Source organism: Zonotrichia leucophrys, chromosome 1 (genome assembly GCF_028769735.1).
Source record: "Zonotrichia leucophrys gambelii isolate GWCS_2022_RI chromosome 1, RI_Zleu_2.0, whole genome shotgun sequence".
NCBI lineage: Eukaryota > Metazoa > Chordata > Aves > Passeriformes > Passerellidae > Zonotrichia > Zonotrichia leucophrys.
The window spans coordinates 94,496,104-94,568,192 of record NC_088169.1 but is presented as its reverse complement, the minus strand read 5'-3'; the positions used below and the strand labels follow the sequence as shown (position 1 = coordinate 94,568,192).

The 72,089-nt window shown below is 39.9% G+C and overlaps 1 protein-coding gene across 3 annotated transcripts; it reads left to right on the top strand.

Moving 5' to 3' along the window:
- The first annotated feature begins 29,999 nt into the window (after window positions 1–29,999).
- WARS2 (tryptophanyl tRNA synthetase 2, mitochondrial) lies at window positions 30,000–69,555 on the top strand. Of its 3 annotated transcripts, none has more exons than XM_064702816.1 (6): window positions 30,000–30,036; window positions 50,235–50,492; window positions 61,808–61,888; window positions 63,622–63,707; window positions 66,337–66,455; window positions 68,461–69,555. In XM_064702816.1, exons 2-6 carry the CDS (start codon window positions 50,244–50,246, stop codon window positions 68,907–68,909), a joined length of 984 nt encoding a protein of 327 aa, XP_064558886.1. In that variant the 5' UTR covers window positions 30,000–30,036; window positions 50,235–50,243; the 3' UTR covers window positions 68,910–69,555. The 3 variants fall into 3 exon arrangements, with proteins under 3 accessions (XP_064558886.1, XP_064558869.1, XP_064558877.1); XM_064702799.1 differs by lacking the exon at window positions 30,000–30,036 and adding an exon at window positions 30,183–30,294; XM_064702807.1 differs by lacking the exon at window positions 30,000–30,036 and adding an exon at window positions 30,923–31,007.
- The last annotated feature ends 2,534 nt before the right edge of the window (window positions 69,556–72,089 follow it).

Genomic DNA, 72,089 nt, shown 5'->3' with positions numbered 1-72,089 from the left:
AGATAAGGACTGCAAGTGTGGATTAAGTACTGTGGGGACCTTAGACAATTTCCCACAATACAGCTAAATCACTTGGCCTTCAGGTATTTTGGAGAAGTTGAAGATACAATTCTCTACTTTGCAGAAGAAATCTCTTTTGGAGACCTGCTGTCAGCTGAGTATTTCTGTTAATATAATATAATATTGCCCCAAACTGAAAGCACAGCATCTGTTTTCCATTAACAGATCATGCCCTTGACTCCGTTTCACACAAAATGAGACTAATAGACTAAGAAAAAACTGGATGAACACACACTTGCCATGTTCCCTGGAAATGCATTGAATGTTGTGAATGTTGCAGTTAAAGCTCCTCTGTGAGCTCCTGCAAGCTCTAGAGCTCACATTAGCTCCAGACCATGATCAATTTAGATAGAAAATGGTTTTTCATATGGGATAGTTCAAACAGAATTCAGGCACATAGAAAAGGAGACTTACAGAGCATTTTGTACTGAGGAAAATTTAATCTAAATAATGGGCCATATTTCTAACTATTTCTACAGTATTTTCAGTGTAAAGCTGTCAGTGCCCTGACTGCACTAACCGACTTTAGTTTCTCTGACCAGCCTTACACCTGGAACTCTCCCATACTCCCTGACCATGGGCCCAGAGGGTTGCTATGACTTCAGTCCTGAGCTAACTACAGCCCTTGCTTGACCTTTGTTCTCCAGAGAAACCACAGTCTTTCCTGTGCCTGATCTTGAACCCCATGTTTTGGGTGTCATTCATGGACCTGTCTTGTCACTGCAGACCTTCCCCACAATCCTGGGCTCTGTCCCATGGATTGACTTCCTGTCTTGACCGTGCACTTGCTTCATCTTCATCCTGAAGATCTGGACTCTTGGTTTCAGCTGACCATGTCTACTCTGCTTACATCATTTAGGTATGAAGGAAGTAAACCTAGCCTGGTAAACCTGTTGCCCTGCCAGGCATGTTAGTGTTGCTGGCTTCCAGGTTCCCAACCCTAAGGGAGCACTGGCCCTTTGGGATGGTTTGACTCCAACCAGGATCAAGCCCCACACAGCTGCTTGCTCACTCCCCCACCAGCAGGACTGGGGAGAGAATCACAAGGGTAAAAGTGAGAAAACCCATGGGTTGAGATAAAGACAGTTAAATAGAAAAAGCAAAAGCTGCACACACAAACAGAACAGAACAAGAAACTGATTCACTGTTTCCCATGGCAGGCAGGTGTTTAGCCATTTCCTGGAGAGCAGGGCCCACCATATGTAATGGTGACTTGGGAAGACAAATGTCACCACTTCATACATCCCCCATTTCTCCCTCCTCCCCCTACTGTACATACTGACCATGATGTGATATTGTCTGGAATGTCCCTTTGGTCAGTTTGGGTCACCTGTTCTGGCTGTGTTTCCTCACAATTTGCCATGCACCCCCAGCTTCCTTGCCAGCATGGCAGTATGGAAAGCAGAAGGGGTGTTGGCACTGTGCAAGCCCTGCTCAGCAATAACAAAAATGTTTTTATATTATCAATCCTTTGTTCAGCACAAAACCAAAACACAGCCCCGTACCAGTCACTGTGAAGGAAATTAACTCTACCCCAGCCAAAACCATCATGCCCTCACTGTCCCCCCACTTAGCTACTAAGAGAACTCTTCAAGAATGTGTTTTCCAATTTTTAGGTAAATTAATCCAACTGTGACTACACAGACACAGACTGTTGAAAGAGGCTTCATTGTTAAGGCATACATTTACTACACATTCCACTTCAACCTTCATCTCTCAGTGAGGGTCTTGCAGTCTAAGCAATGGGAAATGCCAGCATAGCTCTTTGTCAGGACATTCTTTCTTTGTGATGATAAACACAGTAACACTTAAATATTACGCACATCAGACCTTGGAGCAGGCCCACAGGAGGGCCACAAGACAGTCAAAAAATTGGAACACCTCTACTAAGGAGAAAGGCTGGGAGAGTTGGGGTTGTTCAGCCTCTAGAAGAGAAGGCTGTGGGTGACTTTGCAGCACCTTGCAGAACCTAAAAGGAGTTTATAAAAAAGATGGGGCTGAATTTTTTAGTAGGGCCTGTGGATTAGGACAAGGGGTAATGGTTTTAAGCTGAAAGAGAGTCAATTTATACTAGCTATAATAAAGAAAATATTTACAATGAAGGTGGGAAAATACTACAACAGGTGGGTGCCCCATCCCTGGAAACATTCAATACCAAGTCAGACAGGACTCTGAGCAACCTGATCTAGTGGGAGGTGCCCTGCTCTTTCCAGGGAGTTGGGACTACATGACTTTAGAGGCCCCTTCCAACCCAAACTATTGTATGATTCTAACACCAGTATCAGACAGATTCACAGAGCAGTGGAGCAGGCACAAGAGGGTATGTATATGAATATATCCGTTTACATATGAATGTTCATTGGCCCAGCAAAAATCACGCAGTCCTGCTGTGGAAATGTTGACATCCAAGGCCAAATACAGTTCTGGCACACTGTGAAGAGCACTGCTGCCATATAGCTGCAAACAACAACAATGAGATACACAGCAATAAATCACAGTTTATGTGGCAAGGCAATACCAAAAGCTTTTTACAGCTCAGTCACATCTATGCTGCTACTAGCTGGAGCACTGAGACATCCAAGGATCTGGGATTTCAGGAAATACAAAACTACATTGACAAATTATTCTGCCCACTAACACTTAGGCCACATGAAAATAATGCTACATAACAAACAACTTCCAATTAAGCACTGTAATACAAAATGGAAAATCCTATGCTTCCCTAAAAAATTAGTTACAGCACAAATTAGGCTATGCTTTAGTCTGCTCACATCTGTGGAAATACAGAGTAATCCCAGTGACTTCAACAGAGAGAGCTCCAAAGGTTAATCACACCAGCACAGGTGATGTCAGAAACTCATTAATTGTTCTTTCCAACATTTTGACTGTTAAGTCTCTGTTCAGAACACAAAATTATCAAACTGCAGCAGAAAAGTCTGTTGGGCGCTTTTGCAGCTGAGAGTAAATTAAAATGCTTCCCGAGGAAGCAAGGCTTATGAAGACATGTGGGCTGTCAAAGGGGAAAATGGAAGACTGGGATGTTAATTTTCCTAGAATTTCCTTTCTATTCTCTATCTCCTCACAATGCTGCTTGAACAGGTTAGCCAGTTTCAACTATATCTGACACAAGTGACAATATTCCACAGATATTGATACTAGATAGTCAACATGACAGTGTCTACCTGTACAGGAAAGGCTTTGCAAGCTCTTCCCTGCTGATGGGGAGATGGCAAGGCAAGATTAGCTCTTCCTTGACCTCAGAGAATCCATTCAGGAAGCTGCTTTTGAAGGTAATTAGAGAAAGAGGTTCAGGTCTTTGATGTCATTATTAGGCATCAAAATTTTAGTGGATGCCACACAAATACAAATACAAATACAAATACAAATACAAGTTTTCATCCATGTTTTTTCCCTTAGTTTTATAATTAATGGAGTTATTTGCCTTCTATTTTGCTTAGTGGTTGTCAGAATATATTCTTCTGTAATCACTGACCCATGATAGATTTTAGCAAGGGATTAGCAAATTCAAATAACAGGTCTGTGAACTAGAGCTGCACAAATAATAGTCTTCATGTAGGGAATGCATTTCCAGAATTAGTGCCGGACTGTAAACTCTTAGATCTCCTGAAATGCAGCACGCTGGTCTCCAGGGATCCCACGGAGAAGACTTCTTCAGGGAGGGACAGTTTCCTGGTTTTCCTGATATCTGAAGGGATTGTAGTAATATTTTTGTGCTAACAAAAAATAATTTTAAAAAAAGTGGGAATACAATTAGCAGATTGTTGAAGAATGGTTTCAGCAGCCCATACATCTCAGGCTTCACCTCCTGAGATGCAGCTTCAGGTGTTCCTCTTGCCTTAATCTAGGCACAGATATCCTTTGCCTAAGTCGTCTGCAGGTTCTATCTGCTCTGGAGGCTCTTCTAGGAAAGTTCCTGAATCTAATGTATTGGTTTCAATGGGTTTTCAATGTTGTTGAAGAGCCCAAAGAACACATGGAATCAACTCATCAGACAGAACATACTAAGTACATCCATACTGCAGGCAAGCGCATACTTGAATTTATTTCAAAGTGCAATAAGCGCATAAGATTTTCCTTGGCTTTAACTGAGCGAGCCCACAGCCAGGTATTTCTGAGGTCACTTCCATAAAGAGGGTGGACAAATGCTGGAATTAAGCTTCGAGTCTCAAAGATGTCCTTAAAATGTGGAGTTCCTAGAAGCTCACTCACAAAGTTAAGAGACACGGGAACTTGCATCAACAATAAGCAGCTTGTGAAGGTGAAAATACTCTATGGCTTGGATTAGGAGTGTGATACAGGACCCTCTCATGAATCTGGGAACTCTGAACCATATATTGAGATTGAACACTTTTTTCTGCCAACCAGTGGTAGGTTTTATTTATTTATGGCTTTTTATGTGTTAGAGACCTTGGACTCCACTTGGGAATACTGTGTCTGGAGCATCAGCTGTGGTTACCTCACTCTTGGAAGGACTCTTGTCTAGTGGCAAGAAAGCTGAGTGCTGTTAGCTGACGATATGAAGGTGAGGGACTGAGCACTGATTCTGGAAACTTCACCTTTCAAATCCAGCCAGATGGAGACACTTACCTGACAGATGACTGTGGGTATTTATACTAATCCCAAAAATTGATTTGAATTCTGAATCACTTGGTTTTGTGACTTATGCTAATAAAATGTTCACATTAAGCCAGAAACTAATTGATTTATCCCTTCTTTAGACAAAATACTAACAATGCTAAGATCTTATGGAATGAGTTTGCTGGTTTGATGGCAGGCAGAAAGGTCATACAATGGAAGCTGAGAAAAGCCTGAAGAAATCTCATATCTGAATAAATTTGCCATTACAAGATTCATTAATAGAAGCTAGACTTCTAGCTCCTATTAATGGGGGGGGGGGGAGGAGAGGGGGAATATAAAACAAAGCTCATTGTTTTGAGAATAGTTAAATCTGCACAACTTCATTTCCAGGTCAAATCAATAAAGTAAATGACAAAAAGATATGAAGGCACTCGAACTTGACATGTGCTTGACTAGAGCAGCTAAATTTTATACCCTTTAGTCTTACAGAAAATTCCTAAGTGTTCCTCTTTAGCATAAAAGAACAACAGGAAGATTTCACATTACTTGTCCAGGAGCATTCAGAATCCATTTCACTTCTTTTTTCAAAGTTTGACCCTTCTGCCCCACTGCCAGTGTGTGCGGATAATATGGCAAGTGCTTCCTTGAATGAAATGTGATCAGAAAGATTGGTCTTGGATGGGCTAAGCCAGATGATTCCTGGGTTAAAGCTCTCTAGAAATTGATCAGAACAATCCACAGCCTTGTTTTTGACTATGAAATCATGCAAAAAAAAACACTTTAGAGATGATGATTGCTCCAGTGAAATCAGAATTTGATTAAACAAGGTCCAGATTTTTAAATACCTGCAGCTGAAAAAAATTGAATTATTAGATTCTATGCTTTGGGGGCTGCTCAGGAAGAGAAAGGAAGAACTGTGTATGACTACTTACATGATAATTTGAAGTCAGATACTGCGCTGGAGAAGATAAGCTTTCCAAGGCAGAAATTCCTCCACAGATTTCCTTTGTCCTGACAGGCTCTGGACGACTGTTCTTTGTCCAGATGTTGATGTTTTCCAGGTACTGAAAACAGGCAGATGATGCTATTTGCATATGAGGTAAAAAGAAGTGGAGCTAAGACTTGCTCCATCCTGTTTCTAACTCCATCCATACTGTTTCAGACTTGTTCAGTCACATCAAGCATGGTGTTGGCAGAGAGAGAGCAAAAACTAGGGGGATGCAGGAAGAGTCACAGACCTTTTCAGCTTAAGGGCACCAAGGCAGAGGACTCTTCACCTCTCAAGGGTCGCTTTATAAACCTCTTTCACCTTGCTTTTGTCAATAGTACAGCATCTGCTTTATAGGCACTTCATGAACATGTGGTCACCTTCATTGTCATCCCACATAAAGTTCATTACTACGAAAGCAAGGGCCATGTCTGGGGCCTCTTGGCTCCAAACCCATGCCTTACTTGTGTGGACTTCATTTCAGGTCAGGAGTGTTCTGGAGCCTGGGTCTGATTTTGTTTCTTGTCTTTGGAGACACAGAGAACACTGAGACTGCTTAACACATAATAAAATAAATAATAATCCTAAATGAATGGGAAGCCCTGAACTATGAAATTAATAAAAGCATTTCCAAACGTGTTTGACAATGTTTTACAGGTTTCAAGCAGCAGCTTGATCACCCATGATCAAGATCTGCTCTTTATGTCTTGGCATCTCTCACCCTAACACTTTGAAGTGCATCTGTGCTGAAAAAACTTGCTGTGTTTGTTTGCTGCTGGTGCGTGTGGTCACAACAGCAGCATCCCCTTCCCAAGGACAAGAGCCCTTTGTCTTGCACACATTCTGCCACAGCAAGCACAGGGGTGAGACTGCACCTCACCTTTTATCCCAATTTCACACGTTGGCTTCACAGCGTTAATAAATTGGTTTCATTTGCCACACATTTGGCAGGAGAATTTTCTAATAACATTTTTATCCCCTTTGAGAACATGAATCACTTGCATGCTGAGTATAAAATTACTTCCCTCCCTCTCCTTATTAAAGGCACCGCACGTTAGCAGGGGTCAGGCACTCAGCCTTGCCGGTGGCAAAGTCACAACCAAGGGCAGGGCTGGGAGGCACGGCTGCAAATCTCACTGCTTTTCTTTCTTATGTATTGTGGATAACCTATTTAGCACCCAGAATATATGGTTTTCTCCAGCTGTCAATCCTACCTGGTTGGGATACAGATTGAGAAAACGTGTGAGATGCACCGGGCTGCCCATACGGCTGCTGCAAGCAAGAACTACATAAAACGTGTGCAGCAGATGTCTGCTGCTCCTGCCCTTGTGGAGGCCACCAGAAGCTCCCCACACCTCGGAAAATGGTCCCTTCATAGCCATAGACACCTTGGGAGCCACAGGGGTTTCACCTAAAAGCATAGGAGGGATCAGCAACAAACCAAAAATGGCAGAATTCACACATTATATATCCATCTGTCTTTGACTTCTGGTTTGAAAAGGGAAAAGCACTCAATTTCTCTGGTTTCAAAATAATGTTTTTATAAGGAGGTTTCTGTTTGACAACTGACTTCAGACAGTAAGCAGGTCATGCTCCTACAGCTAATTAAGTATTTGATTTGAGAAGCACTGCATTCTGAGTCATTTTATTCCAAGTGCACAGCCCAGTCAAAATGTGCCCCTTGAAAATACAGACCTGTCCTCAAATTACCTTTTCTCTCGAGTTCTTTGCAAAAACTCCCTGTAACAAATTCAGATGGAGGAAAGACAAGTGAGAGAGATTCCAAGAACCAGCATGGACAGGGAGCTATGAACTAAACCACATTGCCAGGCGGGATCACCAGCACATCACAAGCATGCACACAACCTGCCTGAATCCCAGGCATGGATTTCTGTAGTCTCTGTCACAGAGACCTGAGAGGTGTGCAGGGAAATCCTGCTCACATCTCTCTGGTTTTCTTCTTGAGATCTTGCAGGTTACATGCTGCACTACCCAATGCAGTCAGATTTTACCTGCTCAGCAGCACTTTCAAGATCACAAGGAGTTTTGCTGGCAGTGTAATAGCCTAGCAAGGAATTTAGACATCTTCAGGTTTGGCAGTAGCTTTGCTGGTGTTTTGGCATGTCCCTGAGCAATCTTGATGTTGGTTCTTGGTGCTAGTGGGTTGGATTTTTTTCTTTTTAATGAGGCCTTTGTATTTTATTTCTGACCTGTTCACAGGGATATGCACACAGGAGTGATACAAGGTACAGCTTGAAGCTGTTACTTCAGTGATGATCTCGTGTTCCCCAAGCTACATGAGAACAACACTGTGACACAAAATGTCAGAATATTTTGTCCAAATATGCTACCTGGTACATGGAATTTGTCCACAGTTCCTTTAATGATTTTGGATCAGTTATGGGGGACTGAGATTTCGTACCCAGCACAGCATGCAAACTGATCCCTATAAACATATCCCAATTCAAATATAGAAATGAAAGATCAAACGTGGTGAAGACCATGGGTAGGCAGTTTCTTGGTGAGCACAGGTTTCCTGGGCTTTTCCCATTTGACCCTTTGAGGCAGGTTGTCCTTTTTCTAGCTTCTGAGTCACTGGTAAGAAGAGCAGAGTGCCAAGATCACAACAAAAACACAATCATGTGAGGCATCTACCCTCTTCTTCTGCCGGCATGAAAATAGCAGCCAGCAGGAGAGCCTGTGCCGCAGCTGTCTGGGCTAGGTTTGATTGGTCAGATAAATCACATTGTATTGTTTCCATTCCTTTGGCTCAGGGAATGTGTAAGCACTTCAAAACTGAATGCTTATGCATGAGAACTTTAAACTAGTTTACTTAAATGCACACATATGTATCTTTGACATTGACTTTTTACAGATTTTCTTGTCAATAAAAGTAAATTGCTTGACTGTTCACAGAAAGTTAACATAAACAGAGTCAGAGTGAATTCCTATTTTAAAACTGTGTTTTAGCAAGCAACTGCCTTCTTTTGACAAAGTGGCAACTTTGCCAAAAGCAATGATAAAGTCTTCACTGCTGTGACTCCATGCCACCACGGCTCTGAAGTCAAATCTCTGACCGAGAGCCCTGAACTTTAAGGAATAGCAGAGCACACACCAAATACCTGTTTCAGAGAGGGGAACTCGCTGATTTATGGCAAATTGCGGGTAATGGAATTGTCTCAGCTCATCAGAGGACACAGACACTGTTCAGTTACTTCCCAACTGTGCAAACGCTTTTGTTTCAGGGCTGACAACTCTATACCTTTTCACAACTCCTCAGGTTCTTTTCTTCAGGGTGATGGAGAAAGCCTTTCAGTGTACAGTAAAAAATCATACCTCAAAATCTTTCCCAATTCTCGCACATCCTCGGGCAGCAATCCCAGCTGCTCCACAGAAGGGGTCCCAGCACCTCCTGCCTACCCACCCCCTCCACACCATGAAAACATTAAAGGAACAGGGAAAGAGAATCAAAATCCTGAATGTTTAGCAGAGTGTCTAGGACAAAAGGAGTGAAAGGTAGGGGAGCACAGCTGGTGGTGGATTTTTTTTCAGGACAAATATTTTGAAGGGGTATATGAGTTCCAACTGATTAACTCAGGACAGAGCACTGAGGGTGGCTCTAGATTCTCTCTCTCTTTGCTATGAGTCCCAGTTACATGAAGTCCACATGGGAACTCCTCCTCCCCTGACTGAGCCTGAAGGCACCATCAGCTCCCTGTCTGCCCAGTCCTCCCACTCCAGCTCAGTGTCACTCTTTGTACTGCTAGCATCAAACACTGCTTGATCCATCCCACATGGATTAGTGGTGACAGGCAGCTTTGCTGCCTGCATCAGTACTGCCAGGGCACTGGCTGCTAAAGGGACACAGGTAGGTGGGAACTAATTCATTTTGAGACATTTAAGACCAATTATTTTTACCTGGACTCTCTTGGAGACCTGACTGCAGGTCAGGATGCAGTTGGATTTGTGGAGCTATAGTAAGGTTACCTCAGTCTTGATCTATCCTTGATCAACATGGTTGCTTCAGTCTCTGCTTCCCTTCATGTGTGAGGCAGCTGCCCTTGTTTTCTGAGGATGTGGGGTGGAACTGACACAATTAAAGGTCACCCTCCATCTGGGAAGAGAAAGTTCTGGTCTACAGTGAAGCACAGGGGCTGGTTTCCATTTTGTCAGAGTTATGTAATCTCTAAATAAAAAGATATTTCTGCTGCTCACTACAAGATCTTGTTGCTTAATGCTCCCAAGAAATGGCTGCCAGATTCCTGTGCAAACATAGCATGTACACAGTGTTTTAAAACCTACATAGATTGGAAGTTCTTTAAATTGTAAATTCAAAGCATTTTATAGATGAAAATCAGTTCTTCCAACAGAAACACAGGAGTGCCTGATTTTCAGAGGTGCTGGATTCCAGCTGAGACCAAAGGCAACTGCTTTTGGTTTTGTGCTGCGCTTCTGAAAATTGAATTTGCAGTATTAACAGTACATGTTAATAACAGACATCCAGGTGCAGTGGAAAGACATGAAAATGAAGTAGAGGGACACAGGATAAACACAGAACAAAAACTTGACAAAAGTGGAAGCAGACAAGTCTTTAAAGAAAAGCACTATTTCCCACTTCATATTTCATAACTCCCAGTTCATAATACAACTGATCCATGCTACAAAAACAAAACCCAAAAGCTAAGGTCTTCCAGTTTAAGTATGTATGTTCCAGAGCCAGTAACAAAAATTTCCTTTCTACCCAGGATTAGGTAAGTGCACCTTTGCTTATTTTAGACAATATAATACTTAATAAAGCATTTTCCATCATATATGTCAAAATGCCCTAATGTTCAACAAAATTTCATTACCTTCCACCGAATTAAACTTTAGTTTCATTTTGTGCATTCACAACATCTAGCACCTGTGGACATTCAGCATCTGTTAAGGTATCTAAATTTATAAACCTACAGAATTTTTTGTGAGTATATGTTTCTGTGGAGAATCAGATATGTGCATTGAATTATATAGAAATTACACATAGATTAGGTATACATAGTATCTCACATCATTCTGTTTGTCTGCAGGAAAACACAAGATGCTTTGGGAAAGAAACAAAACCAAAAGGAGATCTGTGAAAGAACCCAGAGATCTGTTATTTTTAAAAAATGCTTTAATCTGCCTCTAGCCAAACTGCCAAAATTAATTTTTCCTAGGCCTAAGCCATGGATCAATGACAGTAAGACTGCAGATCTGCACTATGTGGGTAGATTTTCTATATTGTGAGCACCATTCTTTGCTGGGGTTCATTGGTAGAAAACAAAACAGCAAAGTCTGTTTCCCCTTCTGACAAAGACAGCTAAGCTAAGTGGAGTTGACTGAGGTTTGCAAGGAAAAGCTAAGAGCTAACTACAAGTAACAATGGATGCGAGATTTTGCTGCATCCATTGTGCCTGTCACTTGCTTTGGAGGGAAAACAAAAATGGCAAAAAAATCTGTTTCTAGAACACAGCTGACACAAACAGATGGAACCACAGGCTCTGAAGAAAAGGGGCTCCAAGGTGCTGGCAAAACCAGAATCAAATTTAACAGGTGGCCAAATGGGCCATGGTAGCGCTTCAAGCAAGGATAAAAGAAATGGAATAGAACACAAGGGAGTATACTTGAAAGGGACTAAATAGGATCTGAATTAGAGATCCAACATAACTGATTCATAGTCATTTGCAGAGGATCAAAAAATTTTCACCTCCTAGTCCAGGACAGGTTTGCATCTGTGCCTGCCTTTATTAAAGAGATTACTTTCACTCTTTGATGTCAGCATCTTTCCTGTGCATGGATGTCATGCCCAAGATTTCCTCACACAGAATTTTGAGCCAGATACAGTATACCTCTGTAGCATGGAACCTATTCCAATCACATGTGAACACCCTCTGCACTGTGTATCCTTTTTTTTTGCAGGTACAGGACACTCCTGGGAGGTGCCATCAAGCTACAAAGTACCAGCAAAGTACCAAGTACCAAGTGCCGTGCCTCTCTTGAAACAAAGCAGAATCTAAAAATTGCAAAACTGCCACAAACTTGGGATTCAAATACCCTGCTTCTTCCCATGAGAAAAACCTGTCACACTACTTTCCTGACCATGCCAATGGACACAGGAACATCTACTGTAGATATTTCACTATATAAATTACAGCACAGCCCATGTACTTTGCTCTTATTTCTCACACCCTTTAGAAGCAGTCCCCCGACTTCCAGGATTCTGTGGTCACAGACTGAAAGTCACTGCCATAAAGACAGTGCACCTCATGGGGAAAGTTAAGAAAAGCAGTGGAGTAAAGAGAGAAAAAAATGAAAAGTTGCAATGTGATAGTCATGTAATAGATTGGTAATCACTTAGTTTGCTTTTAAATCAAGCTTTGTTTCTGTGTATGTGCTCTTATTCAAACAGGAATTAGCTTGGGGTATACCAGTTATTTAAGTTAGCCCCTAGGTGAAACACTATGGTCAAGCTACTCCCTCTTCAGGCACGGAAGGCCATTAGAGTGCTGACAACTCTGGCAAGTATTTGTAATACATTTTGCTCAGCTAGACATAAAGCTCAGCAAGACTAGATGACAAAATGCTTGGGGGCTGGTTTGGTCTTCCTATCCTTAGCCCTGTAGGTTGGTGTGCACCTATAAGCACTTCGAGGGTGCTCCATATGCACCCTCACAGAGAGATGCACTTTTTCAGCCCCGTGACATGAGACATTCCCAGCAGCCAAGACACAGCTGGGAAAGCCTTTTCCTTGCAATACCATCCCATCACTGGCATCCACCACACATATATTGAGCACCCTCTTTATTCCTGTTTACTGGGAGGGCCACATTAGAGAAGGCCACACTAGGGAAAACAGGTTCTACTTAGAGGAGCTTTACAGGGGGAACAAAAGCATGTGGCTCTCCAAAACAGATTACAAAGACAGTAAACACAGCAGTGTAGAGGGAGATCTCCACAGTTTTTAGACAGCTGTACAGCTGTCATTAATGAAAAGGAAAGGAAATCTTTTCAAAGTGAAAATATGCCTAGATCTGCCCGTGTACATTAGAGAGGCAGGAGATCTAAGCATCGGGTTTTAATGAGGTAGAGCCTGAAAAGAATTCCATATATGTTAGGTGATGTAAGAAGCATTCTGTCACAGAACAGAAAGTGTTGCAACCATGCCTCACTGCATGAATCAAATTACGGGAAAAACAGCCAGAATCCAAACACGGAAGATACTCATCATTAAAAACTGTTAGAACAAAATGTGTACTGTTGCACATAATCTTGCATTGGCAATCAAAAAGTGGACTGAATTATCTGATGCTTGGGTTCTCATTCATACCCATCTGTGTTTGCAGAGACAGCAAGTTCATTGTGATTGTATCTGAAAAGGCACCCTCATTGTCACTTTGTAGCATCCCTAGAGTAAGTTTCACTAACCAAGAGATCAGCGTGATTCATTGTGTGTCCATGCTGCTGATACAATGTTTGTGAAGCAAATAAAAAAATTCTGACCGGATTTCCCTGGCGCTGCTTTGCTGCAAACCCTCCTGATGGAGTTCATGTTGTTCAGCCTGGAGAAGAGAAGGCTCCAGGGAGGTCTTATAGCACCTTCCAGTACTTGACAGGGCTACAGGAGAGTTGAAGAAGGACTTTTTAGAAAGGCATGGAGTGACAGGACAAGAGGAAACAGCTTCAGACTTCAAGACAGTTTAGATTAGATGCTGCAAAAAAATTCTGTATGGTGAGGTTGATGAAACACTGGCACAGGTTGCCCAGAGAAGGTGTGGAGGTCCCATCCCTGGAAGCATTCAAGGCCAGGTTGGATGGGGCTCTGAATAACCTGGTCTAGTGGGAAGTGTCCCTGCCCATGGCAGGGGGTTTGAAAATTATATGATCTTAAAGGTCCCTTCCAACCCAAACTCCTGTCTCAGCCTGCTGCACCCTTTGGTTTAATGGACTCAAAATGAGATAACTCATCCTAAAAAAACCCATGGAGAGTGTGGGGACAAGAGAAACAATTCATGCTATTTAAACATGCACATTTTGCCTCTCAATTCTGACAAAGGATGAAGAATAGAGTATTTTACACTTCCAGTGAGGACTCACCAAAAAAAGTTGCTCTTGATGGCTAAAAGCATAGGAAACTGTCCTGCTTGCAATAGATACAAGTCTGCAGCATTGTCTTAAATCCAAAGGGACATGCTAGAAGATCCATACTGCAATCAAAGGTATTAAAGCCATGACCCTTGGCATGAACAGAGGCTGCTCGGTGTTGCAGCATCCCTGCATGTAGCTGTCACTAGATCTGCCACTAGATCTGCCTTACTGTCACTTACAGAAAGGACTCAAATCTCTCCTAAAGCACAATATGGGCAATCAGAGGCCTAATTAGCAGTGGTGGCATTAGGGAATGCAAGGAGGCAATAGGGCTGAACAGAGCTCAGGGATATATTTCCCTTTCAGACACGCCCTGTACACTGACCCCCTGTGTGATCCTTGACTCAGGGATCACCTTCAGCATCTGACCCAGACCTCCAGCCTTTGCCCAGGTCGCAGAGGGAAGGCTGGACACCAATGTCTGTGCTGTTGCCCCATCTCTGACAGATGTGCTGCTGGGTGTATTGAGAGCCCAGCAGTCGTGTTCCCTGGGGGCAGCCAGGCCTCCAGCACCAGCGAGGTGAAAGGCAGCTGCCATTCGTCCCAGCACCAGCTGGAGAAGCCACAGCAATGTGCAAAGAGTGCCAGCAGTGGGAGCCTCGGGGGAGAAGAGGGAAAGAAACGACGTCACTGTAATGGAACCCTTCCCTGACTGACTGTCTGTCTGTCTGTCAGCAAGGACTTCTGAGTCAATAAATACCAGTCAAAATGCACAATTCTGGCTGACCTGCAGTCCTCCCTTCATCTCTGGAGAAAATAAACACGGGCTCTGGGTGCTGAGCTCCTCTGTTTTCTTCAGAGCCTCCATTGTACTTGTGTTTGCAACATTTCAGCCAGCAGTGCTGGGCAAGGTTCATTCGGTACTCCCAGGAACTTGGAGGAACTCCCTGGTTATTATGAGATTACCCTTCACTGCAAAACAAACATTTCCTTAAAGATACCCTCTCAGGGGTGTTCCCTTACAGATGTCTAGGAGTCAGGAGGGGTCAAGACAGGAGGGATTTGACATGGTGTATAAATCCTCTCGGTGCAAGCTGCAGCCCCAGAACAATGCCATTCACTGTCCAAAACATCCACAGGAACAGGAGCTGCTTCTGGAAAGCCTAAAGGAGGCACCCTGTCTCACACCTCAGCCTGCAGCAGCACTTTACATGTCTGCAGGCAGCTCAAAATCAGATGCAGAAGAGAGCTCCTGATCACTCATGTCTCAACAGAAACACCAGTTGCCATATCCCAGTTTTCCCTCTTCCTAGGGGATAACCTGGGTTTGGGATTCTCTTATTCTCTTATTCCACATCTTAATTTTCCTTGCTATTAGTCAATGTTCACAGTGTAGTTGTCAAACTACTGATTCTAAAACAGAAGGCCCAGCATCCCTCATGTTTGCTTTTGGTTTGAGGACGAAGGATGGGACAGAAAAGTCTTTGCTTCTCAAATTACAAGCAGAAGCAGCAGCCTGCCATTTCATATCTGGCCTGGCTATTAAAGGAAGTGAGGTGTACTTCATCTGTGAACTTCACAGTTACCTGATGACTGTGTCCTGATGACAGGACATCACACCTAATGACAACTGAGTGATTCAAATGCTCTCTGCATTATGTTCCCCATACTCCAAACTGAACCCTGGTGCTGATAGGTCCCTCCAGACCTATTCTCCAGGACCATGATGCTACTTGCTACTAGCTTCATCCTACTCCCAATTTCCAGTTCCAGAATTTCTGTACCCTTTGTTTGACACTGTAAGAACACTAAGGAAATTACTATTTTACATACAGCTGCAGCATTTAGTATTGTACATATACCTGGAAAACACCTGACACATCAAGACACTCCACCAGCAATTCAAACAGTTGGAAAAGAAAAGGATTTAAAGATATTTAAATCTGGCAAGGAAGGTGTAGGATTATTTGTTACTTTGAAATAAAAAGAAGAGATTGTATCACTCAATTTTTGACTACAGAGAAAAGAGGGGATATTCTTCAGCAGAACCAGACTGTATAAACATTCTAACATGTTTCAGGTCACTTATCTCCTGAGCTAATGGGTCATTCTGAAAGCCAAGGCTGGTTGACAGTGTGCAGAAGCTGCTTTCTGGTTTTTCACCTTGAGCACTGTGGTTAACAATGCAGTCCTATAAGCCTGAGAACCCCTCCAAACACCACAGCCCTGAGGCTGAGCAGGCAGGAAAGTGAGCCATGCTTCACCTAACATTAGACAAAAGACTGGCCCAACAGGACACAAGGGTGGAGAATTCATCTCACAGGAGGCATGCACAACCCTGTGTGGCATAAGGCGTTCAACAGAAATGTCCCAGAGGAAAAGGCAGAACAGCAATAATCCTGTGTGGTGTGAGCTGTTCTGGGGACACAGCCTGCTCTGCTGCCCACTTAGATACTCTGCTTCCCAAACTCTGCAGCCCATGGACAACCCACCTACCATAAACCATGCTCTAGAAATTATAGCTTTGATTTTAAGAAAAAACTTCTGACTATTGCAGTTACAGAAATAACTGTGAGAACCTGAACCAGGGGCAAACCATTGCACAGCACAGAGCTGCCTTGGAGCTGGAAACAACAGTTCTCTCCTCACCTTCTGGAAGCATTGCCACATTTACTCCACAGCAATGGAATCTGGCACATTCCTCTAACTCATAAACACAGTATTTTACCAATATCTATAGTAAGGTACCCAATGTGAGTTTCTGGCCAGTTTGCAAACCAAATGCATGCAAAGCCAGGGCAAAACAGGTCACAGGTCTTTGTGGCAAGGGAAGCAGTTGGCACGTGGCAGCAGCAAGGCTGAGGACTGTGATCTGATACACTGCTTAAGCCATCTACAAATTAACTCCTTCCCCAGGCACATACCAGGGAAAAAAAAAAGTCCTGGGCTATGCTTCTTGAAACAATACTTCACAAAACAAGGCCCTGACAATAGAGATAGATTGCCTGGAGACATTGTGAGGCCAAGAAAAGATAAAAGCTTTCTTAAAAGAATGGTTGAAAATATTCATTGCCATATTGTGGTGATGACTATTTTCAGCAGATATGGGCCACAGCTGCACATGTTTGTGTGAAGAAAGGAAGACAAGAATGAAAGGATTTTTTTATATCATTACCATTTGGTCCGATCTCATTGCAGAAAACACAGAATCTGGTTGTGCAAAGGATGTGCTCTTTTGAATCCTTACGGCTTGAAACCAGAGCTAAAGTTGTTAATTAATTTAATTTAAGCCTTTAATGAGATAAAGAACCTAACTCACTTTGCAGCAGTGAGTTCCTGGCCTAGAGGCAATAGCAGGTCAATGTACTCTATGAATAATAATATGCTGATAAACTATTAATGTTGCTAAGTCAAACACTCAGATGTCAAGGACCATCATAAGCCTGACCTTATTTCAGCTCTGTCTGTGAGCTACCTTACCATGTTTGATTCCATAACCACACAATTTTCCACTGGACCACAGCTGAAGATTCTGGGTATTCAAGGTCTTCTTTTATACTCATTGTTCAATATGTGCCTCATGTCTTACTCTTCATATTATCCAAAAACTGCTCAGAAGCCTGAACCATTAATTTTCTAGTTCTAGTTTTGGGTGGTTTTTCCCCTCTTATATTGATGAAATTCCAATGTGAGGAAATTTCTGTTCTGTTTCTGGAGCCAAGTATGTGAGGTCCATGCCTCTCCCTCATCACACTGTAAGCCTCCCACCCCTTTCTCAGAACATCAAGACATTGAGTTCAGCAGCTTTTTGTCCCAATGCCTTCATTCACAGTGCTTCAGTCCCAGGTCCCTACCTTTTGCAGTCTTGTCTGGAAGGTTCCTTCTCTTCTCCCAGGGTCTGTCAGACAAACATTGAAAGCACAGTGGAGGGAGCAGCACTGTTCATCTCCCCTGACCTGAGACAGCATGGGCACAGCATGTACCTCACTGCTCCGCTGGGAGACAAGATTGCCATCCACCTCTGGGGCTGAGAACAGGCCAAAATCCTTCCAAGCGTTCCTTCCTTGCATTTCTAAGGTCTTTGTGTGAAGTGGGACTTCCTGAGGCTCACAACTTGACTAAATGTGGGAATTTTTTTGTGGAAATGGGCAAGAATACATTCCTGACATCAGAGGGACCTTCCACACCATCTACTGATCAAAAGACAATTCTTTCATCCAAATTAGGTAGGGATTATTAATTGTTACCGGCAACCCTTTCATGTTTTTGCAGCATATGTGAGAATAATCTCCTAAAATATTTTCTGAAAACTAAGTTATTTATTTTTCCTCCATTTTTCACAGAAGGGGGAAAAGAAGGATGCAAGATACAGAGATTAATCCCTGATATGGGAAATTTCACTGTAGTTATTTCAAATGCAGCAAAGATGATACAAAACAGAAAACAAGGTGTTACAGTGGTGTGGCATAAATTTTCCACATGCATTATTAGAAACATTTCTTTATATGTAGGTTACACAAATCAGTTTTCAGGATTATTACTGTTAAATCCAATACAAAACTCTTGTTGGATTAAAACATGTCTCATATGGATAAAAAGGGGTCCTAAGATCTTGCAAATCTCAATTCAAAACCTCATTAGTAGCCCTTCCTACATTGTATTGAAAATTTTTGGTTTGGTCTGAGCAATCTCTTCAACTCCATTCCCACAGCCAACCCACAAACATCATAATCCAGAATTTTACTTTCCTGTACACAAGACATGGATGAAAACAGAGCATTGCAGCAGGGTGTCCAACATAGACCAACCAGAGAATCATTAAGGACTCCAAACTACCAGCCTGGGGACTCACCTTCCTCTTTTTCTGCCAGTAGTCCACCTGCCTTCCCAAATCCCCAGCCATTTCCCTTTAACTCTTTGTCCCCCCACTAACACACCTTGACTCTTCCTGGGATGGACATTTGTTCACAGCCCATGCTATGCAGGTCACATGGAAAATAGTCTGGAGAACAAAAGGAAACCATTTCTTGTGCTAAAGAGTGCAGAAACCAGAAGCAGGCCAGCAAAATGCTTGTGTGCCTCAATCCTGTGACACTGTGGTCAGAGTGAGCTCCAGCTCAGTTTTTTATCACTCTTAGCATCAGGGTTGAGAACTGATTAGAAAATTGAATTGCCTTCTTTCCACAAAGGCCAGAGGAGAAGGCAACTTTTCTGGCTTTGCTGAGGTGCTTTGGAAGGGGATCCCCATGAGCACCAGTAGGGGAGCCAGCAGTTCTGCTGCTTCAGTGGTACCCATTTTGTGGACAAACAAATTACTTCAGTTTCCAATGCTGTCAATCTGGAACACCTCATCATCACCAAATTAATAAAAATGTCTTTAAAAAGTGAATAAAAAACATGTAAAAAGCGCTAAGTAGCCAGTTGTCTGGCACTTGAAGGCCAAGATTGGATACTAGTGAGGGAGCATGGGGTCTCTTTCTCACCTAGGTAATGATTATACGAGCCCCATAAGGACATAGTTAAATCAAGTATTAAGAAGACTGCACTTAAGAGGGGGAAAATATGTCAATCACACTTTGCCTTTGACAAAAGGAAATTCCTTGAAACTGAGAATGGGGAGAGAGCGGGAGGGAGAGTGTCTCGTCATGTGGGTGGCCAGGAAACTGGAGGCCAGAAAAGTACGAGTGAGAGAAGGAGTAAGAGACGGGGGCGGGGGGGAAACCCACCAGACTGAATTCTAATCCAAATGCTGTGAGGCGTTCACACCAGGCCTTGTGAGAATATTAACAAGGTTACAGGAGAGGGGCCTTTAGCCTCGGGAATTATTAGTGAATATGGAATTATATTTGCGCAAACACAACCAGATGCAAGCAGCTAAATGCTCTGCAGATGTGAAAGGAGACAGAGTGTGTTCCAAATGGGCAGCAGCTTCATGTGTTTTAGCCCTCCATCATGATGCCTGGCTGCCTGTCAGGCAGAGAAGGCTGCTTTTCTGAAATAGCAAAGGGGTGGGAGGCACAGGCTCTTTTTTATCATAAATTTGAACATGGGTGCACTTTAGGGTTTACTCTTTCCCCCAGACATTAGCATCTCTTGGTTGACTGACTATCATGCTGGAGATTACATCCTGACTTCATTCTTTTATATCTCTGTGCCCTTGGTAATTTCCTGCAAGTTTTCATTTCTCCTACTTTGCCATGCCTTTTTCTAAAATCTCCCTCTGCCTCTTTCCCTGTTTTTCTTCATTGTTTGCCCTCTCTGATTTTAGTGTCTAACTCCATCATGGCTTGAGCAGTTTGCCTGCATGCACAATATAGCAGGCTGTTTCCATTAGAATGAGAAATTGGTTACAAGAGCCAGGTATTTCTTTGAAGTAATCTTGTTTTACTACAAAAAAAGTCCCACTTCTTGAAATAACTATAAGATTGAACAAGAATGTGTTGCTTTGCTCATGATCCCAGATCTGCTTGCCGTCAGGGCTCTGCTCAAAAAACTCCTTTATTTGGCTTTCTTTCAAGGCCATTGTGTATTCACTTCATTTCTTGTATCACGATTTTTGGGTTTGCTCCCTTCCTGCTTCCTCCAGCTTTCCATTGTTTCAATCACTCTCATCGATCCTCAGACCCTGCGTTCAATGCTTATGTTGGGGTAACAGACTCAATTTTTTAAGCTTTTGCTAAATACTCTCCTAATCATTGTGGAAGGCGACCAGCACACCTAGCACCCTGAGTGGGATTTATGGTGATTCAAAACCAAAACTCTGCCTTTCAGCACCTAAAGTCACAGTAATAAGTGTACAGTACCAGTAAATACTTACACTCTCTGTTGAGAATGCTGCTTCTTCATTCTAGATCAATTGCTACTTTCAAAATAAAATTACTGTGCCTACTCTGCAGAGCAGAGAGCATATGCTAAACCTTTACAGATCAACTTTATCAACTGAATTACAAGGACACTCAGATGGCCACGGGCCATAATCATAAAGCATCACTCTGTGGCAGACTTCTGCTCAAGAAGAAATTTTCTGCTACAAAGAGTAATGGCAGCAAGTGACTGTTCATCCTGCAGAACTGTAAATGTACAAGAACGGAGATCTGGAGGCTTATGTACAAGGCATTTTAACAGATTACTGTTTGACTTGGTTGAGTATGCTAACTGTGATTTTAATTACCTGAACAGTTTGAATTCCTGTTAGGAGAGGTCTTCCAATTTCTTTCTGTCACTCACAATGCTTAATTTCAAAAATAATCATAACATTCCTACATTCCAGTATGGATTGTGCAAAATTGTTGATGATGTTTGCTCTCAAATTTTTCATATTTTAAAATATTTTCTCTCACTAAATTCATGTTTCAGAGGCAACAAAATATTCTAGAGTTAGATAGAATTTTCAGACTCAGGCATGCTTTCTGGATTCCTTACTCTCCATTAAAAAAATGCAGTGTACTCTGCTTAGCAGCACAATGCATATAGTTTGGTTACATATTTTACAGTGACTTGAAAGACATATTTGAATATATTGATTTACTTAGAGATTGAAAATAAACCACCCATTATTTGACCTTTCTTTATCTCCAATCTTGTTAAAAAAATAATACGTAGTCCATAGAGCCAAGAGTTTATGAGGAAGAAGGCTGCCCACTAAAAAGGGAGTAAGGGTGGAAAAATATAATATTTTCATAGACAAAATGCTTATTATTCTGCGACAAAAATTGTTGCCTATTAAAACTGTCAAATGAGAATTTTGTTCACTTAGTTTTTAAGTGGGAGTTAAGGCAACCAAAAGAGAAAGCGGCAAAAAGAATTTCAACCTCCCCTACAAAACTGGCGAAGAGCTCTGCTAGCTCACACAGAAGTAGAACTCTTTGTAACCTTGCACAAGGACTTTATTTCACTTGCTTCTTGTAATTAAGCTGGTTTGGTTTGGATGTTTTTCCTGTTGCATGTAATCTCATTTTCCCTCAGGCAGGGCCAAGAGGCTCCATGGTGGACAGCTGCCTCCCCTCAGCGTGGCTGCTGCTCCCCAGGGCCCAGCGTGGGCCTCAGCTGGTGGCCACGTTGAGAAGGCTTTTCCCCATTGTTCCCAACGGGTCTGTGTTTTATGATGCCTCACAGTATAGGCAGCCACCATCTCCCCCGAGGGCAATGGCAGTTTCTGTTTCATGGAGAACAATGGATGATGGTGGCCAGTACAAAAGGGAACAACTCTGCATGGGGGGAAAAAACAACAACAACAACAACAACCAAACAACTTTTAGTTACAAAAACCAACAGCAAGTATGGCCATTCATATGAAGCCTCTGGAAGGAAAGCACCTATTATGCCAGGCCCTCTTTTCAGGCAGGCTGAGAGGAAGGTGGGAGGCGCCATGCTTGTCTTCTGCACCAAAGGGGAAACCAGGAGCCCTCTCCCTGGAAGAGTGATGAAGAGGAAAGTGGACATGTGCATTCTCTGCACAAGATAAGAAGGTGGCAGAGCAGGGAGGTTTTGCTGTCACCCCCAACAAATCTGGTGCCCTCGGCAGCTGGTCACTCCACCAGAATTAAATACCAGTTTGGCATACAAGGGGAGAAGACTCATGTGAGCCAGGGGAATTCCTAACATTTGCAGATAAAGCCAAGATAAGGGAATGCAAACAAGGAGGTATGAAGAATAATTGATGATGGGGGTGACAAATCAGGAAGGATTTGGAGTTCAGAAAGGAAAGGGTGCTAGAATCTCTTTCAGCAGCCTTTCATTGCTCTGATGAAACAAAGCAGCTGCATACCCAGTCAAAGTGTCCCATAAACCATAGGTGGTTTGTGTTCCCCAGAAGGGAACACAATAGTCAAAGCATAGCCACAAAAGTGCATATAAAAGGTAAAATAAAAACCAGAACAACTTTGAAAAACTTTGTCTAGGAATGTTATTAAATATTCACATGAGAGTGATCTTTTTAGAGATAATTATAACAACTCTGCATTTTACGTACTTCATTCTTTCTAGAAATACACTTGGCTGTGCCATAGCTACATTTTTTGAAAAGAGTTTATTTTGGTACTTCATTATAGCCTTATTTTTTAGATTAATATGAAATAATCAGTGAAGTGTATACGGAACTATTAGCTGGATGTTAAATCTTTACCAGGTCTACAGGTGTTAAGCTTCTGATCTCATTTTAGCAATTAGAGTTTTTATTAACCACAAGGAAAAAAAACAGGAAAGTGCTGCTAATAAAATTTGCAGATGATACACAGCTTAGTGGAATGATAAACTGCATTGTGCTAGTTATACACAGCTGGATTATTTGGTAGGAAGAGGAACTCATTAAAGCAATGAGTCTGAAGACACATAAATGGGGAAGGTCACACACCTGGAAACTAAAATACCTGTCACCCTTACAAATTGTGGGACTGTGGAAAACAATGACACTGAAATTGACAGATATCAGATTTAAAAAATTGAGCTCAGTTCGGTGCAGCAGCTAACCTTATTCTCAAACACATAAATGCTATTTATTGTTCTATCAATCTGTGCATCATCTGCACACTTTCTCAGTAAAGCTTCTATTTTTATTGTTTTCTTAGCATATTGTTGAGAAGAAGCAGATGAATGATAATGAGAATAGCAATAGTATTGCAGCACATTTTGGTGCTTATCCTGAACAGAAGAGCTTAAAAAGCTGAAAAGATGAAGGAGTCACAATTGTAATTTAAAATATGTAAAACCTATTTTACAACAGTTGTGGGATGGGGAAGAAGTCCGTGCTGTTTCTTTAAGAAACAAAAATAAAAACATTCTTTGATTATAAAGGGAGAAGATTTCTTAAACTAAAAAGTTTTTTAGCTTAAAAGGCAATGAGGTTACACAATCTGAAATTGGAAAGCAGACTAATTTATATTGGAAATAGGGTATATTTAACAGAAACTGGAACTATTTATAAAAATAAATAAGAGGGTTTACATCAATGTCTTTACGTAAGTGTCTGGTTCCTAATGACCCCCAATTTAAATGGAAATTAGACAAGCAGATCTCCCTGTACCCTGCTCTCACATCTTAAGGATCCTTATTCCAACAAGCAGGATGAAGGATTCACTTCCATATTCTTTCTAGATTGTCTTCTGAGCATCTTGGATAACCATGCAAGTCACAGGCAGATGTTCACACTGTAATATATCCTCTAGAGAAGGTGAGAGAGATGTCATATTAATTACCACTGTAAACAGCCAACTGCCAGTTCTCTTACTAAACTGATCAACCAGAGTTACAAAGCACAGGTTCAGACTGTGAATTCCTCTCCATTCCCGAATTTTCCAAATCTGTTTGCTTACAAGAATTTTCTAACAAGTTCTTAACTTCGCCGACCTGGTTTTGAAACTTTAAAGCTTTACATTTTCTTTGGTTTTTTCAATTAATTCTAGTATTAATATTTGAAACCTTGAGTTTTTAATATGTTCACAGATATGGAAATATCACCATCAGTTGTGTATACATGAAGGAGATTTGGCAGATGAGGGAAATAATTAGGAGACAGAAGACCATCCTCACCAATAATGTTGCCCAAAGTGAAACTGTTACTTGAAGACGCGCTTCCACTTTGGAAAGGAAAAAATCACGGCTGTATACCAGCACAAGCCTCCTCACTGCCTAAGACAATTACAAACTAAGAACCAGCCCAGATGATAAATAAATTGTGTCCCAAATTTGTTCCAGTTTTGCAAACAACAGATCTCTGGGTTCAAAGGGGTGAGGGAGTACATTAATCTAGTGCAATATATTTTGGGTGATATTTGCACTGATGGATATTAGTATATTGAAGATTTAAAAGGAGGGCATTTATGTAGGAGATAGGAAGGTCTCAGGGTAGCTTTTAAACAAATAAATTTCCTCCTTTCCAGGGCTAAATTCCTGTAAGAATACCAAAAAGTATGAGAAAGTACTATATATCTGGCCCCAAGTGTTTCTTACATCTTTTCTCCCATTTTCCAGCCTTGTGTTACTTAAAAGGAGACAGATATGGACGATACATCAGCGTCAATTTTTTTTCTTTTTGAAGTCTGTTGACACTGTAGTTTTGGGGTTTTTTTCTGTGGATTTCATTGACTTCCATGGAATAAATATGTCCATTCACCATTTCTAATGACACTCCCTAAGAACACTTATCCGGACAACCATATTTGCATATAAAATGCAGCTTCAGATACAAAAGACAGGAGTTATTAAAAGCATTGCTCATGTCACACCCAAAAAATTGTTAACTATTTTAAAGATATACAATAAGATAGCTCTCTGCTGGGAATAATTGAAGGTCTCCTCAGACATCCAGGCTGTATTACTCACCGGAAATACAGAAATGGGTTTTCTATTTATTGTAGTAAAGCAACCTTGTCTATAAACTCCTTATTGCTGCAAACCAAAGGTGTGTGTCTGGGGAGGGCAAGGTTTTCCCCTTGATGTTCCAGGACATGGAAATACAATCCTTTTTCAGAAACAGATGTTTGCAATAGAAAACTTTCACTCCACTCTCTTCTGTTTTTAATCTGCTCATGACAGGAAACACAGATTCAAAATGAATGTAAAAGAACACAGTCACCATAACTGATGATAATACAAAAGAACACGTAGGAAAGATTTCTTTTTCCCAGCATATTATAGGAAGAAAAGGTTTACAGATTTCAGAGAAATTTAGGTATTTTTATTTCTCAGTGGCTACCAACACTGTTTTTCCATTAACTTCAGAGGATACAGCTCTCAGCAGTGCTTTGATACTACCAACAGTTTCAGCATACAAGAGACAGTACAAGTCCTCTTCCTGCTCTCTGCCACATCTTCAGCACTTCCAAGTGACTGCCCTGCTAAAGCTTCACTGAACAGACAGATGTATAAAAATGGCCAAAAGATTCTTCCATAGCATGTGTAAAATACAAAATGAAGCAGGTAAGAGTAATTGATTCACCCTCTTCAGCCAGTCTTGCTGCTAACCTCTAGCCTCTCAAGAATTTGAAGATGTGCTTTTTAAACTACACCAAACTACACATCTCAAGTGAAGTTCTTCATGTATGATAGTGTGAAGGGTTTGACTGGGCTCTTTCCCATGCTGTTTGGCTGCCTGTTCAAACTTCTCCTCTCACTCTTCTTCACATCACAACCTCCCTGGTCTCCCTTCTCCAGCTTGCCTAAATCTCCTTTCCTTGCTCTTTCATTCAAGTATTACCTTGCTAATGACAACATTCACTTGAAAAAAAACCAATATTTGTATATTGATTTCTGCAAATTCATTTACCACTCTGTGTGTCATGCACTCTTTGATCTGTGTTCACTTTTTTTTAACTGAGAGATATTTGGGGCAGGGGCTGTCATCTGGTGTGTGCTTGAATAATGCACAGCACAAAGGCATCCTATTTTAGACAGTATTTGAGAAACGCTGTAGCAAACAATAAAAACAATTATAATTACCCCTCCCACAAGCTACATTAAAATACATGATCACTCAAATATTGAGAAATGACAGCATCAATCCTGTGATGTAATTTAATTAATTTCCCTCTCTTCTTTTGTGTAAGTATGATGATACTGTCTCTAGCAATATCATAGTATACTACTTTTTCTGCAAATGTCTTGCTTCATTGAGTATTGTTAATTTTTTTAAATAATTTTTTTATCCAAAATGGTGTCCAAATCTTTCTTACCATAGGATTTCCTGTCATAATCCCTTCATTGAGTAGAAAGTTACTAATTTCCTTCTATATTTTTTTTGTTATTTTTATCAGAGGATGTGAAGTATTCAAGAGTACTAGTGAAATTATTTTGGCAATGCTGACATGAAGACCTGTCACTCTGTCTTAAAGATGGGAGATAAAGTAAGCAGATAGAGTAAGCATAAAACATAAATCTTACATGTTAAATTAACAAGATGTCTTCCAATATTTTATATTGTTTCATGTTTCTAGCATATGGTACATTGGAAGCATAGTGACCAAAAAAAAAAAGCTTTTAGCTTGGAGTGCACAGAATTTCTGATATTTTTTCAGGAGAGGAACAAAAAACACTTTAGCAGGCATGATTTTTCACAGAGGAAAGGAACAAAGCCAATTTTTCAAAATTTATTCAGCTTCTTGAACAATTCTTCCATTTTACACTCTGCTGTTAAAACTCAAACTTCTATGTTCGGTAAGACAAGAAAGATGTGCATAAAATATCTCTCCACATCCCTAACTGATCCCCATAAGCCTGTTCACATCACAGAACGTTACACGCTCCTATGTAAAGCACTGTCTCTTGAAGGCTTCATGAAAATAAAACTTTTGTGGGCTGTAGCCCAGCCACAGAGGTCTTCCTACCTGGAAAAAAAGAATCAGACTTTCTGTTCTGCTTCTGGGACTTCCTGTATCTTCACTAATTACTCAACTGTGTATGTATCTAGTATTTTCTTAAATAATTTTACAGCTATCACGTGCAGTTATTTCCCTGATTTTTCAAATATCTCTTTTTAGGCATGGAAACCCAAAGTGGACTTAGCAATTTCTAACTGGTATCCCAGTACTAAAAACTGAACTATATCAGCTACAGGATAGCATTAGAAATAGATTTACTTGTCCAACACATTCTCTAGATCTCTCTCAAAATCACCATGTCCCATGGGACACACATTGATCTGAAAGACTTTGTATAAAACTCTTGTTTTTAAGCCCACTGTCAGTCTGGTAGTATTAAAACCAGCAAATTGCACTGGTGATATTTTGACTGAGTTCTGGTCTACCAAATTTTCCTAATTTGAGCTCCGTAGCAAATTCCTCACATCTCAACAGTCATGAATGTCTTCATAACGTGCATTGGGGTAATAAGGGTAGGGGGAAAGTGTTTAGGAACAATACATGAGAGAGGCCAGAGGTGTTTTAGCAGCACTGGGACATTTCAGAGGACAATAAACACTAGCAGTGAATCCTTCTCTCCTAACTTGACTATCTCTCAGGATGCAAGCTGTCATCTCCTCTGGGATTCTCAAGCCAACCTCGTCCTCATCTCACCTGCCTTACACGTTCACACCACTCTCCCTCTCTGCCTGCACCAAGAACATCTCATGCTTATTCTTCTACCCCTGCCTAGATTTCTGCTATAGCAGTGGGCTCTTCTTGTGTTAAAGAGCTGTTGCAAATATTGTATTGATTTTTTTGTTGTTTGGGTTAAATAAAGAACTAAAAGTAATAACACAGGCTCAGTTCTTGTTAAAGAAAAAAAAATCCAACTTTAATTCAACCTATTACTTCAGTTTCAATTTGATTTCAGAACATGCTTTGCTTTAATAGATTCCTATTATCTGTATGATCATCTTTTTAGAGTTATTTACAAGTTTGTCAATATTTGTGTCAGCAGCACATTTCAACATAAATTATTCAGAATCTATTTCCAGATTCCCAGCAGCAGTATTGAGCAGGAAAAAGCACAGCTCACCGTACAACTCTACTATAACAGGTATTTTCAAAGACCTGTCATCTGATCAGCCCTTAGCCATTTCACGTATGTTTATCAGAATTCTCTGCAATACTAAGTCAAAGGTATTACAAAAGTCTCAAAAATTTCACCTTTTTCTGTTCCATTTATTCCAATAACCTTGAAAATTAGCACTAATTCTTTTTTTGAAGTATTAACTTCATCTTCATTCTTTAGGTTTTTATTGCTGAATTCTACATAGCTTTTTTCTTCATCATTTTGACTCAAACCAATGCTTAACTTACTGTTTTATAACCACATTATAATATTGATATTCATTAGATGCTGAAAGCTTTCTCCCTGGTAAACATACTGGAAAAGATTTTTGGTTTGAATTATCTGCAACTGAAAAATTGTTTTAATGTTCTCTTATCACATTACATCAATTTTCTTCACAACTGTTTGAAGGTAAGTTTATATTCCATTTGTCTCATTGTGCTCTTCATGGCATCAGTTTTAAGACAGCTCTACCTGCTCCATTTAGTATCCAAAAGGGAATAGTTCTAGTTGGGAGACGGGGTAGGGCAGCTGTCCATCCCTCCCACCATCAGGGGTACTGCCTAATGCTCCACTCAGATCATATCTTCAGTCTCACATTAGTGGAGCAGCAATGGGCTTTTGTCCAATCATTTTTTGGTCTTAGAACTAGAAAATCTCAAAACATTCAGTATTTCAGCTTCTTCTCTGATGTTTCCCTCATTGAGTTTCACATCATTTTTGTCTAGTTATGTTCTCAAAAAAGGCTGACACATTTTTGCTGAAACACTGAATAAAAACATCAAAGATGAACATCATACAGAGAAGTTTTCAGCTCGAATTATGCAAAATATTTATAGTGATGATGCAAATGATGAAAAAAAAATTATATATACAATTTTTGCGTTCAAGTAAAAGTTCTTAAAAATCAAAGTCAATTTTTTACAGTTTGTAAAGTAAAGAGCAGTGCCTGGGAAAGTAAATGAAGATTATGCTCTTATGTACTAAGCACACTTCATATATGGTTTTAAAATATAAAAATTGTCACTAACCAATGCATCAAAGTGAAAATAAATAAACCGTTATGTAAATTTACAAAGGTTTAACTACTAAACCCAGATTTTAGAGTTGGGAACTTTCCACAATAATATCCCCAGTGACAGGGTTGGAGTGGGCTACTGGAAATAATCACCAGTCCAACGCACGATCCCTGGTAACAGACCTACAAGTGCACTTTCCTGATGGCTGGTTTGCTTTATCAGAGTCTGCAATAGATTCCCACAGTCACTGTCCCACGTTTGCAGAGCTTGGGTTCACATCACCCGGACACTGGCAACAAGCCTTTTGTGGCTCCCCAGCCTGAGCATTGAACTGGGGAGAAATGAACTGGGGAGAAACCAGGCACCTTTTGCACAGGAGCTGACAGGAGGGGCTGATGCACAACTTCTTCAGGAGCTTTCGAAACCTCATTAGTAATTTCGGTGCTTCTTGCTTTGGTTACCGGGCACAATGGAAGAGACATGGCACAAAGACTGGATTTGAGGACACGCTGGGTCTGAGGTTCTGGACAACGAGAGCTGCTTCTGCCTCGGCTTTCGGGCAGAGCAGAGCAGAGCAGATTGAGGGCAGAAAGCAGCTTTCGGGGGGGTTCTGCGGGAGTTGACTTTAGTTAGTTTGACAGGACAGGCACGGGCGTGCACTTTCCAGCAGCGGCCTGGCTGCGAATCTCTCTGTGGAAGAGCTGCCGTGGGCAAGGCCAGGCAGCCGGAAGGATGCAGGGATGGAGGAGGCCTCGAACGGGACGCGCTGCTGAGAGGAGCCGTTCCAAGGGCACCCCGCAGGTGAGGCAGGAACCATGGAAACCGAGAAGCGATGACCTTCACTCCCACACGAGCCTGTGCCTATGCCGCTGCCAGCGCCGCCCCTTCCCGGTAACCGCGCCCTGCCAGCGGCCGCTCCCGCACCGCGCCTGCGGGACATGCGCGGACCCTGCCGGGCTCCTGCCCCGTGTCCCTCCCCCCCGCCTCTTCCTTCCCGCCTTTGCCATGGCGACACCGAGTGGCCTGATCCGGGCCCTACACCGCGGGACCCTCGGCCAGGTAACCGGCCTGGGGCATTTCCCCCGCCGCCTCCCGGTGTGCCCGGCCTGGGACAAGCCCCGCGCTCCGGCCGCGGCCGCCATCCCGCCCCGTGCCGCGCGCTGGCTCCGCGCATGCGCAGAGCGGGGGGCGCGGGGCGGGGCCGGGCCGGCTCTGCCGCCCGTCAGGGAGCCGCGCTCCCCGCCGGCATTCTCGGTTCTCTGTCAGTCCCTCCCGCTTCCCGGCTCGTCCCTCCCGCTTCCCGGCTGGTTCTCGCTGGCTCCGCTCAGCCGCAGGGCCTTTGACTCCGCGGGGCGCTCGGGGAGCGGGAGAGAGGGAGGCCTGAGCCGGCAAGAGCCGGCGTTGTGGGGGTTGTTCGAGCGCTGAGATGCCGCTGGGTTTGTGCGCGGTTTCAGCCTTAGTCTTTGCTTCTTGCCTTTCGGTTTTAAATGCACCTATTGGCTACAGACTCCTGTCTTCTGCAGCAGGAAGGAAAAAACAAACTTCATAAGTTTTTGAATGGATGTATGTCAGCCCCTCCCCTTGGTACTTACACGACCTCAGTGGGGTGTAGTGTTTGAATTTCTTTAATACATTTGGGATTTTCATTGTAACCCATAAGGAGCCTCCCCCCTTCTCATTCCCCCCCATTCTATTAGAAAATTTAAATAAAGGGGCAACTGATTGCTTTGATTGTATTTTGTAAGATAACTCCAAGCAATCAGCCAGGTCAGGTAAGTGTATATTCAGTGTCATCTTTGTAGGCAGCCTCCTTCATAGTTTTACATCTATGAATGGCTTGCCTTAGAAATCTAAATTTTTCTGTAGCTTGTAGCCTTGTTTTTAAAATAAGCGGAAGAATTTGATGACAGTAATACTAACATTGCATCATTTTAGAGAATGTTTCCCCTAGTTGGACAACTGGCTTTTTCATGAAAATCTTGCTTTTGGCATGTCATCCAAATCCTGAATGGTATGGTATGTTTCAATAATGGAACACATTATTCAGAATGGTTGTCAGGGTAGATATGTCTCATGTTACTTGTGAGAAGAAATAGGGTAAGCAGAAGATCAAAGATTCCTTTCCATTTCATGGTGTAATCTGTATTGTCTGTGATTTTGCAGCAAGTGGGTTCTGTTACTCTCAGCCATGGAGTTGATATTTTGAGCACATCAAGCTGTAACACACACTAATGCACAAAAAGTTGGTGTATATGGTAGTGAACTGGGTAAACTACACATTGCAGGACTATTTCAGAACCAGGATTCTTAAAATTAAAAAGTCAAGGCATATTTCATTATGTTCTAAAACAGCTGATGTCCTTGATTCTGTCCTTTCTATGGAGGAGGTAGAGTGAAAACAAAAGAGGAGGAACCTGTTATGCCATATGAAGCTGTGATAACTGATATTTCACTTAGCAGCTGTGTTCTTCCTATTAGTTGTTAGTGTGAGGCAGAAGTAAGGTTTCTGCTTAAATGAATTCTGAAACAAAAAATATATGTTTAAGACTGCATTGAATTGTAGCAATATAGAAGAGCTAAAGAATCTCAATGTGGAATCCTCAATAAGCTTGTTGGGTGTTTGCATGTCTTGAGGTGGTTTGATTTAATTTCATTTACATGTGCCTAAATCTTCTTAGATTTCTCACACTTAAAATTTGAACAGTTACACTGCCCCTGTAATATTCAGCAAAGCAGGTCTGCCAAAGATACCTCTAACCACTCATTATTTTTAGAACTCAAAAGTTCCTTGAAAAATATTGAAAGGATTTGAATATGCTTATCTTTCCTGATGCAAATGGTGACTCTTTTGGCTCTGCTCAGTATCACAACAGATGCCCTCCCCTGCTTTCATTTCTCCAGCAAAGAAATCTCATTTTTCTTGCATAATAAAGAAATCTGCTCTGAGTGAATACAGCTCATGTTGTATTTTAATATTTACTCTGACGTGCATTTCTTTGCCACCTCTGAGTCACCCATCAGGTCAAGATTACTTACCAGGTGCTTTATGGCCTGCCTGCTGTTGCCATGATGTCTTAAAGGTGTGATAGGTCTGAAAATGTAATTCCTTCCTGTTATTCTTTAATGTTTTCATTTTAAAAATAAATAAATAAAGCCCCCACAAAGTTAGTGTTGCTTTACAGATTTACCGAGTATTCTGGATTGGAAGGGACCCACAAGGATCATCCAGTTCAACTCTTAAGTAAAACCCCATATGGGGATTGAACACACAACTCTGGTGTTATTAGCACCATGCTCTGACCAATTTTGTGTAGCTTCAGGTCACCCACACTCAAGTACCAGCAGTAATTTAAGTTGTTCCTCTGGTGCTAAATTTGCAAGTCCAGTGTGCTGTGGGATTTTTTCCCTTTTCTTTCTCACTTTAAGTCCCCTCTTATCTCTATCTGAAAAGAATTGCACTGGACTTGAACTGGTACTTACACTGCATCTTCTAACGAATTGAGGAGGAAAAATTGCTTCCTTATTTGTGCTGTTCCTGTTGCCAGGCTGGACTCAGCAGTGGTTCAGCTACTACAGTAGACAGTTTGGAACAGATCATGTATTTGCTGCCTGCTGATGTGGAATATTCAAGCTGGAAAAGTGTTTGCCTTCAAGCTTGAGCAGTGTGTCTACTGGCACCCCTGTAGTTTTGATGTTTAAGTGTTCAATAATGCAGTCATAGTCACCAGAAGACATAATTTATGTGGCTTCAGCTTTGTTTCACTGTAGTGCACAGTTCATCCCTGTGCTGGATTTACCATGCTGTGGAAAAGTTGCTCTGTACATTTTGTTTTACATATTTCTATCACACAAATATGTAGACATAATAAATGTGGCTAAGAAGAAAGTAATGTTTTGTTGGGGAAATTCTGTACATTTGGGGTATCTTAACTTTTAAGAGCTTATTTTCAAATTCCCTGATTTACTGTTCTTCAGTGCTCTCTAAGCCACGGTTACAGAAAGTCATTTCATCAAGTCTGTTTCTTTGATGAGACACTCTTAAAAATGGCCACTACAGGGACTCCAGGGAATTACTGATAAAATAATGAAAAATCCAACTGTGACATAACCTGTCAGTAGGAAAATGTAATCTAAGGTGGGTCAGTCAATTGTTGGTGTATGTCCTGATGAAACATGGATTGGGTTTAGTCCTGGCTGCAAAGGGGAAGTAGAAGAATGGCAAGGTCTTGCTTTTGATGGTCTCATGCATCACTAGATGGCTTTCAAGACACTCAGCTGGAAAGACACATTTAGATGTTATTTGCCTTCAAGAAATCAGGAGTCTTTGGCTTAATTTTTCTTTTCTAGTATCAAAGTAGCTATCACTACTACAATTACTGTAAGAATACTCTAATACCTGTATTGCTTTTCTTCCTGACAATATCTTTTAAATAACTTGCCATTTTGCTGCCTTTTCTCCTACCCTAGTCTTCCTCTTTGTTAGGAGAGACCTTGCCTTGCCTCCACACATGATCTGTTACAGTGGCTGTATTATTGTTGCTAAGCTGTACATTTTGATGTCCTACAACCGTCATCTCTTGTCAACTTTCATAAGAGTGATGCATCAGAAAGTGGGTTCTCTGTTAGCTTTATGTGGTACAGAACTGCATCATCCAGCCATAAGGGTTGATGTTTTTTAACACAAAATCCTTTCCTCTTTGATGCTAGAATTTAGTCTCTTTTTTTTTTTTTTTCTGGCACTCCAAGTTGGATTTGCTGTAATGAAACTCAGGACACTGACTAGTGCATGCAGGTCATATAAAGAGAAAATTGGTTTGAGTCCCACTGTTTCAAGGATGTTGTTTCTATCTTTTGGTGAGTGTTGCACAGAAAATATCTCTGGTGAATGTTTAGTCAGGACCACTGGAAATACAGGATCTTCAAATCCAAGGAAGCCAATATAGTGGTAATCTTAGCAGCTCATTTAGGAAAGTATCTGCTTCTTTACCCAAGTGAATATCTATTTAAAAATACCACAGTATAGACCCTGGATGTAGTTTCTCTGGTTTGCTTTACAGTGCCCAAAGGTGGTGCTAAAATCAAGAGGCCTTTACTGCATTTTCCCCTGCTGTGGGGAAAATGTGGCAGCCTAATGAGTCTCAAGGCCAGTTAGACTATTCTGGCATGCCTTGCTCTTAAGAAATCCACATTTGCTGTTGTTTTCCTCTAGTTGTCTTCTAGGGAAAAGATGGATTGTGTTCACTGAGTATTGATGGTAAGCAGACTACTTCACAAACTGTTCCTATTTTCCTGTATTTTTGAAGATGGGAATGCCATTTTTCCTTTTTTGGTTTTCTGATACTTTGCTGGGCTTCTGTGAACCTCAGTGATTCTGGCCAGTATTGTCAGTACTTGAAGAGAAGATCTTCAGATTGTTTGGGTCCGGTGAAATTTGATTTACTTTTTTGAGGAAGTATTGTTCCTTCTGTATTCAGGCCACCTGATCACTCTATTGTTACTGTCATGTTAATGACTGGTCATGTTTCATATTTTTTAACAAAGATGGCTATGAAAAAGGCAGTTAGGTAAAACTTGAAGGGTTGTTTTGGAGAAGACCATTAAAATGCTTTTTCCCAGATTGCAAATAAAATCTTCAAAATTTTTAGCTATGGTTACCATATGGGGCTCCAGAGAAAGGAAGTAACTGAAATTACCATACCCTAATCCTTAAGGATTTCAAAGATTGTAGGTAAAACTACAGTGGGAGAGAGAGCTCAGTTTTCAGAATCATTCAGATCTGTTATGAATGAAATGCGAACAATTTAAATGCATCCCTGTTCCCATCTTGAATTTGTTGCTGTCACATAGGGGTCACTTTGTTAACCATTAATGAAATGGGTCCCCAGGTGCATGTAACAAGCTGCACACATACACAGGTTACTGCAGCAGGTCAACTTCAGAATGCCTGTCCAGACACTTGTAGGCTGAAATTGATGGATGAACAGGCAGATTTTTAAGTGCTTGCTCTGGATTTATGATTGTGACAATCCCCTGTGTTGCATCACTTTCTTCTAGAGAGCATTAAGGTTGGAAGTAGCAAAATGCTTTTGACTGAGGGGAAAAAAAGCTGGAAATGGAAATACCCCGATGTCTCCTGGTGTCCAGTATGGACTAGTTAAATATATTGTAATATACAGGAGCTTTAGAAAAGATCTGAGTGATTGGAGAAATTCTTTCCAAGTAAAGTAGTGTCTGTGTGGATTCATTTGTAGAAATTGGTGCCTTTTATTTTTTATTTCCTATTTTCCTGAATTTTAACAGTTTTTACTGTTGTTATTGGGCACAGATACTAAAAGTTATTTAGTTACTCAGATCCTTATGAAATCAACTAGATTTAGCAACATATTCCAGCCTTTGCATTAAAACTCTGGTGTCTTCTATTCGGGTTGGAGTGGAAGTTTTCCCTAATCAGTCATTTGTTTTTATTCTAATCACTAACTAGCTAAATAAATAAATAGGTAAACAATAGCTAAATAATATAAATATATTTAATCCTCTAGGGAGACTGGCTTAACTTTCAGATAAAGCAGTGGAATAGTTCTTTATGCAAGAATGAAATCATTAGCTTTTGTATAATTTTCAGAATGGAAGGCAAGTTAGTATACAGTGGCAATATACATTTCTTGTATTTTCACTGAATTTGAGATATCTCAGGTTTCCACACAGATTTATTAGACTTGCAGCTGTAGAGAGACTTCTTGTGATCTGCCTTGCTTAGTGTCTTGTCTCTACTGGATTTTGACCACTGTTGTAGCTGCACAGAGAGAGCCCCACCGTAAATAGACATGAAGGATCTTTGAGGCGTGAACGGGTCCTATTCATTTCAGAATGGAGTTCTAACAATAAAGTCTGGCAAATATAGATTGTTTTAGCAGGAAACAGCCCTTTATTCTGGCATCTTGTCAGGGCTTGGGTAGAGTCCCTCCATTCTTTCCCCCTCTGGCCCTTACTTTCAGTGTCTTGACTAAACCTGTTTTTTCTCTTGAGGAACTTCTGAGTTTATTAACATGTTTTTGTACAGGGAGTTTAATGAAAGATGCTACTCTGGCCATTGTGGATGTTGAAGTTTGGTGTGAATTTCTCCAGTGCATATGCTGAGCAAGCGTTGTGAGTCAGTCTGCAGCAGATCACCCCTGTCTCTACACAGCAGACTGGGGTCCCATTTTAATGCTGGCTCATTGGCAGATAGAATTTCCATTTGCTAGTACAGCAAGTGCTATTCTAGACACTTAACAATTACTTTTTCCATGACACAAGTTGTGGTTTATGCTGTGACTCTAGGGCTAGATGAACAAACATTTTGTGGAGTTGACTCAAATTGCAGCAGGATCAGAAGCTGAAGTGAAGAAAAACCCCAAGTCAGTTAAGTCACCTTAGATCATAATTTTTTTTAGTTTTGCTGTGTTTGTAATCAGTGAATTGAAATTGTTTTCCATTTGAATATTTGAGCCCTTGACTAACAGTATCATTCTTGGAAGCCCCAACTCAGACAAATCACATAGCAGATTTTATAATTTTCTGCTGTATCAGGCAAATCTATATATCCACTGGATCGGATTAAATATATTTTTGCCCCTGAGATAGATACCCACCTTGAGAGTGCACTGAAATTCTTGCTGCATGGAAGAGGAAATAGATACATTTTTGTATATATGTATATATACATATACATATGTATACACGCAAAAATAGATGATAAAATATATATACTTACTTTTTCATTTCCCTCATTCTTGTGCTGAAATGTGATGATTGCTACCAGAAATGAAATATCTGCTTTTACTTTTAGCTTCAAGTTCTTTGAATTATGCTAGGGCATGCATCTGTTCCTTGGAGCTGGCTGAAGCAATAGAGTGGTGAAGTTTACCCAATTGCTTCAGTGATGTCTGCACAATAACTGAATGAAGAATAAGTGTTGTGTGAAGTTTAAAAATAAGGGTTTCCTCAGTTTTCATGGTGTTGCACGTAGTTCATGTTATAAGCCCTTCTATGCTTCATTTGTATTTGGATTACACTTTCATAACTGTTCAGACTAGGAATTTATTTTTGTTTAGACTACCTGTATTGTTTATGGATAAGTGGTTTGGAGCTTTACAGTACAGATTAGAGGGTGAATTAAATGTTTCTTATTGGTATTACAAAGTGTGGTAAACCCATCTTATTCACTTATGTAGGTGGGTGTCAATATTTACATTTCTCTGCAGAAAGATCCTAGGGTTGGATAGGGCTATATTTCCATTTTTGAAGTGCAGATTTTCTGTAAGATTCTTCCAATTCCCAGAAGTATTCGGAAGCTGAAAGGAGATGAAATTGCATGCATTCTCCATTCTGACAGATGGAGCATGCATTGTTCTGAATCCCATCATTGTTGTTTCTGATTGCATACACTCTGTGACAATTAATTATTGTATATTGGTCTGCATAGTGTTGTTCTCAGTCTGGCTGACCTGTTAATCTCATTTGAAGGTTGTTGGACAGCATTAAAAAAGAAAGTAAACTGCAAAAGTCTTCACAACTTCCTAGTCTCACCATCATCTTATCCTTTTGCCAGGTGCATAGTTCTGACTTTGAAATCTGTGTGTGATAGCTGTACCTTGGGAAAGATATAGTAGTGTTTCCATGTTAATAAAATATTCCAGGCTTCCTGATGATCTCTCCTAAGATTCACATAGCAACTGTTGCTGTCATTTGCTTTCACACTTGTGGATGCTCCAATATCCCTGTCCTTTGGCAGTGAGATTGCTAAATGGCTTGTTTTGTCTTTATCTATTAGTTGGGAGCAGTTCTTTTCAGAGATTCTGCCTTAATCCTATGTCTCATGGACATTCACTTCTCCGCTTACCAGCATTGCTTTTTACATGAAAAACAGCAAAGGAATACAGGGAGGTACAAACTTTTAACAACAGAACCACGTTATGCTATCCTTCCTAAATATAATCTTTTTATAGCTACATCAAAGTTACTTTCAAAGGTGGTCTTTGACTTGTCCTTGAATTGGGTTATCCATTTGCAAATATTTTTCTTGAAATCACATACTTGCCAAGATGTGGAAAGACTTTACTTAATAGACATCCATAGGGTGCTTTCCGTTTGCATGGAAGAACAAAACAGTTTCAAACATTTCAAAGCCTCTTTGTTGCTTATGTAAAGGGAATGAGGGGTCCAGCCCTCTGAATTCCTGACTGAATCTCATTTTGCATCTCTGCTGGCAACAAATTAGCCCATGTAATTTCTGCAGTCAAGTTCACATTCTGCTCTTCATGCACTTCCACTGAAGTGTTTTGTTGGGTACTTTCTTTACGATATCTGCATTTTAGATCCTTGCAGAGTTAATGCACTGTCAGCACTCTGACTCTTGTTCATCAAGCATACGCCAGGTCACAACAGCCAGAGGTGCTGTCACTCCCTCCAGAGGGATGTTTTCACAGTTGACCATGAAACATTGTAAGTCTCCAGTATTCAGAATACTTACCAGTACCCAAAGAAAATGAAGTATTGTACATCTCTGGGATACTAACAGTAAAAGCAATTGGCTTTTTTGACACTGATTTACTCCATGGGATCCATCCAAACTGGGAGTTGGTGATTTTCCTGGCTTTCTGTGGGCCAGTTTGAATAATACAGGTAAGTTAGCAAGGAACATATCTCATCTCATCTCATCTCATCTCATCTCATCTCATCTCATCTCCTCTTTAGGACCAGCAAAACAGTGAGTGTCACACACTAACTAGGGAACTTTTCATTTGATGTTTCTAGCCTCAAGCTGTCTAATCAGCAAGTCACAGCTTGCTGTCACCATTCTCATGTCACTTGGCTACATTCTCTTGACCTGAGCACAGATGAACACTTGTGTGTTCATTGTACCCCTCATCTATTGCTCATCTGTTGTTTGTCCTTTCTGTGGAAACAACCCAGCCTGGTGATTTCAGGACCAACCTGTGCTGATAACAACAGTTTAAATGTTGTCTGTGAGTATTGTCTAGCTCCAGAAAAAGTTTTTAAAATTCTCTAGAGGTCCCTTATGCAAGTGTGATTATTATGTCTAAAAAACTTAAATTCATAAAATTCTCTCCAGCATAGACAAGGAGGATCAGCTGTAGCATTTTCTTTGTGCTTGTGTGCATCATTAGGGAATTTGCTGGGATTTCCACATTCTAAGGCCTCTGAACATCCATCAGGTGGTTTTAAAACTTTTCTGTTCACCTGAGATGAATTTCATGCTGTGATCACAAGGTGAAAGTTTTTGAACAGCTGTGTTAATTTTGGCCCCATGTGAAACAAAGCCAACTTTTCTGTGCTACAGGAAATTGCCAAATAAAATAATGGAGAGGAAATGAACTACTCTTTGAGTTTCTAGGACAATATTCTGAAGAAACATAGTAATTCCAAACAAAAAGTATTTTTTCAAAAATATCCTTCTAGATGTAAGTTGATATTCTTTGTTTATATCCCATAGGGCAATCTTAGTAGCAAGCTGACTCCTCACTTGAAGAAAATACATAAAAAAATGCAATAAAATCTCCTTCAGCTAGAGGTCAGAGAAAGAGCAAGAGCAATCAGATGGTTTTAAGAGATTTGGATACTACTGTGATCAAAAACATAAAACTTCTCTAATTTCTCTGTGAGGGAAGTATTTAGTTGGGGGGGCATTCTTTAGCCTTCTGTTTTGTTTTGCTTCAAGATTGTTAACGTTTTGGTACTTAGAAGAGTGTAATATATTAAAATCACAGCAACTTTTCATATATCAAATAGTCTATAATTTATAAATATATTACACTTTTCACTGCATTTTGATAGTTTCACATATATCTTGTAGCAAAATAAATGCTAATTGTTCACTTGTTGCTATTACATTTATTCTTTTGAGCAATGTATACTTCTAAATGTCGGCATGTACCAGTTTACAGGTGTTAAATGTTAACTTGTATTTCCCATCTTTCAACAACATGGAATGGTTTTTCAAAGCTTGTCAGTGTTCAGCTGCTGTCAGTGTTCAGCTGCTATCAGTGAAAAGGCCTCAATTCTTGCATTTTGTTGAATGCAGTTAGAAGGACTTGAATCTTGAAATGCCATGAGATCTAATCTATCTAAATAAAATTCCGATTCCTTTTCCATCCTTTTTGATCATCTCACTTTGACTTTAATCACGCCTATGTAACATTATGGGCTCAGAGGACTAGAACAGACCCTGTTTGGGGTGATCTGGTGTTTCCCCTGGCCCAAAATAAAAATTAAGTGCCCATACATCTTTATCAGCATACAACATTTTTCTTTATTTATTTATTTATTAATAAAATACCTCTCTAAGCATTCATCTGAAATGCTTTGTTTTTCTTACTCTTGGAAACTTTTTTTTACATTTGGTCTGAATCTTTCTTACTTCATCTTAAGCTCATTGTTTAACACCTTTTACTTTCACAGTCTTCCTTCCACTAGACTAAAAACACTTTGGACTTTCCTCTGTAATGTTTTTTTATTCAGGTCACTCATTGGACTTGGTTGAACTTCTATGGCCTCTTTCTACCACTCTTTTGAAATACGGGACCTAAAATTATCCAACTTCTGCAGCTTGAGGCCATCCTCATCCTGAGTAAAATGAGCAAATTGTTTTCTGTCTCCTGGATTTTCATCCTATTCATATATTCCTGTGCAATTTTTGATGTAGTTTATAAATGTGGTGGTTTTGCAGCTGCATGATATTGATTCATGCTCACCTTTTAAAATATTACAAACCTCAGACCCAGTTCTGTAGTTGTTGCCTGGACAGCTGTTCTCCTTCCTGTGTTTGTGTGGTTGAGTAGACTTTTCTGTATAAATCTGTGTACTTTTGCCTGGTAAATAGCATACTATTTTTTCAGACCATTTCTTTGCTTTGTAAAGATTATTTTGAGCTCTTACCATCCTTCCAACTTTGTTTTGTCTGCAGATTTAATGAATATTCCATCTCATCATCTAGATTTTGTATTTTGAGATACGAAGATATCAAATTTACCAGCACAAAACCCTGAAAAACTGTATTTGATATATCTTTCCCCAACCACTGTAAGCCATCAATAAGTGCTGTTTTCAGGATATTTTTTTCTCTCCAGTTTCACCCCCAGCGTATAATATTGTATTCAAGGTGCTATTTCTCTATCTTGTTGGAAACTGAGATAGTATTGGAATTTAATGAAAAGTAGGATGTAACCTTTAGTATTTCATTTCCATTCTAGCATCTCTTGTGCTGTTGCAGGCTGTCAGTGTTTTTGAGAGGCACCAGTTCTTGAGAAATACCACTGTCTTCTGTTATTTCTGTAATTTCTTCGCAGTTCATTATTTGTTCCTGTATCTTTCCAGGAACTGAAGTTGAGCTGACTGATACAGAGTAACTCCATGAGGTTGCAGAGCGGAACACGAGGTTCTCTGTGAGCTCCCTGGCCTGGTGCTTCCATGCCAGTGTGCTTTGTGGGGCTGCATATGGATCAGAAAAAAGCCAGACCTGATGGGTGCTCTGGGCAGCTGCTTCCAGGAAGCACCTGTGCCTGAAAACTTTTTTAGTTGTTGCTGGTTCAACCACGTTATTCAATGAACAGTCAACTACTTTTTATATGGATTTGTATCTTAGGGGTGTTCTTCACAGTGTAACAAAGGTAGTCCTGCTTATCCCTTCCCTTTTCCCTGGCACCAAGCAATGCCTGCAGTACTGGAACTGTCAAATTTTCAGCTTTTGAGCATTGAGTGTATCATCTGATGGTTTTGGAAGCAGCATGTATCAATCTGACCTTACTTTCCTGCCTTGCCTGGCTGGCCAGAATGTTCTTGCTGATGGTTCAGGCTAAGCTCCTGCTGCAGCTTCCTGTCAGTGAGGCACTAATTACCTTCCTTATGTCATAATTGTTAATAAATATTATTATAAATTCTTTTAGCCTTTCACCTACCTTAGGTGAAATGAACTCATAAGACCTGCAGTTAATGTCTATGTTTAGATAGTTTGATTGAAGAAACTTCATTGTTCCAGCTTTAAAAAGGCAAGTAAATGGTTTGAGAATCATCAATCAGGGTTAAGGTTGCATCAGGCACCATCTGTGGCCATTAATTGCAGTTCTGTGCACACCTTTGAAACCCAGGAGGTGCAGAAGTACTGCATGTTTCAGTGTGCATTGAACCTGCTCTGTAGCTGGGTTATGGCTCAGCTCTGAACAGGAGCTCTAGCATGCTGTCCTTCAAGTTGATGTGGAGAACTGTAAGGAGTGCAGCAGGAAAAATAAAAGCCACCAGGCTGTGTCCTTGCTCAGGAAGGCATTGTGGTTTAGGGTGAGGTTGGTGGCCAGTGTTGGCTGCATGCAGACCCAGTGCTTGGTTTCTCCACCAGCTCTGCACAAATGTTAGCACAGGTTCTTGTCCCAGCCCCTGCAGAGCACTGGAGCCAGCTCTTCTGAGCCAGGAGGCTGCTGGCTGCCTCCAGGTCCCTCACCAGAGGTTGTGTCCCCTGTTCCACTCCCCACGGTGAGGAGGGTCCGTGGCTGCCTCAGGTCCGGAGGATCCCTGTGGTGTGTGGCGGCAGAGCTGTGGCAGCCTGGCTGTAGATAATGCTGGGCTCTGTCAGTGCAGCTGTCATTAGCACCCCGAGCGGCGCGTGGGGCTCATAAAGCAAATGAGAGAATCCACTTGCGGGATGCAGCGAGCCACATGAAAGGAGCCATTTGCTGAGTCATCTGTACCAAGGCAGCGTGAGAGGGCAGCCTAACCCAGCCGCAGCTTCATTGAGTTCTTTTGCTAGCCCTAGAGGGCAGAGTTAAATTTATAGGGTGGGGTTAGTATGTGCTGTAAATGTTCCTCCTTCCAATGTGTTTTTCATTTGAAATATAAATATTAAAGTCCTACTGAAGTTTGAGTGCATTTGACATTCAAGAAAGGGATACTAGGCAGTTCTGTTTAAATCTTAATTTAGTTCAGTTTCTGGGCAATGGGTTAATCTTTACTCAGAAGCTATTTATCTGAAAACTTGCTCTGGTATGAATATGTGTCTTTCTAATTTAATGTTAGATCTTTAGTCTCTCATTTTAAGAATTAAGCATGTTGAAATAGCATTTGTACCAGATGAATTTGACATATTAAATTATCAGATCAAAATAAGCACGTTTAAAAGTTTCTACAGCAAGTTTGCAGAGAAGTAATTGCATTAAAAACAATAAAGGAAACAAAGTATGTAATATATATGCTGCTCCTAAGTTTCCCTTTTCCTTCATTTTTTTCTTTCTGTAACAACATTAATACTTAAATTGTCCCAATTAGGCTTTAAAATTTATGCTTTAGCTCGTAAAATGTGACTCGTCTGGCTTCCCTTCATTTTGCTGCTTAATAACTGTCTCAAGACAGGTTTTGCTAAGCCAGTGTTAACAGATGAGCATATCATTTTAGCAACCAGAGCTTTGAAGTTGCAAAGTATTAATAAGGGAAATAAAAAAATTGTAGACAGATGCAAAAGATGCAGTAGTTGGTGACTTTTGTCAGCCAAAGAATTTCTTTTGTCTCTGAGGCTGGAGCAAGGTTTTGGTTGTGTTGTTTTCATTTTAATTTTCTTCCCTTTTTGATCCCTGTTGAGAGGATCTTCATGTCAGAATTTTCAAATTTTCCAGTTTTTGTGTTCTGTGCATGTCTGTGTTTGTTTATGCTGCTCTTTCTTCCCTTTGACTTCCACATTTTCTTTTCGTCTGGCAAATTTGAACTCACTTCAGCTTGGGACAGCTGGGGCAAAATGAATCCCCACGAATAAAATTATAACAAGAAGAGCGAAGTCTGTGAATGATCCTTTGCTGTTTCCTGAGCCGTTCCAGCGTCATTAATCAGCGCTGGTGCTGTGGAGCCTTGTGGTGTGTTATGTCGCCAGCACAGCAGCTTCTCCGTCCCTTTCCCCCACCCCCTGCGTGCCTACACAGTGGGGAAAACTAGAGAGGGAAGCCATCAATCTTTCCTGTCCTACATGTCAGCAGTGATTCTCCTGTCGACTTCCTGCTCTCTCTGTCATGCCCACCACCTGTGTTTAGAATTAGCTCTGATGCTGTGGATCTCACTTGGCTCTTCACCTGTTCTGCCCCGAGTAAATGGCTGTTCAAATAAAGCAGAGCAGCTAAATGCTGTGGCATGTGAATGGTAACCATCGCTGTGGCTTGGGGGGGTGATTTCTGTTGCAGCTGCTCTTGTAATACTGTCATAATTTTCTGTAACATTGTGGGGTTTGGGTCTAAATCTCTTGCTTTTGTTTCAGTTCAGGGTGAGTTTGTGAGTCAGTATTATTTAGAAATTAAAATATTTATAAGTTATATTATAGATGGAGGCATAAGCCTATCTCTCATCTGTTAGGCTGCTGGTATAAAGTCATTAACAAAGTCCAAAAAAACTAGTTAGTCCAAAGCTTTGTCCTTACCTTCAGTCACTCCAAGGATATAATTGGCAAAAGCCTCCTTTGAATTTGATTTTGAAGATGTGTCTGTCTCCCCCATGACTGGGTAGGTTGAGAAGCTGACAGGCACCGCCTCAGTATTTCTAGGGCAGGATTAATGTGATCATTTAATGGTTTGTTGTGTTAAACAATAGGTCTTAACTGGACTCCAACCAGCCACATTTTTATGTATGCTTTTATGTAATTTTATAACGTGCCTGTGCCACAATAAAAGGAGAAAACAATCCTGAGAATTGTTTGTTTACTGGCAGCTTTCTCCTACCTCCTTGAATGGGCGCTACATTTCTCTGGTTTTAAAACCCAAAAGAGACTAAAGCATAGGCATAAGGTTACCCTATAATTGTAGCTTGTCTGCTGTCATTTCAAGTGTGTGATGGCAATATTTATGTGGAGTTGTAAAGAAGAGAGGTTCTGAAAACCTAAATTTTGTGAATGCTTTCATTTGATTTTATTTCTGTAACTCTTTGTGAAGGGGGAACTATTTTACAACTCATTTTACTACATATTTGAGATGCAGTTTTTTCTTGACTGTACCAGGCAAATATGTGTATCCAACAGGTAAATAAATTCTTGTGTTCAGCAGTGACCGAATTCATAAAGCTAAACATGAAACGTATAGCCAGGATACCAAGAATTGTCTGTAACATGGGATGCTTGGATCTGCATGGATCTTTTCCTTTATCAGCTTTGGTGTATCTTCCTGTTCTGGCACATCTATCTCATGAGAGGGAATGATTGTGGTTTTGACTGCTGAATTGAGTCCTTGACAGTTGTAGCTCGCCTTCCATAAAGAGAAAAGCTCTGCTTTGGTCCAAGAGAGCAGAATTGGATTTTTGGAAGCTGTCATCTTTCTTGTTTTGCATTGAAAATGGATATGGCCATGCTACCGGATGGCAGGATGAGACCTTAGCCATCCTGCTCTGGGATAAGGATGAAATGCTTATTCCTGATTATTTAAGAGCATTTGGATGTTGATATTTTTTCAGTATAAGGAGTGGCAGTTGTTGATCTCATGAAAAAAGGAAGGTTAGGTGAGAGAACACCTGGATCTTAACGGGGTTGGGGCCAAGCTTCATTGGGTAATGCAATTGAGAAATGCACTGTGGTTTTTAAAACTGCCCTGCAGAGGTCTTTCAGGGAGAAAATAAATAGGTGCTAAGTCATCTGTCAGATGCAGCACTCGTAGCAGGCATGAGAATTAACGTGCAGCGCTGCTGGTGTAGGTGCACACACCACACAGAGTTAAACATACGGACAGCAGGCTCACACTGTGCTTACTACAGATGTCTGAATGAGTGAGTGCCTGTGGGCTGGAGCTGCATGTCTTGTGGCTTTCACTCTGCTCCATTGGGAAGACTTCACTCCTTTTGTTTTTATCCTTTTCCAGCTCCAGTACTTTGGAGCACACAGCTCCCATCCCCTGACCTAACAGCTCCATTGAAGTGCATTCCAGCCCCATGATTTCATGGTACCAGGCAGAAGTCCCCTGCCACGCTGCTATGCTGCCCGCTGCTTCTCACGGAGTGAACAAACAGGGAACATAAACTCTCTCCAAAGGAGCAATGTTCTTTGTATATTTTTAGTGCAAGAAATCCAAGATTCATTTGAGGGTGTTTTGTGTGGGCTTTTTTTAATATAGACTTCTGCTAACACAATGGAATATTTCATGCCACCCTGTTTGCTGTAACTTCTCGTGCTTTATGTTGTTAAATGGAATCAAAGGAGTTAAAGATGAAAGACTCCTAGTCAACTGGTCCCTCAGCTGGGAGCCAGTATGGGTTTGTTCTTTGTAATAGATTTGCTAATGCTTTACTCAGGTTCACCCTAGCTCAGTTTTCATTATTGGAGTTACTTATTTCTGTGAATTCTCTACTTCAGGTTAAGTAATTGCTGTGCTTAAACTAAAAATAATACTGCTACTGTTTGCTTCTAATGTTTCACTTGCTATTTATTGCCCTTATACTGAACAAACCTTTTGTATTTGTTTACCATTTGAACATACAAAGCACCATTAAAGATATCATGCTTGCCTTCACAGGTATGCTCTTTAATGGATAGAGAACTTGATTCTTTCTGTATATGAAACTGTGTCCATTTGACATTGTACATTGTGTATTTTCTTTTGAACACGTGGTGTGTCACCAGATGCTAACTTATGTAGTATTGCAACAAACCTACCTTTCATTAGCTCATTGTTAGCCTTTGAATATTTGGAGTAAGTACAGTATTTGAACATACAGTTTATGCTGAGACACTGATGTCTTGTATTTTCTTGGTGAAAGACATTCTCAGACTGCCTGTTTAAATGTTACTATTGCATTTTTATGTATTGAGTATATTATACTCACATTAAGGGACACCATTTTGCCAGTACATCCAATATGTTCATAATAACATTATCTACAGACTGTACAGTGACCCGAGAAGTTGAAAAGGCGGATAATGAACCTGTTATGGGACACATCCAAAGCAAGGACTGCAGCTGCAAGGGAACTGACTCTGCCTGATGTGGGGACCAACGAAATTTCTAGACAGAACTGTTCTCCATGGGCTCAGGGTGTTGGCCCTTCTTGTGTCAAGGTATTGGCACATGAGCTGATCTGTGCTGGCTGCACAGAAATTCCTGTGCCCTGGTATAACACACAATTACCCCAGGGGGTAGAGCTGCTCCTGCACTGAAGTAGCACCAACTTCAAGTCTCAGGGAAAAGAAGCAGTAAAATCAGGAGATATGTCAGGTGATGCTGTCTTTCACTAGACTGAAGTTGGAAGATTTGCAAGTTTCTGCACTATGCTTTAACTTGGTCATCCTAAGATACTTTAATTGATGTGGGTCCATAGTGGATTTCTGGCACATGATAACATTTCTTAGCTTTTAGAACCGTGCAGGTAAAAAACATATTTTATATCAAGTGACTGGAGTCAAGGCAATAATAGCTTAATTAGTAATAATAGTAATTATCTTAACATGGCATTCTCTGTGCCTTCTTACAGTAAGAGCTGTATATCAAGAGCTGTATATAAGAGCTCTTTGGGGAAGCAAGGAGTGTGAAGCACAAGTGGAGGAAGAAATGAATGCAGGGGGGATGAAATTGTCTAATAAGAAAATGGAGAGCAGGGCTGTAAGAATTATGGTCTGTGAAGAAGAGTGTTGTTAAACAAGCGTATAAATGGGCACCAGAAAGCAACCAGTTCAGTGGGGAGAAGTAATTGTGTGAAGGAGCATCAGGATTTGAATTTAGTGAGTGGAGATACGGACATGAAGAAAGGTTATGTGCTCTGACAAACAGCCAACTGTTCTGGGACCCCAGCAGGGGTAGAACACCATGTTGCTGGTCAACTATTTCCTCCCTGACTTCTTATTGTCTTAGTTAAGAAACATAGGAAGCAAAAACCAATGTTATGCCTGTGAAGTACCCGTTGCATTGCCTAGCAGCTGTTCCAGGCTTGTAGTAATAGAAGTACAGCTCTGAAGTCTAGTGAATCCCAAGTTTCTATAAGACTTCATCTCATTTATACACATTGGAATGTTGAATGCCTCCTTCTGCAAGAGAGCACCTGGCCCTTCTCAGTGTTAGCAGGAAGCTGGCTGCAGTCCTGGGCCAGATAGTGCCTTAGTGGGAGGTGAGTGGATTCTGTGAGGGGTGAGAAGCACTCTGATGTAGGTTCCTGGGAAAACAAGGAATCAAATGCCAAGTGAGAGACTGTGTGTCATAACTCCATTTTTGTGTAATGAAGAAAAGAGACATATGGGTGTTCAAGGACTAAAAGCTGGAATTGCTGTTGGAAGAAGTGGTGTGCTTTTCATTGCTTCAAGTGACTGCCTTGAAGCTCCTGTGCTGGAGGTTCTCCAAAAACACTTAGAAACTGACTCAAGAATATACTAGAAGTCAAGAAGATATTTGGGATGGGGTGAAGGGTTGCTATCAAGACTTAAATGTGTAGGCATTTATATGAGCAGGGGAAATTAGCATGACAGCTAGCCCAAAGCTCCTCTTGGTATGTCAGCACAAACACTTAAACATTGGGTAAGAAAATTGTTTTGATCTGAAAAACAAGCTTACTTTAGAAGAAAAGAGAATTTTCCAGCAAATTTAGAAAGAAATAGTCTAGGCTTTTCTGAGCTATACATCATGCCTAGAAGTAAAAAAGTCCTATTCTGCTTGGAAATACTTTCTCATTAATATTTCTCAAGTCTGAGTCAAAATGAATTAAGTAAATTTGAAGTCCTTTTTTTAATAGTTAAAAGTAATGGTACTTGGCCTTGACTTTTACTGCCATTTTGTGTGGTTTAATAGTTGTATGACTTTTTTTTGTCCCACATATTTGTATGAGATTCACAGAAAAGAAAACAGACTACATCAGTAAATAAATTCTTCCTGCTAAGTTATAGATGTTGCTCATAAAATTTAGCAGGAAACAAACCGTGCAGCCACAGGCACAATGAAGTTGATGATCCTGCCACACAACTGAGTCTGAGGATTTGTATTGTATTTGCTGTGATGGGGGGGGATCCTCATTTATAAACTGAGCGGTCTTGCATGCTCTTGCAACTTGGCATGTTGCAAGCATTTTCACATAATACATTGCTGAGCTACTTCTGAATATGGTGGAATTCTTTGGGAAGGTCAGGGAGGTAATTGATCATATGCTGACAGCTCAGGGCTCTGAGAAAATGGTCAGATGGAGGGCTGGGATGCAGGAAAACAAACTTTCTAAGATGGTAACTGTCACTTAGCCAAGCTATACATGTTTCAAACTTTTTAATCTTTGCTCACAACCTCAGCTTCTTAGTCTTTTTTTGTTTTTGCTGTTTCTCTGTGAACTCTTTTCCAGTGTTGGTCCTGGTGCATGAACAGTATTCCAGGTGCGATCTTGAGCTGTAGCTGTGTTTCTTTGTAGAGGTCTTCTAGAAATTGTATTGCTACCAAAATGGGGAGTTTCAGAACTTTGATGATCTCTTTCCTTATTCTTTTGACCTTTGGGTCGAAAAGTAGGTTTCTTTCAGGAGCTGCTCAAAATGTTCTTTGCAGCTAGAAAAATAAGACTTCAATATTCATGGGAGTTAAGATGGCAATCTACTGGGACATTGCATGAGTGTACAACAAAAATGTCTGAATTTCTCTGCTCTATGACCCTAAGTTTCTATATCAGAGAGGATATAGAAACTGAAGTGTGGATATAGAAACTAAAGAGAAACACAGGGCTTTGGTGCAAAAGAAAGGAAAGAATCTACCACTTGGTTTCTGAGACCAGCTTTTCACCAATTGTGTTTACAGCTGTTTTTTGCGTATGCAGTCTCACAGATTAAAATTATGATAGTTGTTAATCTCTTTGCTGTAAGATAGCATATTTAACTGACTTACTGCAATTATTGATTCTGAGGTCATTTATACATTAATACACTGATAGGTGGGGAGAAGAGACAGGCATAAATGAAGCTTTTAAAATGACTTTAAAATACAAAAGAATCTGTCAAAAAAAAATTATCTGTTAATCTTGCCAATGCTTTGTCACAGACTGTGGTCATGGATCGGATTTTCTCTGGTATCCAGCCGACTGGCACCCCTCATCTGGGTAACTACCTTGGAGCCATTCAGAACTGGGTGAATCTGCAGGAAGAGTGCAGCTCAGTGCTCTATAGCATTATGGACATGCACTCTTTCACCATGCCCAAGGAGCCAGCTGTCCTGCGCCAGAACATCCTGGACACCACTGCTGCCATCCTTGCCTGTGGGATTGACCCCAACAAGTGTCTCCTGTTCCGGCAATCACTGGTGAGTGCTCCTGTTGTGTTGGATTTGTTTCTGATTAAGTGGCTTTCCACAGATCTTACTGAATGAGTGTAGCATTGCTGATCTCCTTTATCGTGTTTGTGTTGGTGGACCTAGAAAATGTTAGCAGTGTTGGATTTTAGACTTATCCCTTGCTGCAGTTTTGAAATTTTGAATGCTGCAACCATGACTGAGAAGCCCATTTAGGGATAAGTACACTGTAAATTTCTGAAGCAGAGCTAGGAGTTTGTACAGATTACAAGTAATATACTTCAAAGACTTCTTAGAAGACCACTAATTTGTCTCTGCGTCACTTTAGTCAGAAAAGGTTAACTCATAAATGCATAAACACGGCCTGTGTTTATGTGGAGCCATAAAAGTAAGGAAAACATGTTTCTATGCTTTTGTATCAGCTATTGCCACTTATTTTCCCAGCTGCACTGTAATCACAAAGTAACAGGTGATTACATGGCAAGTTTTGTATCAGTTCCAGCATGATCATCAGGAGGTTACATCTTCTCTGGGGCTTACTTTCCCTTCTTTGCTATAACCTCCTTTTCAGGCGGATGCTTTTCCATCTGATCCAGTAATTCATGTATGTAAACCATGTGCTTCTCTTGACTTCCCCAAGGGGTACTGAACTTACCTTCCCACTTGGTATATAGCTGTCACATATTACATTTTCCTGGAACTCAACTTAGTTTCTTGCTTGATGAACTTTCTGTTACTGACTCTAAACTGGCAAACTTCTATAATTTCCACAGACACAGATGTGTCATAGCTTCTGCTCTTGTGAAGTATCAAGTATCTTTGCAACAGAACTGCAAAGGTGATGTGCACACAGGATCTGAATTTTATCAGTGCAAGCTGAAATGATGTTGTAGTCTCCCTTTCAGCATGATTCTTTACAGGCAGATTTTGCTGGGGTTGTTAAACTGCAAATGGCAATCATAGCTCTATATCCCTGGTGAATCATGAATTGATGAAGACAGATATACTTCCTGCTTCGCTTTTCCTCTGTATTAAAAAACCAGTCTAAATAGATGAGCTCAGAATTCTGGTGGAAATACATTTAAATAAGTTCACCCCATTTTTTCAAATTTGTTTATAATTTTAAATATGTTACCAGCTTGGGTTTTAATTTTCCTGTACTCTGACTTGTCAGCTCAAAAGGATGAAGTCATTAGCTGGAATAATCGCAAGGTGAGTTCCAAGCCAATGATGCAGTAAAAACCAGTCTAGAGAGGATTTTTTCTTGTTTTCAAGCAAGTGAACAATTCAATTAGTTACAACACAGGATCAGTGACTAGATACATAGAGAAGACTCTTCAGCATGAAGGATAAATGCTTTGCAAGCTATGGTTAGAGAGGAATAAAGTGAAGGTTTATAAAAATCAAGTGATATGGAGAAATTGTTTTGTCCACTGAAGAATGTGAACTGACAAATATTAAAACAAGTTAAAACCTGGAAGATTCAACACAAGCATAGCAATGCATCTCACAAAATCCACAACTGGGTTACAAAACCCCATGACACAGGATACAGTGCATGCTGAAATTTATATGAATTCAGAAAGGGACTCGACAAATTAATCTGAAAAATTGCTTTGGGACTGTTGCATATCCGAGCAGTCACCTCTACAGGAAGTGGTGAAACCACAGATGGGAGAGTATGCATGCTTTTATGTACTTACATTCTTTTTTTTTTTTTTTTTTGTTGATTTCTGTCAGAGGTGGATATTTGATCTGGTCCAGTGTTGCTTTTCTTATATTCCTACTGGTCTAAAAGCTAAACTTGTGCTGTTCAAGGTCTTGCTAAAACCAACACTCAGGCTTCCCTTGAAGCCAGCAGAATATCAGTGAGGATCTTACATTGCACTCAGCCACAGAAAGTATGTTGTATCTTTCAAAATATAATAATGCTGAGATTGAATCTTTGAACCTCCAAAGAGAAAGTGTCAGACTCAGGAAATGATGGATCTTTGTGCAGTGCTTCTACCATACCAATACAGTCAAAAAACAGTAAAACCCTAAGATAGCTAAACTTGAACATGTTCAGCTTTATCAAACAACAGTTTCCACCAAATATGATTCTGATTTTCCTTATGGTGGTTAGGCTGACTTCAGTTAAATAGCCTTTAATTTGCCTTTTTACGTCAATTTTTCTGTGTCCTTATCTGTCCAGATCTAATGGTCATTGTTCTTATTAAATCTAAACCATTCGAATAAACATTTGAGCCATGTCTGATACCTTGAATGTTATTCTTACCAATACTTACCACACAAGTATCCGTACAACTTTCAGAAGTGGCTGATTCTAGCATATTTTTGAAAGCTCATTGTGACACTGCAATCAGGAGAACTGTTCAGTTGTTTGTGAATATAGACTGTTTCAGCACTGGTTCAGGCTGAAGTCTGCTTCCCCAAACCAAGTCTGTGCAAGCTGTATGAAGTGGTCAGGTATGCCCAGAGATGCACTGTGATCTGTTACATTTACATAGGCAGCACCAGATGTTTCTCTGGAAGCAATTAAAAGGAGTATCTGCATGTAGCTCTTGATGTGAGGAAAGGAGACAGGAACCTTGCTAATGTGATTATTGTTTTAGCATGATAATGAAATAGTACGTTATGGAATGTCATAATATCGAGATGATTGTTTCTGAAAATGAAGGTGTAAGATGGATTACAGCTATTGCTAATCAAGAAAGTTTATTGCTGGATTTTGATTGGAAATTTCTCAGATTTCAAAAAAAAAAAAAAAAAAAGAAAGCAGCTGACCTCCTTTTCAGCCACTGTAGCAGTCTCCAGGGGTGGTCTAAAAGAGTCCCACTTTTGTTTACAAACATTTGGCTGAGGTGTAAAGCAAAGTGACCAAAACTGATTTTATACTGAAATAGGGTGTGCACTTCCAGAGATAGCAGGAAAGCAGTGAAAATCCAGCCACAAATAGAAAACTGGATTAGGTATTTAATTATGGACAGAGCAGGTTTTTTCAATAGCAGATCAAACTGCTGAATGAGTATTCTCAGTAGCTTAGCATGCTGTAATTATTGTTGTATTTTGAGTTCTATCTAGAAAATTACCAAATTTGTAGATCGCAGAAATATTTCTTTAGTTACTCCTGAATGACATTTCTGTTCTTTTTATTAAACAAACATCATGCAAAAAAAATGTATTGTTTATGAACTTCTAGTTTTAATCATCAAAACCCACCACAACTAATGACTTTTTCTGTACCCTAATTCTGTAGCATTAAAGCAGAATGAAATTCTTGCACTACAGAAGTATGCTAGTAGTGGCAATTCTCCACTAAGGGAATTGCTCATGCATTCATTCATGTAAATCCTGCTGTGTCCTCTCACTTTCTCTGGGTTACTCTGGGTATGAGCAGTGTCTAGAATTGCTGAAAAGGGCTTGGGTTTTATTGTTCTTTACTTGTTTGTTTGGCTTACTCTTTCTGTATTTTGCTGTTTGTGTTGCTTCTCTGGAATATGTTGGCCATATGTAAAAAAATATAATGCTACTTGGTTTCTCAAAAGGCCTGTGCCTTTTGGTAAGGGTTTCGTTTATTTTACTTACTTAGGCTTTTTTTTCAAGTCTCTAATCCAGTGATATCTGAAATACCTGCCTCCAGAGTTTTCACACACTTTATCATCCTTTTCAATACAAGCAAGGGGCAAAAAGCTGAACAATAGGAATCACAGACTGACTGCTGGGAGAAAGTGTGGTGAGAACAGATACCTCTCATGCCTATACTAGGTCCAAAAGGTGCTGTTATGATAAGGATACCGGTGAAGTACACTTGGAATCCCAGAACAGATTTCAGTGATGTCCTCACCTTTTAACTAAAATTAAATAAAAGTGACAGAAATTTTGCATAGGCAAGTTTTTTATTGTACTGTTTAGAGAGCATATGGCCTATGTTCTTTTGTATTGGATTTACAGCTAAATTACCTATAAATGGAAAGTGCTTGTTGGATGAAAATTAGTTTTGTATGCTTCAGAATTTGCCATTTATAGATTATATTGTTTTAAAGCATGTACAAACAGTAAGTTAATGGCTGGCTGTATATTTGGTTTTAATACATTTCAGTTCAACAAATATCTCCCACACTTCCATTACCATATAAAAACTTGAATTCCAGCCTAGGGAAGTAGTGGCTACAAAGAACGAGTGATGATAACTTGAAAATATTTAGAAGCAAGAAGGATGGCGATGAATAATTAGGGTAGTGTTTCAAACCACATTGCCTGTGAAGGGTTATAAACAAGCACATTTAATTAGAATATCTAGAAAAACAATTGTGGTGTAAGTTGGACAGTAAAATGGCCTCCCAGTGAGAGAAGCTCTTTCATTACAGCTTGTTTAATTATATTTTCTCAGGTAGGAAGTTATAGAAAACTGACAATTTTAGTAAGAATGAAAAATAAAAATAAATGCATATTTCAAAATAGTGCATTTTTATTTGGAGTACAGCTGCAAGATGTATGAAACTCTCTTAGAGAAAATAATGTCAAGATATGCTTTAAGTGGCTGCCTTTCCCTAGGGGGCATAAAAAAGAAGTTATGGAATAATGACTTATACAACATATCGTGACAGTATTAGAAGAAACAGAAAATATATTCCTTAAATTGTACCATAACTGATAAAAGCTGTAAGAGTCATCTTTCATAAAACTTAGATCTTTTATTAAAACCAAAAAGGACTATGGGGGGGGTAAATAAGGAAGACAGTATGCAATCTGCACACATGGTAAACTTACATGATATAACCCATTTTCTCTGATTCGTGGTGGGTACAGTACACATTTCAGTTCTTACCCATAACCATCTTGTATCTCATCTGCTTCACAGTCAAAACAATATTGGAAACTTATTTTGCTTTTATGTGGTCTCAGGCTGTTCTTCCTGTCCACCTATCTATTGTAGCAGACACATGCTAAATGTCCCAAGGGAAACTAAAATTCCATCAGAGTTGATTCAGCAGGCAGTGCTTGATACGCTGCATGAACACTTCTCTGAGGAGTCCTGTGAGTTTCTGGACAACATAATGTTCCGTTTCTGGGCGGAAAATTGCAGTTTTCATCCTTCTGGATAGGCTGATTTATTTTCTGAGTATAATCAGCTGCAGTATTCTTGCAGTGTGCAAGCAAATTGAGGCAGTAACTCTGGGAGGTGGGAATTTGTAAATTTGTCTTAGCCTTGACTCCAAAAGCCAAAATACAACAATATAAATGTGTGCACTGTTTCACTGCTGTTATTTTCCAGAAGTATCCATCTGCTTTGTTTTGTGGGCAGAGTTTGAATGGATTCACGCTACCCCTTGTCCAATTTTCAGAGGGGCTGAAAAGCTTCTATTGCATCATAGCTTATAAATTCATTAAAGTACATTAATTTAGCACGGTCCATTGAAAACTTCCTGTCATAAGAGGAAGTATGTGACTGTTTAATTTAGAAAATTATTCTGCTTCTCTCATTCCTCTGTTTTCTCTCTCATGGACTGGACTAGACATGACTAGAGCTCAGTGGGAAGGAAAGTCATGGTTCACTGGGATTTCTCTTTTTTTTTTCTTTTCTGCCTTAATTTACCTTCTTCATCCTGTACTATTATGTAGCTATTATATTTTCCTCTCTTCACCAGTCTTCTGGACACACCAGACTAATTTTTCAAACAGTATTGTGAGTTATACTAGGAGAATGTTTCTGAAAATAAGTTAATTTCATAATAAATAAAGGAGAGGAAAGGGTTCTTTGGCCAAATTGCTGTGGTGTGTCGGGGTTTATGACCAGTAAAGCTTAATTCCAGTAGAAATATTCTTGGTCAGGTTCTTCAAAAAGGAGAGGCAGATCTTGTTTCTGTATATTTTAACCTAATATAAATAAGGATATGTGACTAAATTGTTCCTAGCTAAAGGTGAGAGGGGTAGATACTAACACATTTAGTGACAATAACTAGCTAACCACCCCCCAATTCAATACGTTGCTTAACATGTTCTTTAAATCCCATATTGCCTTTGTAACCATAAACTTATTCTACCCAATCAATTATTTCTTTGAACACAAATTTGGGATACTCTGGCAAATTTTTTTGTCATAAGAGTACCTGCACTGTGTGCATTTGATTCAAGGGTAGTCTATTTATTTTGTCTTGTTTATGGTCTTTTTTTTCTTTAGCTGTGTAATATAGAGACACATTAGCAAGTATCTTGAACATATTACCTGCAACCTTACACATTAATAAAACCTTACCTCTTATTCAAGAAAAATGTGAGCATTGTTTGCTTTTGAAAAGGCCTCTTGAATTTTGCAGAAGCTCTTACTGGTACTTCTAGAAGACACAAAAGTCCTAAAAAATGGTTTAATTGCTTTTTAAATGTAGGACTCTTTCCCTTTTTGAAAAGGCCTCTTGAATTTTGCAGAAGCTCTTACTGGTACTTCTAGAAGACACAAAAGTCCTAAAAAATGGTTTAATTGCTTTTTAAATGTAGGACTCTTTCCCTTCTCTGTTTCAATTTCTTTTAGGACACAGCTATCCAAATTACCTCCTGAGACTTTGTTTGTACTCTGTCAAAATTAAATATTTTAAATTTACTGCCCCTTTAAAATGTAGCCCTTAATGAGGTTACTCTGCTGAGGAAAGCTGTTTCCACTTGATAGATATGCAGCAAATTGGCAGTGCCTTACAGAGAATGGCTGTAGGTTGCAACTTGAGGAAGTCCATCTTGAAAATAAAACCCTGTATCTCTTTTTGCAGAGAGCCACTTCAGCTGCCAACACACAACTTTGTATTATAACCTCAGAAAGCTGAGGCCCAGTGTTGCTGATTTGCCTGCTTTCAAATCTGCCCCCACTGTTCATGCCTCTCCCACTGTTCTTGAATCTCACAGCTTGCTGTCTTCCTCAGCTGTATGTTTCATCATAAAAAGTCATGTAGAATTATTTGGACTAAATGTAGCTACTGCTTTTCCATATATATATATATATATATATATATATATCATTGGCTGTGACAAGGGAATATCAAGAATTTGGTAAGGAATAGCTAGGATCAAGGACAAAAAAATAGATTTACAGGAAGTAGCCCTGAGATTGTACTCCAGCATATAAAGCTCCAGAGATCCAAGTATGAAATGTGACCTGAGGTTAATAACTTCAAATGGCTGCACAAGTAAATAATGAAGAAGCAGGGTGCTCAGGTGAAGAAACAGAAGTGTTTGTGCCTTTTAGATAACTGCTCATTATCATTTGGAAATGGTCACCTCTGTTGAATATGTGTGCTTTAAAAAAATTAAAGGAATCTGTGTAGGCAGCTTTAGCCTTGTCAGACCACAGGGAAGGAATGTAAGTAGTTTGCTCTGGAAATAACTCTTTGATTACTGATTAGTAAGCCAGGTTGTGGGGGATGCTTAATGTAGTAGAGATTGAAGGAGGAAATGTGTCCCTGGTAATAGCATAGAGGTGGCCATCTCAACCCTTTGAGAAATGTTGATAGTTTTTACAGACTTGTGTGAGATTAGAAAACAAAAATTGTTAAAATAAGCAAGAGCACAGAGCAGGAAAAGAGAGAGAAACTTGCTATATTTACTGAGAAGAGCAAAGGGTAGGATTTGGGCTGCCTGAGAAGGGGAGATTGCTATAGGGATATGGGTAAGAAGTTTTGGAAAATTTTAAATGGGAAATAGTTGAATTTATAAAGGGAAACAATAAATAGAGCACTTAAAAACTGTTATTCCTGGAAATATTTTCAGCAAGGCTGCAAGAAATATTTCCCAAGAAAATAATGTTTATACTGAAAACAGACTATTATATTTTTTTCAGGACATAAAAGTAGCTGAAGTTGACCTGAAGGATTTAATTGATAGCTGATTTTCAGAATTATCAGTGATTGAGACATTCTTGGAGTTTGGTTTGACATACAGTTCAGCAACTGTCACTGGTTATGAGTTTTGTTAATTGGAGATGTAATTCTGGTTTTCTACCATTTGTATTACTTTTATACTGATGTACTTGGAGGAGAGGGCACACTGGGAAAATTATGTGTTCATTGGAAAAGAGTTAAGTTTATTATTATCTGTTGTCTTTTGAAAAACTGGGTGATCCTGAAGTACGTTGTAGCTCTAGACAGTAGTTTGTAGTCAGATTTTAAAATACAAACTAATTGAGTTTGTATTGAATTGAGTTTTTCATTGGTTAAAGAGTAAACAGAATAGCCTGAATTAATTGGAGCTCTTTATACTTTTATTTCTTGAAATCCTAGTTGGATTATTGGGTAACTTCCTTTAAAAAATAAATTAAAAAAGCAAGCAGAACGCCTCTCTAACAGTCATACTCTTTTTAATGAAAATTGTGTGAAAAGTGATGTTTCTCTGACAAAGGTTTTCCTTGTGATGGCACAATAAACACTACCTAACACAATAGGAATCAACTGAAAAGCATTTTGTAGATTTATGCAGATATGAGATCTCTCTTCTCTGTTGAAAGAGAAATCATATCGCTATTGAAAGCCACATAGGCTGTATGCTCACTTTTTTTTTGAATGGCACGGTCAGCAGTCATGTTGCTCAGGAATTCTTGCTGGAAGCAGTTCTAGTCAACATTTTCCTTCATGACCTGAAGAAAGTAGTGAACAGAAGTTCACTGACAGTACTAAGTCCTTATGTGTAGCCAAATGCCATGCCAAGGAAAGGAATTCCAAGAGAACTCATAAAACAGAGTGGACAGGCAAATAAGGGGTAGAAGATCTTTAAATACTTTAAAACATCTGGGTAAAAGTATTCTAAACCTTCTTCACACAATGCAGGAAAGAAAGTCCTGGGGTCATCATTGGCAGTTCTCTGAAATCATTGGCTCAGCACAAGCAATTTTCAAAAGAGCTAATGATATGTCATCATCACCACATCACCAGAAAGGGTATTGTGAATAAGACAGAGATGATGTTTTGTCACCATGCAAAACCTTAATGTGCCCATTTTTTGAATACTGGGTGAAGTTTTAGAGTCTCCAGAATGAACTAATGATTTAGATATGGTACAAAGGAGAGGAATTCATGCAGCAGGGGATAGAGTAGCTGCCTTAAGAAGGAAAAATTCAGAAGTCAGGATTGCTTCAGTTTGAGGAGGAGAAGGCTGAGGCGTATATGCAATCACAGTTTTCAAAATCAGAAAAACACTGAATAAACTGGATGTGGAATTGTTCACCAAATTGTGCAATATAAGAAACGGGGTATTCAAAGCCAGTAAATAAGCATGGATACATCAGTGGCTAAATTATTTATTTACACATCAGGTTTAAGCATCTGGAGCTTGCTGTTCCATGGGGTTGTGAAGTGGGCACTATCAGCTGGTTCAGAAAATGGGTATTTTCTGAATATTCCTGGGGAATCTGGGTACATTACCAGGACTGGGCCAGGGATAATTCTAATATTCCTTCTGATATTCCCTAGTGCAACAATTATGGATGCTGGAGAAGTATGAGGGGAAGATACTGCAGGAAGCAGTAGTCTCCTGTATTTGCCCCAAATGCTACTCCTGGAAATAGAGCACGAGGCTGCATTGCCTTTGTTGTGATCCAGTACAGTGTTATTTCTTACGTTCTTGTGTTTTGGTTGTTTAATGAAGACATTTGCCTGCAGTTTTAAATGGACCTGCAGCAAGAAGCAGATGAAGTTTTTCTGGGAGAATGGCTTCTCCTGATTGTGATCCATGGGTATTACTCAGTGAAAGGAAGAATAGACTGAGCCATTATTCTGCTGGTGTCATATGCATCATCGTATACATCTTCCAGTTTCTTTGTATCAGATTTTTGCAATCAGTGTGATGAAATACTAAAATAGCTAAATGAGTAACATTTGAGCGGATACACCATGACCAACCAAAGCCAGCAATTACCTGCCCCTCTTGCCAAGTAAAACACAGTAGCTTAAACTGTGATTTAGTCTGACAAATGATTTGTGGTTTAAGCCTAGAACCTCCTGATTCACACACCAATACACAGTCAGTTCCTTCAATTTGGATGATGAATGCTGAGTCATTAGCCTCCAGTACTGAATTTTATTCCAGCTGAAATCTCTACCCTTTGGTATACTTCTACATATTTTGTCCCCATTTTATCAGGCTTTTTCTTCAGCATATTCAGCACTTTAGTAATATTTAGGAAAGGACTGTGCGTTTGAAGATAGGAAGTGAGTATGACTTGGTAAGACCAAGAACTATGTATTCAACCCAACAAATGCTGTTTAGATCACTTGGTGTTTTGGTAACTGATGTAATGTCAAATCCACTGATCCAGTGAAATGCACGTGCAGTCTTGGCTGCGAAAGCAACATCTGACAGGGCTGAATCAATGACTGCATAGCTTTTAAAGAGGGTTCTTGTCAACACAAGTGCAACAGAGCACCATCTCCTCTCTGTCCGTGACTAGAAGAAAGAAATGAGAAACCACTTTCAACCAGATGGTGATTCCTTCTAGATGAAATAGGAGTCTTGCGCTCAGTATTTTCCGTGAAGTTCATTTTACTCCAGTATTTTGTTGCATTTTGTCTTGTGCACAGAAGATTACAGGTCAAATAAGCATGAGGGAATTAATAAAAACCCTGAATCTGTGGGAAAGGCAGAAAGAAGGGAAAGAATCAACCTGAAATATTTCTAACCACTGAGCTGTAGTCTGGAGGTTGGGTACTTTTACACATTGGTCACCAAAGTAGTCCAATGACTGCTAGCGAGGAAATTACGATATTTAAAATGTGACAACAAAAGAATTGCAATTAATGATCCTAGTGGTTCTTACTTGTTAAGAAACACTTTTTACTGCCTTCTGTATGAGAAATTATATTACATTATATTATATTATATTATATTATATTATATTATATTATATTATATTATATTATATTATATTATATTATATTATATTATATTATATTATATTATATTATATTATATTATATTGCAGGCATGAAGCTTTGAACATCTTTGAGACAGTTAACATCCTCTTAAATATTCAAACCTGCCAATATTGCAAAGAGTGAATCAAGTATTTTTAAATGTGTGCTCAACTCTGCTATTGCTAAAGCATTTTCTTCCTTGTTTAGAATATGGGTGGATGGGATCAAGAACCTTGCTATACTATTTTAATATAGAGCATTCAATCCTGGCAGTGTCCAAAACTTTCCATTAGCTTGTCACTTGACCTTACTGAAAAAGTAATATACAGAAATAAATGGTTTTCTCATCTTTGATGTAATTTATTCTTACTGACTTTGAGAAAATATGCATATAAAGGAGGAAGATTTAAATAGATTCTAACTTCATACTTTCAGGTTCCTGAGCATGCAGAACTTGCCTGGATTCTTGGGTGCTTAACTAATGTGCCACGTCTGCTACGTTTGCCCCAGTGGAAGGTATGGACAGTTTGGTAAATTTAAAAGAAATTCATGGGAATTGAGTAGAAATGTTATCCTGGAAATACTTGTCATCTATGAAGTACCAACTTTACCTTGGTTGTGCTTGCTTTAGGTTTAAGTAATTCTGTAGTCCTGTGGTGGAAGGGGTAAAACATACCTCTCCTGGTCTGTTCTTCTTAGTGAACATTTTCCTGCTGGAAGCTACAGAATTGTGGTTTTGGCAGAGATTTGCAGAAAAACTGTGCTAAAAAGGAGGTTTGTTTTCTGTTATTAAACTGCTAGAACATTCAGTGTTATTTCAGTGCTTGTTTAATAATGCAGAAGTAATGGAAGATACTGCAGTGGAAACCTTGGGCCTTGCCGATTAAGGAGTTCCATAAACAGCTTTTTATTTTCCACTATAAAGAGTGGCTGCTCTGTAGATTTTATGAAAGAGTGTTCAAAAGAGGCATATGTTTGAAGAGGAGTGTAGAAATTATAAATATTAAAAATGTGCTGAGTGATATTGTATCTTAAACGTTTGCCTTTATGAGTGTCAAATGTTCATCTTCTTAATCTTGGTGTTGCATTAGCCTGACTGCATCAATAGAGTTCTTACATTTAATTTCCTTGTATTTTATTTTGACATTTAGTAAGCAGAAAAAGACAGGAGAGAAAAGTATCTGAAAAGGGAGGAAAAAAACCCCAACAGCTTAAGAGCAGTTTGGGCTTGCAGAGTTCAGAGCAGTCTTAAATACCTCCAGATGTTTTCTTTTTTCCTGTTTTCCTTCTTAATTAAATAAAACCAGTAAAACTTAAATACAGCAACCAGTGTTAATGCATGGCATAGATTAAAGCAAACCTTTTCAAACCTGAGGTTCTAAAGTTAAGCTCCTAAATCCTACTTTGACTGGATTGACTTTCCAGACCTACAGATAGGTGTTACAGGTGCTAGGCTTTGCAAATTAGGTTCCCTGAACCCTAGGCACTTAAGATGGAGACAGAATTCAGGATCTGTTGGAGAGTGCGAGACAAGTCGAAATGTATTTGATCAGTCCTAATGAAATAATTCAGATTTCAAGGGGGTTAGTATATTTAAGTATTGCTAAAAGTAAAACACAGGTATGTCATTGCTATAACAGAATTAGTGTTTGCAGCCTGACTGTCTTGATCTAGGTGATCCATATCAGGGAGCAGTAGAGGACTTGAATGCATTAGGTAGATTGTGGGGAGCAGTGAGAACTGATGGAGACAGCACTGGACTCTGCCTCTCTAGGTCTGGCTTCTCCCAGCTGTCACTGGCTGTCCTGGTGACTGTGTGTGATCACTCTGTCTTGATCTCTAACACAGGTTAATACCTTTTAAAATCTTTTTGTATCTCCATTATGAAGTGTTTCAAAAATTTATTGCTGAAGACACTATTTAAAAAGAGGGATTTTTGTGTAATATTCAAGTTTAATAACTTAGCCTTATGGTTTTGCATTTGAAATAATTTCCATTAATATGGTTACAAACAGAAAACAAAAGAAATATGTTCCCTTCTCACTAGAATATCAGAACAGTGTAGAGAAATTCATAAATATAAGACATCAACCAGAATATATTCATAAGAAGTGGATTTTACTTGACACTGTCTTCTGTAGAGCTACATAATAAATTACTCAATTATTCAGAATTCTAACTAATTAAAATCACAGACCTTGATACCATTAGTCAAAAGTGTGATTCTTCTGTTTTTCTTTTCCAAACAGATGAAGCGTGCCAGCCAGAATAGCGAAGGAACTGTTGGTTTGTTGACTTACCCTGTGCTTCAAGCAGCAGATATTTTGCTGTACAAGTAAGAGGCAGAATGTGAGCCCATGGGCAATGTCTGTTGAGCTACATTGAAATGAATGCCTGTCAGGTCAACATGCTAACTTATTGAACAGGGGAGCTGGGTGTGATTAGATCAGAAGATTGGAAATGGATGACAGACAGACTCTTGAGTGGCTGGTTGAAATCTAGCCTGGTTAAAAAGCTACTGACAGGGCTGTAAAGAGCAAAATCTGGTCATGTGAGAATAATTCTTAGGCAATTGTAACAGACTGATTTTTAATTGTACATATTGCACATTCACACTGATACACTTTTTTTTTTTAAGCACTTATGCTTTATTTTATGCAGCGTACTGTACTTAAACTGTCTGTATGTAGCATACAATATTAGTGGGGGATTCTGTGTAGGCCACTTCATACCTGTGAAAAAGTGTAACTTATTGACTGCAGCTTGTAGTACCTGGCTAGTGCTGCAGTGCAAACAGCCCCTAGTGAGGGACTGAGGACTCAGCATGCCTAAGCCTGTAGCCTGGCTAGTAGAATTTGTAGTGCATTGTCATCACTGGTTGTATTTCACAATATGATCTAAACTGTTTCAGTAAGTAAATGTTGAAGACAGTGCACCATATATGATTTTTTTTTTTATGTTCAGAGCATATGTACTTTGTAGCATTGTTCTGAAGGAACTTGTGGGTATAGATTGGGACAGAGAATTAACACAGAACTGAGGACAAGGATGTCAGGTCAGACTAACCAAGATTAACCAGCTGTGAATTCAGAAAAATGTATCTAGAGAAATTTCATGTTGATTTATCATAGTAGGGAACACGGGACTGTTAAAAGACCAAGGGATGGTATTTCTAATTTACCTAAATTTTAACTAAAAAAAACAGGAAGCAAGCAAAAGGCAGAAGTATTTTGAATATCATAATGATTTTATTTGAAGTGAGTCCCATTTGATTGTCAAATATTTGAGTGATTTGAGCATCAAATATTAAGGGTGAAATTTAGACAACTTTATCAGGAATCACAGTGTTTTGATTGAGCTCAACCATGTCTGTCTCTTCCATCTCTAATAAGATCAGGTGTTTCATCTTTCCTTAGCAAAGCCAGTGGTTTGTTGGCTACTATCTGTATTAACAGCAGGCTATCCACCCAGAGTACAAAACAAGGAATTGAAAGAGAAACAATATCTCTTTGAAGAAACTTGACTTAATGTCTTTAATAAGAAATGTTTTAATGTAAACAAAATAGTATGAGAAACAAGAATTGGTGAGAAACGGAAACACAAGAAGGGAACAGCAGTCATGAAGTAGAATTTAGAGCTGGAGGAGGGGGAGAAACAGTACTAGCTCAGATGAATCAAGGATCAAAGAGACAGGAAAATGGACAGAAGGTAAAGGCACGACAGAAAGAAGTAAAAATAGCACCAGAATAGAAAAAATTTTTTAAAAGCCAGCAAGGAAAAAGGTAAGATATCGTGCAGAGACTTTTATGGAGATAATATGTTTTTTGTTTAGTGGCAAACTTTGTGAATATGGAACCATTTTGGCATATGGAAACATTTCTTTCAACCTGCTTAAAGTATATTAATTATGGTTACTGATTTTCTCTCAGTTATAGGGCACTGTGATTTCCTATTGATTCCTACTGTAACTGTTTTTAGGTTGCCTTGCTGGCTGGTTGAGAATAAAGGTGGACAAATTAATTCCTGGATGTCAGCCCAGTAATTCAGAATCGGAAGGAAAGCATACCATGTTGATCTGAAATTTTCTGGGAACTTAAAAGATGCATGGTGAACTTCCTTATTTTGGAACATGTCCAGTATTCATAGCTATATACCCCGTAAGCCTTAGGAAAAAAATCTGCTGGGGGATGGGAGAGTAATCAAAAGCTGGCAAGATTTCAAGTTTGCCTCATCTAAAAGAATCATACATTTTTAGCAAGTATGATTAACTGTGGGAAAGAATCACCAGGGGAAGTAATGGATTCTTCACCTCCTCATGTCCTCTGATGCAGATTGTGTTTCCCTCCAGAAGTGTATTCAAGCCATTGAGTTCAATACAGAAGATCAAATTATCCTTTGAATCCAGCAGTTCTAATCCTCTAATAACACTTGTGACAATAGAGGCACTGGACCACATGATGTATACAATTGTGATGAAGAAGAAACACTCTCTTCTTTCCTTCCCTTGATACATCCTCAGTACTAACTCCTCAACAGCAGTTATGTTTTCCTGAGGCTTGACATGACAAGCTGCCTGCACTTTATGCCTTGCAGATCTTTCTTACTTTTTTTTTACACTATAGCATGTGCTCTTTGATCTCTAAAGAGGCAGCAGGAGATACTAAAGAAACCTTTCTTTGAGCTGAGTTTAATGAGTTGCTCTTACAGGTATCTTTGTCATATATGTCTTCATAAAGGGCTATTTTTGCCCATGGTTATGTGCTTCAGTTCAGCACAAAAAGCAGAGTCATCCTTGAATATGTTCAGTTTGGGATCTTGCTCCCACAGCACCTTTATCTAGCTGAGACTGAGTGTTTGGCTCAGTCTAGCCCTCAGTCATGGCAGAAGCTGTTACAGTCTTGAGTAACATTTCAGCAGAACCAGAGAGCTTTGCTGAGTTTCCTGTATCTGTCTTTTATTAAAAGGTCAACACGTGTTCCTGTTGGAGAAGATCAAGTCCTGCACCTGGAACTAGCCCAAGATATAGCACAACATTTCAACAAGAAATATGGAGAATTCTTTCCTGTGCCCAAAGCCATTTTAAGTGAGTTGGTTATTTTTTTTCCCTTAACTGCACTTCGAAGTTGAAGATGGATTTAAACATTGTGGAAATAGTTTCAGGGACCAAGAAAAGGGGGAAAACTGATATTAAGGGAGTGGAAAATTAAAACCTGGCAAAAAGAGCCTAGAGGCTGTGAAAATGAACTCCCAAGATAGATATAAGGCTTTAGAAATCCATGGTTGAGGAATGTACGTGACGTCTGGTATTCTAGTCCAGCGGGCCAGATGCACTCTGCTGCCAGTCAGCCTTGCTCTTCAAGCACTGGACGTTTTAAAAAGAGTAGGGTCTCTATTCCATGTTGCTCATTCAGGAGACATGTAAGCAACAAGGCAACAGACCTCTAGCAAGCAGAATTCTTCAGTGTCCAAGTCAGAGATGTTTACTTTAAGGATGCTGAACAGCCTGTTGGCTTATATGTACAGTGCTCCAATTTTTTTAAGGGTGTTTAATATATGCTTGAGTATTTCAATATGTGTCTGTCACAGAGCTTAAGACTTTATGGTTTTGATCTTAGTCTCAGGAAGACTTACAGGGAAAATCTTCTCAGCCATTTTTGAGCTGTAAGGTCATAGGCCGGGGGGTGAGGAGGAGTCAGATGGCGCAAATGGCATGTTTGCTAAGAAACGTGAAGAATTGGGCAAGGATGAAGCGTTGCATCTTTGTTGTAAGTAATGTAGAGGAATGCACAGCAGAGACCTTCGCCCCCAAAAGGGCAAGGAGCTCTCACCTTAGAAAAGACAGGCAGTAATAAACCTTTCTCAATTTTCAAACCTCGGTGACAAAAATTATGTTAGACCTGGAGTGGTGTTTTGAGAATATTAGGGATTGCAAATGCTACCATTTCTAATGGAGTACTAAGCACTATAAAGAGGAGCTGAGTGTAGCCTCTGATGCAGGTGAGACTGTTTACCATTAAATAAAAAGCTCAATTTGGAAATAAAAAAGGAAAAAAACATTTCATTTTGCTCCCAAAAAGCATTCCTTCTTAAGTAGTACTTCTGAAGTACTATTTCACAAGTATATGCAAACCAACAAAACATCCTAGATGAATGGAGAAGGTAGGGGACCTATTCAGATTCACTAGCTGTAGACAATTTAATTACCTGGACTCTTTCAAATTTGCAGAAGAGGCTCTTCCAAAAAGTGATTTCAGAACAAAACATTTTCTGAGGCAGGCTGAATTTTATGCTGGAAGAACCCTTATCCTTTCACTGAGTACATAGGCCATCTATGAGCAGTATGCAGGTAATTTTGTTGGCTGTATTAGGTGTCTAAAAACAACTGGTATAAGTACTCTGTAGATAAATGATAATTTAGGTACTCCATGAATGATATTTCTTGTTGAAAAACTGAAGCAGTGTGGATTGATGCTGTTAAAGTACTTTGCAATATTCTCCTAATGCCAGTTATCTGTTTCATGTACATGCATGTATCTTAGCAGTTTGTACAATACCCACACCTTTCTTATCTAAACAGTGCTTTACATCTAACAGAGCTGGTCAGTGTTGAGTTAGAGAATTTTAATAAGTGTTTTACTGAGATTTAGGAGAATTTGCAAGAGATTTTGAGTGGAAGAGTTTCCTGAAATAAGGAGATTAACTGTTATGGGATTCTTTTTTTTTTTTTTAACCAGTGGAGTTAATCTGTTTCTCCGCTGCTCAGAACCATTCAGTAAGGTGCAGTAATGGAAGGGGGGAGAAATCTGGGGGGAAATCAGCAAATTAATAAAATATTAGAATTAGCTCCAGCAGAAGTTCCTGCTTAGTGAGGATGGGAGATATGGAATGGGCTTCATTCAGCTTATGAGAGTAGAAAGGTGGCTTCTTAGAAGGACAGGAAGTGTGCAACGACTAAACAGAGCATACATGGTTGTGCTCACATTTCATTTTTTAGCAAGAATAAACAGCTTCATCATATAGCTGCACATCGTTCTTAGCAATTGTCATAAGAAACCATTGTCTGTGCTCATAACTTTTTGTTTTTAAAGGTACAACAAAGAGAATAAAATCCCTCAGAGATCCGTCGGCGAAGATGTCCAAGTCAGACCCACAGAAGTTAGCCACCGTTACCATAGCAGACAGCCCAGATGAAATAGTGCTGAAGTTCCGCAAAGCTGTGACTGACTTCACCTCAGAGGTGACCTACGAGCCCGCCGCCCGCCCCGGTGTCTCCAACCTGGTGTCCATCCACGCCGCAGTGACGGGGCTGAGCATCAAAGACGTGCTGCACCAAGCCACTGGTCTCGACACTGCTCACTACAAAATGGTGGTGGCAGAGGCCGTTATCCAAAAATTTGCACCTATCAGGAGTGAAATCAAGAAACTCCAGGAAGACAAGTCTCATCTGATAAAGGTTTTAGAGGATGGAGCAGAGAAAGCCAAAGAACTGGCTGCTCCTATCTATCAAGAAATAAGGAGACTGGTGGGATTCCAATAGAAGCTGCTGAGTAGCTGCAAGGACTTTTGTATCATGTGAAAGAGATTTTGTTATTTGTAACAAAATCATTTATTAATTATTAATCATTTTGGTTTGAAACAAAAACTTTTTCTCCTGGAAGACCCAAGGAGAATGTTGAAGGTGATTGCATTAAAAAATGTGCATGAAGCCTGGGATTTCCTGTGGGACCAGCATTAAGCTTGTCTGGCTAGTCAAAGAGGGAGGACAGAAGCAATCACAATTCACAAAGAAAATGTGCAAAAGCAGATTATAAGTTTGCCTGTGTGGGTTTTTGGATTTTTCCATTGACCACTGCAAGAAGCTGAAGTGTAGATAAGGTGATCAGAATCTAGCAGAAGGATTTGTAATCCCCTCAAGAACATGCTTAGCTGTGTATGTGCTGTTGTTACAGAGGGACAATTAATCCTACTGGGGGTTATTCAGCTTTGATATGGTGATTAAACTTGTTCTTGGATAACCAGAATAAAAGGAGAGACTTAAAAATAAATGCTCAGGGTGATGACAAAGGAACTTACTGCTTCTCCCTATAGTTTCTTCAAATTCAGTGTGAATTATTTTTTTGTATCTATGTAGTTGGTATGAAGTGAATTTCACTTCTGCCATTTGTGCCATCCTGCTGGTCAGGTCTAAGGTGCTTCAATGAGAAATGACATGTGCTTCAGCTGCTCCTATTTCGCCTGCTATTCTGTTTAACAGGCAGCTCCAGGATTTTCAGTTCAGCATCACATCTAGAATTGCTTTAAAAAAGGTAGAGAAGATGTAATTCTGAATCAAATAAATCTTGGGTTGAGAAGCAGAGAGCTTTCTATAAAGTTTACAAAATTGCTTCTTTAGAAAATTGTGCTAAGGTCAGAGCCAGAACAGAGTTAAATAGATGTTTATGGACTCTTCACTACTGAGCCTTGAGAAAGTGTAGTGATAGGAAAGCAGTGTTAGCCTGCCCTGATCTTGGGCCTCCCAAGATCCACGGACTTGGACCCATGGATTGTGGCACCTGTTGGGGAATGTGTGGCCAAGAGGGATTGCCAAAAAGAGGCACCATGCTCTGAAGAGGGGTAGTAGTACATGTTAAAAGGTATTGAAAGCCCTACTGATCCTGTGCCAGCATATTTAGCTGTGTCGTTGCACTTCATGGTGCTGTGTATGAAATTGCTGTACTGTAAACTGAGTTAATCCTGTGCTCTGGCAGCTCATAACCACGCTATGCCTGTGGCATTGGTCATGAAGGATTGCAGTCTTACGTGACTGAATTAGTAAAACGTGGGGAGGGGGTTCTACAGAGTGTGGTTGGGTGGTTGGTTGTTTTGGGGTTTTCTAAATAGCAGTATTTAGTTAATTATAGTGAGTTAATTCAGAAAGAAATATTTAATTTTCCAAAACATAAAGCTGAGGACTGAGCGTCTCCAGATCTGTGCTGAGACCTGTATTTATTTGTTAGGAATCTGAAGAAGAGAACTGCCATGCAAGAGCTTGATGATGACAGATTTTCTAAAATTAGTCAAGACTAGAAAAGCAGAGTGGATGGAGACAGACTGATTGGAACCAAACTCAGTGTAGACAAGCCTAAGGTAATGTCCTCTGGAAAGAATAAGTATATTCAAAAATTGTCCCTGGTTTTAAATAAACTGTAGTGGATAAGGAAAGAACATGTTATAACTGTACATATTTACGTAGTTTTACAAAGCTTTTGTCAGTGTTTAACAGCTGCATTAGAGCACTAAGATGAAAAATTAAGACACACAATTACTGCACCTGGCATATAATGTTTGCTGTGGCACTTTTTAATATAGATTAATATAGATTGATTTCAGCAAAGGTCCCACAGTATGTACATTAAGAAAAGCTAACACTGTCCTCATGAAGACTGAAAGTCTTTAATACTTGTGTATCTAGTTTCTACCTGTACCTCTTTTTCACTAGCAAAGATAGAAGCATATATTCAAAAGACAACTCAGAGATTCAAGATCTCTACACTTCTGATACTCAAACCACCTAATATGTAGAGTTGCAATTCAACACACCTTCTCTGCAGTGGAAGGAAAATAGGAGCATTCATGGGAGGGGTTGACACCAACAGGTGATTTTGGTTTGTTATTTAAACTGTTCTGAGCAATCTTTCCAAAACTGTTAGATTCTTTTTCAGAAAATCATGTAAGTAGAGCAAGAAAAAAAACTTCAATAGAGCCTTTTCTTGGAGGTGAGGATTTAAGGCATTGCATATTTAGCTGTGTTTCAAGCAAATTCACTAATTTGCCTCTTTTTAATTCAACACTACACTGGGGGCTTTTCCTTCCCTTTCCCCTATCAGTCAAACAAGTCTTATTTGCCTGAGCTATTTCCTACCAGTAAGGAAATATACATATTTTTTCATCTTCAGAAAAGTTAAACTTGTGTAAAATGAGTATATTAACCTACTGATGGTTGACTTTTCATTTTAGTTGCTCCTGTGGAGGAATTCTCAAAATAACATATGTTTGCCTGTGGAGAGCCTGGTTCAAGCATGGCTTAAAGAAAGAGGCCATGAAGGTATTCAGCTAAGGGAAAAAGCAGCCTTTCCCAGGCTTGATTCTGTAAATAATTAAGGTTCTCAGCCACCTTTTATATAAACAACAAGATTCTCAGACCGTTCTCTCAAAAACAGGCAGATATCCTGTCCTTGGCTGCTCTAGGAACAGATGGCTGTTCTGGGAACAGATATAAAGGTTTTGAGAACTTTTCATATCATGGTGAGAACACTGATCTTGGTTTCAATAAACTAACTTCAAGTATTGTAAACAAAAGGAGGAGCTGAACTTTTCTCTACAGCCTATCGAGAGCTCGAATTTGATCAATAAACTGGAGTCGATGCTGACCAACACAAAGGTGGGTCGTCTCCCTTCACTTCAACATTTGCCCAGTGAAATAATCTCGATTCCATTAACAAACACAATCTTTAGAATCCCTTGAGAGAAGACAACAAATGTAGATGTTTGCAGGTATCTGTTGCCTATTTCAGTTTTCTTAGAGCATGTTTTTTTTCTGTAAAGTTAACCATCTTGGCACTCTGGTGGTTTAGCTGAGCTTGAAGAACAGAGTTGATTCCAAGCTATTCTCTCCTCTTCTACCTCCCTGTTTCCCTTTGGGAATGTCTTATAAACACCCATTCTGTATAGGGTTCTG

Coding starts and splice junctions, on each gene's coding strand:
- WARS2 (XM_064702799.1), top strand. CDS start 30,241: ATGGCGACACCGAGTGGCCTGATCCGGGCCCTACACCGCGGGACCCTC. Junction 30,295..50,234: donor ACCGCGGGACCCTCGGCCAG/GTAACCGGCCTG, acceptor GCTTTGTCACAG/ACTGTGGTCATGGATCGGAT. Junction 66,456..68,460: donor TGTGCCCAAAGCCATTTTAA/GTGAGTTGGTTA, acceptor TTGTTTTTAAAG/GTACAACAAAGAGAATAAAA.